The 72,089-nt window shown below is 36.5% G+C and overlaps 1 protein-coding gene and 1 pseudogene across 2 annotated transcripts; both read right to left on the minus strand.

Annotated features, from left to right (window-relative positions):
• Positions 1-11,268: 11,268 nt before the first annotated feature.
• CRISPLD1 (cysteine rich secretory protein LCCL domain containing 1) lies at positions 11,269-55,102 on the minus strand. Of its 2 annotated transcripts, XM_041768503.1 has the most exons (15): positions 54,611-55,102; positions 52,442-52,761; positions 31,043-31,161; positions 30,556-30,688; positions 29,258-29,373; positions 28,447-28,547; positions 25,834-25,974; positions 25,607-25,667; positions 25,431-25,497; positions 25,092-25,222; positions 23,343-23,386; positions 23,177-23,249; positions 18,605-18,680; positions 14,945-15,075; positions 11,269-13,392 (listed from the first exon to the last, which is right to left on the minus strand). In XM_041768503.1, exons 1-15 carry the CDS (start codon positions 55,008-55,010, stop codon positions 13,341-13,343), a joined length of 1,965 nt encoding a protein of 654 aa, XP_041624437.1. In that variant the 5' UTR covers positions 55,011-55,102; the 3' UTR covers positions 11,269-13,340. The 2 variants fall into 2 exon arrangements, with proteins under 2 accessions (XP_041624437.1, XP_041624438.1); XM_041768504.1 differs by lacking the exons at positions 29,258-29,373; positions 31,043-31,161; positions 52,442-52,761; positions 54,611-55,102 and having other exon boundaries at positions 30,556-30,623.
• A 2,919-nt stretch (positions 55,103-58,021) lies between these two features.
• Positions 58,022-64,184, minus strand: LOC121498610 (annotated as a pseudogene).
• Positions 64,185-72,089: the final 7,905 nt, after the last annotated feature.

Raw genomic sequence — 72,089 nt, forward strand, 5'->3', positions numbered from 1 at the left:
CTGAACCACTGAGCCACCCAGGGATCCCCATAATTAAACATTCTTAATGCAAACAAACATAAATCTTTATTTTTAATTAACATATACTTTTTCTTTCACTTACTCTGTATTAGGTTTTGAATAGAAATATTTTTCAACATCTGTTCAACATCAAGTCCTCTCAATCTGACAATTTTTACCCGAGTGAAATAAATTACTAGTTTCTTGTGGAGACATAACTGGAAATGATAGCTAGTATACATTTATCTGTAACATTCTGAAGAAGACTCCAAAGGACGAAAACAGATTGGCTAAGTTTGGCTCAAAAATGTTGAGAACAAAGACAGCATTTCCTTAACTATTATGGTAGCATGTTTCCCTGGAAGTAAATTTTCATCTTGTCTTGTGAGAACTGCATTTCTTCTAAGTATAAATAATTTATAAGAAGTCAATACTGTTGATATTTTTATTGAAACACTTTTTCCATTGTATTGTGTTGTTTTAAAAATCCATGGAAGCAGAAGTTAGGTGGCTATGAATTATACATGAATATTTTCCCCTGTGATTCATCATTCTAAAATTTTTATTTTTTTATTTTTAAGGAAAAGAATTGTCAAATCCTTTCCCCCCTTTTCCCCCTGAACTTTTCCATGTCTTCTCTTTCCCCTTCAACCCAAGTTTTAACATCTATGTTTCTCCTTTCCAGTCAAGGGCTCCAACCAGTGGGCAAGGCTGCCAGTAAAGTAAAGATTTACTCAACGTGTGAGGATGTGGATGAATATTGGCTGCTGCATGCACAGGCTAGCTTTCTCTGGCAGTGCTACACTAACAGCTACTGTCAAATAGAACATCATATTGACCAAAAGACCTGGGGAAGAGCCATTAGAACCAGCAGAAATTACCTGTGGCTCAGTATAATTTTTTGCTTTTTTTTTAAACTCCTTTTTTCCTTACAGGATTGTCACAGATCTTCAATTGACACAAGGAAAATGCTTAAATGGTTTAAATAAGATGACTCATATAAAGAAGAAAACACAATTCAACATATGCAATAAAGATTATATTTATTAATAACTACTAGCAAAAAGCATATAAAGGACTTACTCATATTCTCATTTTCAAATGTTTGCAAAATCCTCACATTTATTGTATTACATGCCAAATGCCATAATTTCAACACTTTATCATCTGTGGTGTTATGAGGCAATAGATAAAAAGAACAGATAAAAAATAATGCATATATAAGAAATAAATTGTCTTGTGCTCATATTTAAAGATTCTTAATATGTATACACTGTATGTGTATACATTCTTGTATATAAATTAAGTGTGCCAATATTTATGGACACTGTGATGCATAAAAATATTTTTAAATGATTAAAATGTAGTAATAGTTAAGGAAACCCTGATTTATACTGCAACGTCTCCTAAAGGCTGTACACATTCAAACTAGATCTTGCACTGCAATGGACTAACATTCCCTCAGATAATCTTAAGTGGGTCCACACCACATCACACGCATTACTACTTCCTTTTTATATAAAGTAAAGAGTGGATCAGACATTTCAATTGATTACACTATTTCAACAAAGGAAAGGTACAATGATGAACTCTCTGAGAATAATATGTGCCGATATACATTAACACCTAACTCTGTTGTATCTAATTTACACAAGCCTCCAGACCAGCTGTATATACATTTCTACTTGAAGTCACAGACAAACCTGTCCAGATGCTTAATTTCTTCTGCATTTGCCCTGTTTTTATTTTTCTGTTATGTTTACCTTAACTTTAGGTATTCCAGGCTCCCGCCTAATTTAGCAACCAAGAACTGATCCCCACCATTTTTTGATCTTCCAGATCTTGGATTCCCCCAATGTCTTGAAACTATGATGACTCATTGACTTGGGTCCTAAGTGTCTGTCCTACCTGTGTGACTGTTAATAGCCTTGAGGATAATTCCCCAGGTATAACCAGGTATTTAAAATAGTTTTTACTATTTACAATAATGTGATGAACTCTCAAGAGAGTTAGGAACTAAGTGAGAATATAAACTAAGTTAAGTGCACAATTCAATGTTGAAACATATTTTGCTATGCTGGTCTTTTTGGTGCTGACTACAACTTATTGCCCATTTATATTATGTAATTTTTTGTGATATGGTTTATACATTTATGTCATCAAAGTCCCATTTAGATGGACTAGGGCTGGTTTTGTAACAGGGGATAGAAAAAGAAAAGGAGGTGTCAAGGGGCTCTGAGATGTATATAGGGGAAGTAGGGATACCAGCATATCACAGAGCATGACATATGACCTCAGGTCATAGCCTCTAGGGATACAATTGGCCCAGTTTAACAAGAAGGATAGAAATTATGGTGGCAGGAACTACAATTATGACCAAAGCAAAAGCATAGGGTGTTCAATATTATATCTTTGTTTCTCAAACTGAACTATTTAATTTACCAGAAAAATGACTTCTTACACTGAAAATATAAATTATGAGACTGGGAAAATTTTAAAATAGGAGCAGTAAGCCAGACCAAATGTTAAAAATATACTACAAAATAAATTAATAAAACATGCTAGTACTGGCTGATAGCTAGGAGGGTAACATATCAGAAGATAGAGCCAATAATTATATCAAATATTTACAGAAATTTAGTTAAAAAAAAGAAATTTAGTTAAAATACAGCAGCATTTTCAAACTTATGTAGAAAAGATGAATTATTCAAAAAACAATATTACAATAAACAGCTTTTTGGAAAAATATAGCTGGATTTCTCCTTCCCTCAGTTCTTATCCCAATACAAATTTCAGATTGATTCAGTATTTCAACATAATAAATGAAAACTTTCAAGTGCCTGAAGAAAACACTGAAGATTTTTTTGACATATGCTTGGAATAGGATGACCTTTCTAAGATGACACAAAATTCAGAAATCATTAAGGAAAAGGTTTGATAAATTTAACAACATACAAGTGGTTTTAATTAAAAGGAAGTGTTAATTTCTTAATTAGAGTGGCATAATGTTATGAGTTCACATGCATATTTGTACAAATTCATAAATACAGATAAAGATATGCATATCTGTGATTGTAAATGGACATGAAGCTTATTGAATTTATAAAGGGAAACCAGGAGTCAGAGTAATATATTTTTCATCATACATCTTTCAAACTTCTATATTCTTTTTCTTTCTCATCATGGGTTACATTACCTCTTCTGAATATAATACAATTTATGAAAATAAACATGTGTGACCTTCTGGTTCCAGCCATAGTAGTTTAGCTTGTTTTGGACTAATCCTCCAGCACAAAACGACTATAAAAGCTGGAAAAATTTATAAAGCATGGATTTGAAGGTTTTGGAAAGCATCCAATATAGAAAAGGCTCAAAAAGCTAACCTCCTTGAGAGAAGGGAATGTATAACATGAGATTCATATTCTCTCTGGCCTTGTTTACTAAAGTCATTTTCTAAATATCAGACAAGGGAAATCACGCATAGACAGGAAGTCCAAGTCTTGCTGCACTGAGCAGAGTGAGGGCAGATTTTGGAGCTGTCATACTGAGTGCCATTTAAAGGACAAACACCAGGGGAGAAGGAAGTCCCAGAGACAGAATTCAAAAATTATAATACAAATCTCCCCTAAATCATTGGGTGACTTCTAAACTGTAGTCAGAGAATAAGACTTAGAAAATTTTTGTTAAGACTATAGAGACATTAAAAAAAAAAAAAAAAGACTATAGAGACAGCATGTGAGAGGTTAAAATGCTAAAGCAGAGATCACAACAGCCACACAGTGTTCAGGGAAATAGCTGGAGCTCGAACTCTGCCAAGGTGGGGTGGTAAAACCCAGGCTGTAATCTGAGACCCCAGAAGGGTAATGCTGTAATATTAAGGGCTACACCTTAGGAATAAAAACAAAAATAAAACAGCCCTAACAAAGACTAACACCAAGCCTTAATAGGACCAACAGGATCCACTAGTGCTCTGGCTGTTTTCCAAAAGAAAATTCAGCCCACCTGGAGGAAGATAACATTTTGAATTTCTTTTTTTTTTAAGATTTTATTTATTTATTCATGAGAGACACACACACACAAAGAGAAAGAGGCATAGACACAGGCAGAGGGAGAAGCAGGCTCCACGGAAGGGAGCCCGACGTGGGACTTGATCCCAGGTCTCTAGGATCACACCCTGGGCCAAAGGTGGCGCTAAACCACTGAGCCACTGGGACTGCCCAACATTTTGAATTTCTATAATTTTGATCCAGTCCAAACGTATGAGGCATGCAAAATGAAAATAAACAAATGGCTAAAAAAGAAAAATAAGAAAGAAAAAGAAAAATCTATAGGTGATTTAGATGTTTTAGTTACTTGTTAGTTATTAGTTAGGTTGTCAAAAAATAAAGAGAAAGAAAAATTTTAAAAGCAGCCAAAGAAAACCATACTTTGCTTTCAAAGGAGCACCTAAATAAAATATAAATAAATAAAACTTCCAGCTTCAGGATCATCATTGGTATGGAAGGCAGAAGACAATGGAATATCTTCAAAGTGATCAAAAAGAAAAAGACAATCCATCTAGAATTCTAACAAAAATACCCTTCAAAAATGATGGCAAAGTAAAGATGTTTCAGATAAATAAAAACTGAGCAAATACACAATCAGTAAGCTTCACTATAGGATAAGATAGTTCCTCAGATTGAATAAATATGACACTATATAGAAACAAAGAACATCAGAAGTAATGACAAACATTGGAAAGGTAAATACAAACGAGTATTGACTACTTTGGTGAACAACAACGTCTTACAAGGCAAATCACAAATGCAGAAGTAAAATTTAGGAAAATACAAACACCAAAGGCAGGAGTGCAGTAAACAGTGAAACTGAAAGTGTTTGCATTGAGAAGTGACAAATGTGCTGATTTAAAGGTAGACAGTAATATGTAAAAAAATGCAAATTGTAATTCTAGAGATTAAAGTTAGACAATAATACATAAAAATGCATATTATATTCTCTAAAAATTAATGCTGTAAGAAAAGAGAGCTAAATTGTTAATGGAGAAGGAAAATATGGAACTCTGAAAATCAATTTTAAACAACCTTTGAAAAGGCGTCTAGAGTCAAGAGGAGCTCTCCTGCCCTACTATTCCTACTATTTCCTGCAAACCCAACAGGAAAGTTGCAAGTCCATACTATTTTAGCTACTACTTCACCCAGGAGAGGAAAAGATTCTTCCCTTTTCCCTACCACAGTCCAGTCAATGAGAGGCCCAGTTTAGCCAGTGTAAAACACTGTAGTCTGAACTCCCTGTTACTCCAATAGACTTAAAAAAAAATTTATTTATTTATTCATGAGACACACACAGAGAGAGGCAAAGACATAAGCAGAGACTGATGCAAGACTCAATCTCAGGACTCCGAGATCACAACCTAAGCAGAAGGCCGATGCTCAACCAATGAGCCACCCAGCTGCCTCTATTCTTGTGGACTTTTTGTTTACAACAGCCTCACAATTTCCTCTTTCCTTCCTTGAAAAAGTGTTCCTTTGCTTTGTTCTGCAGACTTGCCTATGGTTTTGCTGTAGCTTGCTTGTCTCAGATTGCAATGCTCTACTATTCCCAAAATAAACCTATTTTTTTTTTCTGGTTAAATAACTGGCAGTTTTATTTATTTATTTTTACTTTTTAAAAGATTTATTTATTCATTTATTTAGAGAGAGAGACAGAGAGTTATGGGGAGAGGGAGGAAAGAAAGTATCAAGCAGACTCCTTGCTGAGCACAAAGTCCTAGGTGGGCTTAAATTCTTACATCTTGAGATTACAACCTGAGCCAGAAATGAGAGTGGGGCACTCAACCTACTGTACCACGCAGGTACCCCAATCGACATTTTTATTTTTAAGATTAACAGAATAATTAAATTAAACCTGATTCATCCGAAAGTAGACGAGAGGAGGCACAAATGAATGAAAAACAGATGGGCAAATGGAAAATATATATCAGCCATAGGGGGTAAAAATATTTCAGAGCTGGTCAAGGAAAAATATATAACCACAGGTGGAAAGAGCACACACAAACTTTACTGGGCAATGAATGCTCTGACAAGTTTGCACAGGGGGACAGCCCTCACAACATGAGACTGATCAGAAGCAAAATCCAGGGGGACAGAGAGGAAGAAAAGAGAACATAGTCGAGGGGCCAGGGGATCTCATAAGGGACTTACATGTCTAAGTGATGTCCCTTAGGAGCCCAGCGGGGAGCCTGTCTGGTTACTGGAAGCCTCCTCTGCAGTAAATGACTTCTTCAGGGCATTTGTTTATGACAAAAATACCTTCACACTTTGTACATGTTCTGAAAAAGATGTTTACATACAGAGATTAGACTGTCTATACAACTAATGTAAAAGATGCTGGCTATAGGAGGAGAAATAATCATTTAGAGCACAGAATCCAGAGCCATATTTTAGCAGTTCGAATCCTGGCTCCAGTATTTATTTTTGGGGTGATTTTAAGAAAGTTACTGAATGAACTCTTCTTGTCATCCATAAAATGAACATGATAATAACAGCATTCTCCTCACTGGATTTTAGTGTGGCATATATGAGTTTAGGTAAAAACTACTTAGGACAGTGCCTCGCACAAACACTATGTGAAAATAGCTATTATTCGTATTGTTTTTTAAAAACACTTGATAGGCTTCTAGTTCACACAGAAATACTACTTGTCTGGTTGCTTTGTAATGTCTTTGAGAGTGTATATATGGTAAAGATGTATTTTACTTTTTAAAAAATAAGTTCTTGGGCAGCCTGGGTGGTCCAGCAGTGGAGTGCCGCCTTGGTCCAGGGTGTGATCCTGGAGACTCCGGATCGAGTCCCACATCCGGCTCCCTGCATGGAGCCTGCTTCTCCCTCTGCCTGTGTCTCTGCCTCTCTCTCTGTGTGTCTCTCATGAATAAATAAATAAAAATCTGAAAAAAAAAAGTTCTCACGCAACAAATAAATACGCTCCTAAATTGACACATTTAAATACCCAATTAGGCTTATTTCTTATTAGTGTGGCACTCACCCTCACATGTACGGTATTTGATTACACTGCAATGGCTTTGGATATTTTCTGAAGTTTGTGAGGATGTATTCAAAGTATTTAGGCATCAGGACTCTAACATTTGGTTTGTGCTCTTATTTCTAGCTGTATCTCAGGGAAATATGGAGAATATGATTGGAAATATAAAGAATTTATTTGAAATTAATCACCGCTCTATGTGACTTTGGCGAAGGTAGTGCATATTCGATGTTTCCATCAGCAAACTGGAGAGAATAAATGGTGGCTAGGTGAGCTCTCAGACATTTAGCCAACACAGCATCACTCTGTGACAAATGGAAATTCACACACACACATAAACTCACACACAACACAGGCAGAGGTTGTCCGACTTCAGTTCTCAAAGGAGCCTAAGATTTTTTGTTTGTTTGTTTGTTTTGTTTTGTTTTGTCGATTAAAACCATATCAAAGTTATGGGGCAAACTTCCAGCACATCTGTTCTGGATAATATTTCCATAATCATTTCCTTCCATCGAACATCTCAGCAGTACCAAAGCAACGAGCCAAGGAGGAGCAGAAATCTTATTATTAGGCAGTAACAACACTCTCCGATTCTTTTCTTCCTTTCACGTATGATAAGTGAAGCCAATTAAAAACTTCTGGTGGAGTTCTTTCAATTAACATAAAGGTCCTTTGTACTCAACAGCTCGAAAATGGACACTCACCTCTCAGCCACGTGCAGATACGGGGCCTGGGGTCTGACTACTGCCAGGTCCAGGCCGCGCCGGCGCCCGACCTGGTTCCCGAGGCGGAGGGCGGAGCGGGCCACAGGTGCGACGTCCGCGGAACACACCGAGCCGCCCCGCCGAGGTCCAGGATGCCCGCTGCCCTGCGGCCAGATCCCTCCCACGGGGCGCTGTCGGGAAGTGGGCCGAGGGGCACCTGGGGGAGCCGACTTCCACCGCGGGCCTGCGCGCCTGCCCCGCGCCTCTGGCTCACGCGGCGGCCTCACGCGGCGAGGGGGACCCAGGAGGAGGAACCCCGGGCCCAGGGGTGGGCGGGGCCGGGGGTGCCAGCATAGCGACTGCGCACGCGCGGTGCTTGCCGACTTCGCGTTCAGGCTTCCCGGGAACTTGCAGGATCTGCGTGCGCTGCGAAGAGCAAGGGCCGCCCGAGGGCGCCAACCTGAACACTCAGAGCTGCGAGGTTCCCTCTTCCTCCTCCTCCTGCGACGGAAGCGCTAAAGCCACGAACGCCAGATCTCGCGATACCTCAGAGCCCACGCTCCCCGGATCCCAGAAGCCAGCGCGGGCAACCAGCGCTACAGGGAGGCACGTGGGGATTGCAGTCGACGGACAGGTGTCAAGGCCGCGGGGCCTTACGGAGTGTGACGTGATCACCTTTCCGGACTGCATCCAGAGACACAGGGGCAGCGCCCGGGTGCTTTTAAAAAATTGAAACTGATCTAATTTAGCCTTGAATTCTATTATATTAGTGAAACGATCACATTATTTGGCTGAGTTATTTCTTCAGTTCTGAAAATTATGATGCCAGCGTTGAAATAGCACCTCAGATAACTGTTTTAAGTCAACCTAAATAATATTCTTCGTGCAGCACATTAGTTTGAACTCCAAATCTGAAGTTTGGTACATTTGCAAAACAGGTAGCTCTGTTTGTTTAGCTCACTATGTTCAAGAGTTTACGGTTCTTTTAAAACCATTTTAGAAGTGCTAGATAACTCAGTATTTCAAAATATTGAAATATCTCCCAAATATTGAACTCAATATTGCAAAATGTAATATTGAATAGAAAAGCATACATTATAATGAGCCAATTATCTTAACAGATGAGGAGACAAATCTTGGAGAATTCTGCTTTGCGTGAAATACACAGATCACTTTTATTAGATGCAGATATTGAATTACTGAAATATCTCCAAATATTGAACTCGATATTGCAAAATATAATATTGAATACAAAAGTATACATTACACAGATCACTTTTATTAGATGCAGATATTGAAATACTAAAATATCTCCAAATATTGAACTCAATATTGCAAAATATAATATTGAATAGAAAAGCATACATTACAATGAGCCAATTATCTAACACATGAGGAGAGAAATCTTCTTGGAGAATTCTGCTTTGTGTGAAATACACAGATCACTTTTATTAGATGCAGAACATTAAAGAAATAACACATGGTCTGGTAAACTGTAAAAGTTGAAACAATAATGTTAATACTATTTTATAAGCATTGACCTCTGTCTTATGTCCACATTTAGAATGTTCATCAATGAGCTACTTTCATTAGCTATAGTATCTTCTGCTGTGATAATATGAAACAATATTCATTTATGTCATCAAGAATAAAATTAAGAACTGTTGGAATATTCATTTAGCAATTTTGACCATTTATAAAATGTAAAAATCATTGTATCTCTGGGGTAAAAAGATAACTGTTACAATTCTCAAGAAGCTTATCCTTAAGTTTAAAGAACTAAATATAATACAGGGCAAAAATCTAAACATTTGTATGGTCAAATTAAAAGGGCATAATAAAGAAGCAGTATTTAATTCTTACCAGGAGAATTGCAGGAAAATTCCTAGAGGATTTCACTTTAAGTGTGAAAGATCAGTAGTGTAGGATGCCAGATACATAGTTTCCCCAAGGTAAATAACAACAGAAATTATATTAATAAGAAGAACTAACATATATTGATTGCATACTATGTGTTTGATGTTAAGTACATTGTGCATAATATCTCAATTAATTCTTTAAAATTCCCCTGGCTATTCGGGGTCTTTTCTGATTCCACACAAATCTTAAAATAATTTGTTCTAACTCTCTGAAGAAAGTCCATGGTATTTTGATAGGGATTGCATTAAACGTATAAATTGCCCTGGGTAACATTGACATTTTTACAATATTAATTCTGCCAATCCATGAGCATGGAATATTTTTCCATCTCTTTGTGTCTTCCTCAATTTCTTTCAGAAGTGTTCTATAGTTTTTAGGGTATAGATCTTTTACCTCTTTGGTTAGGTTTATTCCTAGGTATCTTATGCTTTTGGGTGCAATTGTAAATGGGATTGACTCCTTAATTTCTCTTTCTTCAGTCTCATTGTTAGTGTATAGAAATGCCATTGATTTCTGGGCATTGATTTTGTATCCTGCCACGCTACCAAATTGCTGTATGAGTTCTAGCAATCTGGGGGTGGAGGCTTTTGGGTTTTCTATGTAGAGTATCATGTCATCGGCGAAGAGGGAGAGTTTGACTTCTTCTTTGCCAATTTGAATGCCTTTAATGTCTTTTTGTTGTCTGATTGCTGAGGCAAGGACTTCCAGAACTATGTTGAACAGCAGTGGTGAGAGTGGACATCCCTGTCTTGTTCCTGATCTTAGGGGAAAGGCTCCCAGTGCTTCCCCATTGAGAATGATATTTGCTGTGGGCTTTTCGTAGATGGCTTTTAAGATGTCGAGGAAAGTTCCTTCTATCCCAACACTCTGAAGGGTTTTGATCAGGAATGGATGCTGTATTTTGTCAAATGCTTTCTCTGCATCTAATGAGAGTATCATATGGTTCTTGGTTTTTCTCTTGCTGATATGATGAATCACATTGATGGTTTTACGAGTGTTGAACCAGCCTTGTGTCCCAGGGATAAATCCTACTTGGTCATGGTGAATAATTTTCTTAATGTGTTGTTGGATCCTATTGGCTAGTATCTTGTTGAGAATTTTTGCATCCATGTTCATCAGGGATATTGGTCTGTAATTCTCCTTTTTGGTGGGGTCTTTGTCTGGTTTCGGAATTAAGGTGATGCTGGCCTCATAGAACGAATTTGGAAGTACTCCATCTCTTTCTATCTTTCCAAACAGCTTTAGTAGAATAGGTATGATTTCTTCTTTAAACGTTTGATAGAATTCCCCTGGGAAGCCATCTGGCCCTGGACTCTTGTGTCTTGGGAGGTTTTTGATGACTGCTTCAATTTCCTCCCTGGTTATTGGCCTGTTCAGGTTTTCTATTTCTTCCTGCTCCAGTTTTGGTAGTTTGTGGCTTTCCAGGAATGCGTCCATTTCTTCTAGATTTCCTAATTTATTGGCGTACAGCTGTTCATAATATGTTTTTAAAATCGTTTGTATTTCCTTGGTGTTGGTAGTGATGTCCCCTTTCTCATTCATGATTTTATTAATTTGAGTCTTCTCTCTCTTCTTTTTAATAAGGTTGGCTAATGGTTAGAGCAATCCCTATTAGGTATTATTCTTTCCATTTTTCAAATGAGGTAATTAGAGTGTAGAAAGTTAAATAATTTACTCAAGGCTGCATCTTGTGTACAAAAGCATAGGTAAGCAATATATACAAGACTACAGGGGTTCTTAAATGTTTTTATAAGATGATTTGGTTTTCCTAAATAGGAAACAGAGTAATTCCAGTGAAAAAATTAAAGATGGATTGCAAAGGAATGGAAAGAAACTAAATGAGGCTCCAGTTGGAGACAATGAAATAGTAGAGGAAATTTATGATGAGCATCTAAACTAAGGACATTTATGAGAATCTTTATACTGACAAGAAAATATAGGGCTTCCCCACTGGGAGGGGGAAACAATGGGGAGCAGAAAATTAATATGGGTAAAGTTTTCATTTCAATCATGTTATTTAAGAAGGTGTAATGTGTCTTTTGGGAAAAAATGTTCCCACAGATCTTTAAATTTTTATTTTTTTAAGCTACAAATGCGTAAGTTTTGACTACCAAATTTTGAACCACTTAATTTCTGGCCAGTGCTTGATAAATGATCATGATATTATTTCTTTACCATTTAGTCTCCAGCAAGGTCTATATGAGCCTCTCTTGTTTTTCCATTATTCAGCTCTCTTGTTTTTCCAGATGCCTGTATGCAATTTATCTCCCTTTTAACTGATCCTAAACACGTAGTCATTTATTTTCTGAAAATATATGAAGTATTTATTGCCTTGTCAATTTTAAAAAATTACTTTACATCCTTTAGTCTTTCCTCGTTTTATTCAAATTTTCACCTGATGCATCTAAATAAGTGATTGTCTTCTCTTTCATTACAAACACCTAAATAATCAAGTTGGCTTTGCAGACTTCTAGTATTAAGGATGTTAATCATATTAATGTCAATAACCCCAATTTAAAAGACTTACAATAATTTTAATTTAAAATTATTTCTAAATCAAAATAAGGAATAAAGGGGACTAAAAATAATATTTTGAACATGATTACTTTTAATATGTTTACAGGGAAAGAGTAAATTCACCAGCAGAAAAAAAAATACCAAAATTAACATTTTACAGGTTTTTAGTCTCAAAGCACAATACATTTTTCATAGAAACAAATATATCACCATCATAGGTACCATAATATGGCAATATTTATACACAAGGCCATTTACCATTAATAAAATCAGTGGCAATGGTGATGCAATACATTAGTTTATCTTTGTTAAAATTTTGCTATCATACTTCCTGGCCTGCAGGAGTATTTGCCAGGATACAAAAGAAAAATGTGTGACCTCACTTTGAACAATACATAGAAAGCTCTGGCTGCCTGTGCTTAACCCTAGATTTACAATATTATCACTAGGAATGTTTCCATACCACTACTCTACCAAGGAAACAAATAACGCATTCCACTTACTATTAAAGCCATTCCCAAGGAATCAAACATTTTAATAGATTCATTTGGATATCAAGGTATTATTTTATATAAAATAAGAAGTGCAATATTAGGACATAATATTTGATCTGCCTAAACTTAACAGAAGAGAAAAACTATACAGGTATTAAGTGGAAAACAATTTCCCAATTTCAGATTATTTGGAGTAGGTAATGGCATAGTATTGAACTGGGGAAAATGTGATAATATGGTTCCTTTCATTTTTCAAGAGTTGGTTTTTTTTAAATGCACCAGATGATTTTCTGAGGGCCATTCACATTCAATGTTTAGATTCATTTTATTAGTGGCATATACAAAGCACCATATAAAATAACACGTGAAATGTAGAACAATCATGACTATGTAATTAACTATAGAAATAACTGCTAAGAAAATATAGCAATATTTAACACAGGATTTCTAAAACCATTACATATTCGTTACTTTCCCCAAAGCTAATACTGTCCCATGTTTAATTTTTACAGAATTTATCTATCAAGATTTATATGCATTTGGCACTTTTGGGGGGGGGGGCTGAAAATAGTTGATATCTTCTGTACAGTAATGTTACAATTTTATACAAACTTTAGAAATATGGCATTTGGAATAGTCTTTAGGATCCTCTTCCAAGTGTTCCACTTCACACAACAGCAAATACTCTGAATGCCTTTCCTCCTGGAGGATTCTGTAAACTGCAAAAAAATACAGAAAGTATACTGATGTCACCTCCACACATAATCCTCCAAATAAATCATGCTTACTTACAACAGTCAAGAAAGCAGCTCTATGAATCCAGATGGCCAACTTTCTTAGGCTACTATAATTTATAGTTATTGGAAAGCTTGAGTGAGGATGACATAATTCTTTAAATCTTGGCTCTATACTGGGCTGTAAGTTTACTAAAATTTAAGATGCACAGTGGTAATAATAGTATTTTATATAGAACTTAACAGATTCCAGATCATGTTTTCCTGAATTACCACCTTTGATTTTAATAAAGCAGAGTTCAGCAGCTGTTATTCCATTTTACTGGGGGAATATTGAGATCCAGGTTTAAAACTGACCAATATGGTTAACTTTACTGCAAGTTAAGAGGATAGTGATACTTAAGCAATATTCTAGAGTACTATTATTTTTGAGCACCTACTATGAATTTCCCAGATTAACAGATGCTAAATGCAAAGCTGTCTTTTTTTTTTTTTACGGTGGCACTCAGATGGTTATGTGGAAGGCAATCTAGATACCCTGCAAAGCATATCCTTCAGTATCCTTTAGAGAAACTACTGTATATATAAAACCTCCACTGGCAATTTTAAATAACCCAGTAAACATCTAAAAGTTAGGGATTTTTCAGTATCTATACAATATACATGAAAGTTAATGTTACTCCCACATGTACAAATGATTTGAAAAATGTGTATAGTTCTTTGCTCTTAACTTTTTAAAGATACTTGATAAAGTAAGTCATATGAATTTTCCTAAACCACTAAAATATATAATACTAATAGACTGAATAATATGAGATGACCAGAAGGTATTCATTTATGTAATACTAGATATCCAACTTCAATCAAAAAGAGAATATGGGGGATCCCTGGGTGGCGCAGCGGTTTAGCGCCTGCCTTTGGCCCAGGGCACGATCCTGGAGACCCGGGATCAAATCCCACGTCGGGCTCCCGGTGCATGGAGCCTGCTTCTCCCTCTACCTGTGTCTCTGATCTCTCTCTCTCTCTCTCTCTCTATCATGAATAAATAAATAAAAATCTTTAAAAAAAAAAAAAAGAGAGAATATGGTTCTGGGGAAAATCAGACTCATTCTTTTGTCAAACACTTTGTCATATAACTGGATTAGAGAAATATCCAGTGCCCTGCTCACCTAGAAAGAATTACATATAAAAACTAATCTAGAAAATCCAAAGAGGATGAAATTTCCGTATTATAAAATCAATTAACAAAAGAGTGGTTCTGACTAATAATAATCCGATTTTCATGTTGATTTTTATAAGCCTGTAGGAGACAGGCACCTCTGGTACCACAGCTTCTCCTATCCCTGGAAGACCAACTATTTACACAGTATGCAAAGGAAACACATTGACGCAGCCACATAACTCCAAACCCATACTAAAATGAGTTGGTTATAAAGTAAGCATAAAGGGGTGTGTGTGTGTGGAAGGAGAAAGAGAGAGAGAAGGAAAGAGAGAGACTATAAATATATAAAATACATGTGTACATTTTAAATTTTACCTTTCTGAGAAGATTCCATTCTGAAAAGAAGCAGTGTAAGTCTTTCTTTTGTCCACAGGCATGACGTCAACATAACCACCATGATTTCGAACCACCCCAGCATGTACTGCTGCTCTGCAGATACTGGACAGCTGAGGGGATGAGAAAAATCTTTTCGTTATTAGGAAATTCCTGCTGAACTTACCCTGCCTACTCTCCTATTAGGCTGAAGACACTGACACTTGTCTCTATATGGATATTCAGCAGTTACAGGTTGATGTTTTGTGCATAAAGGAATGTTTCAAAAGTCACAAAGTTAAAGCAAATTCTGAACAAGTCTGAAGCAGATCTTAAGGGTGGCTACAATGGCAAAATCCCTTCATCATTTAATCTAACAAACACTTGCCTTTCCAAACAGCAGGCTTTTTCTGAAATGAAGCAATCAGATGCAAATTTGCCTCTTTCATCTCTTGAAGGGCCTATTTATCATTCTTAAATTTCAGCCTTGCTAGTCCCAACTAGAGTCACTGTGACCAAATGTTTACAGGCTTATTACCTGTACCTCATTTATGTTTAGTTTTGACTTAGAAACAGATCATAGCTCTGTATAACTTTACGGTCCCTTTTCCAAAATACAGGTATATGTTAAATGGGGAGTTTTCTTCTATGAAATAATATAATCTACTCAGAGAAAATTTGCCCAAGAAGAAAAATATAAAGAACAATCATAGCTTCTTATCTATATTTGCAACATCTATCATCCTGGTTTAAAGGGTCGGATATAAAGTACTAGGAAAGTGCTATGATTATTTGTACCAGTTATATCGTCTTAACTGAATTGGATTTCTACGGAAGAGAAAATAATTTTCAGGTCTATGGATTTCTAGAAGTCGACTCTTTTCCTTTGCCCCATTAAAGTCTTTTCCAGATTTTGACATTTGCTTTAATCCTAATGTTCTACTGAAATTTGTCAATAGCTGAATACAGCCTGAGGAAATCCCACAAAATGAAACACTTGAACTGTTTCGGTAGAAAACAATCCCCCTCATATCCGAGGGGTCTTTTCTGATCCCACTGGTGTGTTCTTTTTTTATCTCTATGAACATGTGAGTGACTTAATGTGCTTTTTTTATGTTCACATAAGCATGTGCATCTTACATGACCTTGCTTTATTACTGTGCTCTGAACTTTGTGGCATCAGTCAGAACTTATTAGATCAGAGAGCCTGAATGCCAAGCTGTTTAATCCTTTTCATGTTTTTGCTATATCACAAAATACCATATATCTAAAACCTCGTATCCTTACTCTGAGGAGGCATTTTATTCAGTTTAAAGTCCCTCATTGAATTAATGTTTGTATCCAATATGGTTCATAATAGATGAAGTTAAAAATAATTCTGTACACATTTCAGTATTGTTCTGTTAAAAGAGTATTATCAGCATTTTCCCTAAGGCAATAAAAGTGCTTAGATATAACATTCACTAAATCCAAGCACTTAATATGTTTTGAAACTATTGTTTTGCCCATAACTATGCAGTCAGCAGGCATTCCTATTTGAGTTCAAAGGTCAGAAGAGGTTTTCTTTTTACGCCGCACTTCGTAAGAATTAATATATCATGAAAAAAAATTTATCTGTGAGAACACTGAAACATTTTTAATGAATTCAGAAATTAACTTTATTTCTAACAAATGAGAAAAGTTCAAAGGAATAGAAGGTACAAGTTGTAGCCATGTAAACAGAAAGAGACAGAGAGAAAAGTGGGGAGGGATGGAGAAAGAAGATATCTTTCCATATCTTGTATTTAAAGAGATCATGTATTTTGTGGTGGGTAGAAAGATTGGCAGTTAATGGCTGAATCTCCATCCGACTCTGTGCTGACCACACATAATAGTAATCTTTGTATTTCCAACTTACTCTTAAAAGGATCTACATAATAATACATAATCAACTCTGCATTGCATAATAATACATAATTACCTATGCACTGCACTAAGTAGGAAGATAAAATGATCTCAAGATGTAAGTTCTAACAAAACATTAACTCTAGAAAAATAGATGGCTTATAAGCATAGAAGTGTATAGGATATTTTGAAAGATTTTCACCAGGCATGACTAAAGGGACAATCTAAAAAGAATAATTCCTTTTGAAATCTCTGATGATTCTAGATAGGCTTATTCATGTACATTTACCTTTTTTTTTTCTTTTGTACCTTTTTTTTTTCAACACATATTTATGTGCAAGGTATGTGCTTAATTTCTAATGTCACTGTGTTCTCTAAGTTTGTTAAGGCAGGATGTAATTATGTCTTGTTCACAGGCTGGCACACATCAAATTGTTGATGAAAAAGTGGTGCACAAATTGCACAGCTGTCACCCTCAAGGAACTTCAAAATAATAAAAGAGATGGAGAAACAATCATAACACTAACAATCAGCTAAGTGCTAACAGGAAAAAAATAGTCATAGGGGTTGAAAGACAGGCTACATTATATATGTATTAGGAGATCCCGCAATACATTCCACAGAGGAAGTGGCAATAATTTAGGATGTGAAGAATGACCATGATTTTAACTAACAGAAAGACAAGATAAGCACAACATGAGGACTAATAAATTAGATACCAGCAAGACATTTCAGCTGCAGATAAGTGCAAAGCTGAAGTCTGGGAGGGATTCAGATGTGGAGAAAATTTCAGAGCTAAAGCTGAACTAAAAACAAAAAACTGACCTCAATGAACTCACCAACAGAAATAAGGTGGTAAATACTATTTCGGGCCTCTTTTCACAAACCTATTTCCATAGTACTCTACTGCATATGTGCTTCAAGAATGTATTTCCTGAATTGGTTTTTGCAACTCTCTGGTTTAGGAATTTGTCATTTTTTTTTAAATGTCTGCCACATAAAATCTAAACTCTTCACCATGCATTCAGAACTCTCCATTTACATGTTTCAAGACCCAGACCCCCACCACCCCTCACACAAAATTGGCTGCAGTCCCTTTGATCACCTGCTCAGAGATAAGCAAATCTATGTGTTATGCATGCATCTCACCTGCTGTCACTTCTCAGTCTTTGTAGATGCCATTCATCCCACCTAGAATGTGTCCCTCATCCAGTTTATCAACCCATACTTGAATTCTGGTTCAAAGAGCACTTGTTCATACTGAAGCCCTCCCAGCTAATTATCCTTGTCCAACTCCGTAATGTTGTCTATTACAACATCCTCTCAAGTGGTTTCCTTTTGTAAGTATTTTAACATATTATATGTGATTGATTCTATGCTACTTAACTGCTCCTTTGGCAGAGAAAGATATTGTTTATACATTTGACGATTTCTTAATTACCAAGTTAACACTGCAAATTACTGAAGAACCAAAAGGAAGATTTAAAAAAGCAAAATGAACTTTTCCTTCGGAAGGATGTCTCTGTGCTGTTTAGTAAGTGTCTGATGTACAATGTATGGGTAGGATATAAAGAAAAATATAGTAAAAACAAATTACTATGCACTCATAATTGCAAAAGGATTGTCATTTTCAGTGTTATTGCTGACCAGCTTCTCTGAGAATGTCTATCAACATAGAATCTGTTCTCTTATTCTATGTATAAATGTACATACATACATTTAAATGTATATATACACATATATACATGAAGACAGAGCTGCATAAATTAGGATACTTACATCAGAATAAACTCTAGTTCCAATTACACGAGCATAATGTGGATTTGCCTGCATACAGTTACGAGGACAGTAGACTCTGAAAAACAAAATACACATATATATTTTAAGTAGCTGGTTATTTCAATCATTCTTACTAGTAAGGCCACAAACAGGCACGCACAATAGGTAGCAACATTCTCAACCCTTCTCATCTTTTTTTCTTCTGAAATAGGTCAATTTTACAAGCCAGGCAGTATATGCAATTGCTTCTGCTTAATTTACCCACTTCTAGCTTTTGGCACAAATGTGTTCTTTTCTTTTTTAACTTAGCCAGGAAGCTTTCTAATTTAGGGATTAAGCAGAAAGAAACATCAGGGTGCATCTCAGAGTACCTGGGAATTGGTTTCCAACGTGTCTGTAAGAATTTGGTAAACAGATAACTTGAAAAACTTGACTCATTGTCTGCCTCATACATTTCATAGTTTCTTTCTTCTGTGTTCACATCTCTGGTATGTGGTTTTAATTATGATGATAAATAATTGATTCCCAAATTTATATCTTCAGTCGAGACCTCTTAATTCCAAATTTGCATATCCTATTGCTTATTCAATATATCCACTAACCCTAATAACCATTTCAAACTCTAGTCTTTATCATCTGGTGTCTAGCTTACCACTATAGGTTCTCCTATGATCTCCTTGCTTCCAACCTTGCCCCGTCTATTCTTTTATCCCCCTACTTAAAGCATACAGGTCCAAGCATATCATTCCTCTGCTCCAAATATTCCAGTGGTTTTCCATCTTATTCAGAATAAATGACAAGATCTTTACAAAATGGCCAATAAACCCTGCATATCCTGTTCCCCCACTACCTTTCTGATCTTATATCCTCCTCTTCCACTTTCTCCCCCAGATCCAGTCATACTGCCCTAATAGTTATTTCTCAAATGTACAAAAATAGTTTTTGCACTTATCTTTTCCTTTGCATGGAATATTCTTTCTCCAGATACCCTACTGCCTTACTGATATCTGATTGGCTTAGCTCATTTAAAAAACATATCCAAAGGCCTTTTATTTAAACACAGGGTCCAATTATCACTGTTCAAACAATTACATGTTTAAAAACTCACTCCAAGAGTTTAAGAAGCTATCAAGTGGAACTTTTTTTTAGCAATGGGCTCTTTGATTCATACATACAGATACACAGACACTCATGAACTAAAAAGAAATTAAGAATTACAACTGGAAAAAACAGAATTCATTTTAGTATGTAGTAAATCAGAGTCTCAACTACATGAAAATCCTGTGTGATAAAGGAATCAATCATTTTCCCAAAACTATTCCAAAAAAACTTCAATTGTAACTACCTTTTCCAATTGAAGCAACTCCTTCTTAAGATAGCTCTTAAGAAATAGCTGCATTTTGGGACCCTTGCGTGGCTCAGTTGGTTAAGTGTGTGTCTTCAGCTCAGGTCATGATTCCAGGGTCCTGGGATCAAGCCCCATATTGGACTCCATGCTCCAGGAGTAGTATGCTTCTCAGCTCTCCCTCTGCCACCCCTCCCCACCCCACGCTCATGTTTTCTCTCTTTCTTTTTCTCTCTCTTTCAGATAAATAAAATATTTAAAATAAAAAAAGAAATAGCTACATTTCTTATTTCTAAAATTTATATAACATTGTACACTTTAGCATATACACGTTTCTTATAACAACTAAACTAGAACCATTTAAATATAAATAATAAATGAGTCTGAGTTTTTATAATCTTAAAGAGCTGACTTTTATAAAAGATGCTGTGGGAATTTCTATAGGAGGAATGTTGTCCCCGTTGACTGCAATGTTTCTTCCAGGTGTTTGAGAACAGCTGGGCATTCACTATCCATCCTGTAGTCATAAAATCATCTGCTCTGCCTTTAGGATCACACTGTGCGAGCTCTACCTTGACTATACTTAGCACTTAGTTTGTGAGAGGCAAAGGTCAGTAGCTCCAAACTGAGTTAGCTTCCACTTAGGCAAGTTCAGGTCAAAGACCGAAGGAGATTTTTACTTGCTTGTGTTCTACTCCCTGGTTTTAGCACCTTATTAAGTACTTCTGAGAATGCAGATAGTGACCTGGTACACGTTCCTTTATACACAACTCAATCCTTATAAGCTTTGAATAAAAATTTTGATACATTTTAATGATACCTGCTTCTACATCTTGAACACTCAATAAGTTTCAAAGATAGAGTTCTTTATAAATATATGTAAATCAGGATATGATTTCTGCCCTTCCTCTCTGTGCCCCCATCCCCAGGCAAGGAAAAAAAAAGATTTCTAGTAACATACACAAAACATATGATATTTAGAGGGTTATGGTATTAAATAATAGAGATTGCTTATTCGGCGCTATTTGCCTGCTAGGGAATCTCTCAAGGACACAACTGTACAGGTAAATATTGTTTCTTCATCCTCGTCTTGAGCTAATTTCCTTTCATGTATTTGCTCTTGGCATTTTCTCCAAGATTTATGTCCCAACTTATTTAAGTTATATGAAATTCTGAAACAGATGTACCAACCAGATGGTTCCCTAAAAGTTATAAACTGTAATATAAATAATACCATTATAGCATGCATAATTTATGAAACTATTAAAAATTCTATATAAGAAAAGAAAAGACAACCCTTTGTTTTACTAGACTTTAAAAGAAAACAGGAGGGAGACTTTCCAGATTACTACAAGGTCAAAATTATGTATAATTCATACTTCTACCAATTTGTTGTGTTGATAACAGTATGAGGTAAGATTATTTTTTTTTGAAGATTGCATTTATTTATTTATTTATTTATGAGTACCCACACACAAGGGGAGGGGCAAAGGGACAGAGAGAGAGAGAGAGAGAGAATCCCAAGCAGACTCTATGCTGAGCATGGGGCTCAATCCCACTACCCTGACATCATGACCTGAGTGGAAATCAAGAGTTGGATGCTTAACCAACTGCCCACCTAGGCACCACGACTAAATTTAGTTTTAAAAATTTCTCTCTTGGGGAAATATTTCCCTTCCTGGAGAAACCAAAGAAATACGAAACATTTATCAATATTTTACATCAGTGATTTTTATTTCTTTTGAAAGAATATTGCCATAAATTATTCCACAGATATTAAAATAACCATTTACTGAGCATCTACTAGAAGGAAGCTTTATGCTGTAATGCTCTACAGAGATTTTACTTACTATTTGGTCCTCATAAGCCTGTTCACATGGCAGAGATATGGCCTAGTAGCACACTGCATATAGCAGGTTATTTAATACATATTTATAAATGGATGATTCTAAAATATTTTGGGTTTTTTTTTCATCATATCTTAATGGTAGAATTTACTAGCTTCACCTACTTGTAAGTAGTAACTACTTTTTATATCATCAAGTCTTTTATTACCTTATGAACAACCAATCTCATTCTTTAAGCAAAACACTGCTTTATCTTTAAAAGCTAAGTGATGAAGCTTTTCCAAAATAAAATTTTCCACAAAAAAGTGAGTTCCCTCAATTTTTAGTAACTACAGTTTATCAATTACAATTCTATCTCTAAATCTTACTACTAGTTCTTGGAATTATCATGTGCTTTCTTGGAATTAATGGAGGAAGTATGGATAGAAATAAGACTGGATATGAAAAGACATATTTCGTCTTTCCTATGTATGGTTATGACTTATGGCCATAATACTTCTAACAATTTTCACCTTTGTGAGGTCAAGATAAATGAAGTACTTTTCCACTATTGTATAGTAGATAAACTCTATTATAATTTTCAAAAAGATAGTAAACAAAACAAAAATAAAAGAAAGGCAGAAGATGGGCTTTTTGACTTACCAATCACACTTAAATTTATCCAATTTAGGAACTGGATGGTAATGCTTAAAAATATGTTACATCGTTGTAGGTGTTGTAGTAATGATTTGTGATAGACCAAATGTTGGTGTCCCTCCAAATTCATATGCTGAAGCCCAAGTCCCAATGTGACTGTATTTGGAAATGGGCCCTTATGGAGTTAATTAAGGTTAAATGAGATCATCCTGATTCCAGGAAAGGAGAGTCTTCTCTCTCCTTCTCTGTCTTTGTCTCTCTTTCTCTCCATCCCTAACTCTCCTGCCTTGTGAGAACACAGAGGACAAGGCAGCCATCTGCGACAAGGAGAGAGGCTTTGGAAGAAACCAAACCTGCCAACACCTTGATCTTAGTCTTCCATCTTCCAGAGTTAGGTAAAGATAAATTTCGATTTTTTTATACCACCCAGTCTGTGATATCTTGTAAGAGCAGCCTGAGCAGACTAAAACAAGTCTTCAGAGTGAACATACAGAGTATACCCATAGCCCTGGTAGTAGGAGAGAGCCAAAAGCACTCTGGTATTTGCAGAAAGCAGACTTGAAGTGCCTAGAGTGCAGAAGTTTGTGATGAACAACTGCTCCCTTCTGCTTCCCAGCTCAAGACTAAACACCTTTCATATCTGCAGACAGCCAAACTCCAGGCAAAAACAGGTATCACAGAGTAAGAGCCCCATCCATGTATATTCACTGGTCAAGAAGAATGAGAAAATTTAGAAAACATTACCTTGGACAATGTGAAGCAGGCTTATGAAACGGACAGAGCTGTTCCACAGTTGTTTCACAAGTGATAGCCTGGACTGAAGAGTTGAAACAGGAAACAGTAAGCAAATCTTTGGTAACAATAACATGCAACATGGTCTTAAGAAAATAAGATTTAAAAAAGTGCTAACCTGTTACTTTAGAGACTGTGAAGGAATTAGCAGACTGATATTTGCTGAAGATAAAAATATAAAGATGTCAATCATTTTTTAAATGAATCATCATCAACGTAACTTCTGGTATTATTTAGGTCTATGAATACTTTGTTTCTCCTGGAGCATTCTTACTTAAATATATAAATAAGCAGCAGTATAAGATTGCATCATCTATTTTAAACTAAGTTGATATTATCTTCAAGTAGGAACCAAATCAATGCCAACCAAATTAATCATTCTTGATACTGGAGAATGGTCTCTTCTCATGATCAATCTCAAAATGTATAAATAACAGCATAAAACCACACAGATTTATATCTACATACTTGTTTTAATTAAAATTTTTAAAGTTAAAATTAGAACTCTAAACATACAAATTCTGTCACCATAGAACTAAATTATTTAATCTCTCACAATAGTAAATACAAGGTAGTATTGTGAAAAGACTACTGAATCATCATTACCTTAAAGGAGCGTGTTTTATTCACATTTTTGTTCCCCCAAGTATCTTGTAAAATATCTACAATGAATGAACTCCCCATTATATGCATCGTGCATCATTAAAAAGCAGGGATAGAAGAACAGGTAAGCTATTATATATCCAAATTTTAATTGGTTTATTTATACCCAGATTTTCAGAAAAATATCTATTACTAAGGCTTATTTGTGATAGTATTTTAATGACACACTCTTCACATTTCAACAGTTTCTGTTATAAATACAATAAAAAACTAAGTTCACACAAAAACAATAAATAGGATAAATATTCCTTAATCCAACACCCAGTGTTTGGTTTACTAAAGCTAATAACTTTAATTATTTGTTGAAGGCAATTAATAAATGTCTGCTGAATCACTAAGCTAATCAATAAATGCTTCTATAAAGTTTCACTTAAAGTAATCGCTAATGACTAAAACCACACATAAAGCCTTTGAACAAAATTGTATACATTGAATGTCATTCCACCAAATCTGTAAAGGTTTTTAGTAAATTCTTTCTTATCATTATGAATCCTCTACTTGTGGAGTTTCATGCAATTCTATACTTAAAAGAAACTATGTCATATATCTTAAGCCATTCCATATGAGGCTCAAAATTTGTTTTTTTACATAGAAGAAAAACACTACAAAGCTATTTCAAAAGGCCACATTGTTCTAATTTCTATAGAGTATATATCAAAATATGTAGTCTTCTAAAATATGTTTCATATATTTAATACAAGAAACATTTCAATAGTTAATGCTTTTATGTTGAGTTAAATTACATTGAGATGGACAAGGGTACATGTATATGACATATTTAGAGAACTTTTCAGAATGCTCTTCTACCTATTAATCTAACTCATTAACAAAGTTACTGTTGCATAAAATAAACCATTTTCCATAAGGAGGGCAAGGAAAATATGCAAATCAATGAGCCTTCTCTGGAGTATTTTCTTTCACAGCTGAATAATCTGTTGCTTCACATCAGGAAAAACTGTAACTTGTACATTCTTAATGAAACTCCACAAAATGTGGAGCTTTAACATGTTCTTTATCAGTAAAAGTGTTCAACTCTAAATTTACATACTTTGGCTCCTTTTTGTCTGGAAATTACAGAGCTCAAATGAGCCTTGAAAATTACCAACTTCTCTATAAATTCTTCTATGCTTGGCTCTGAAAGAATTTGCCAACTCATTATTACAATTTAAAATCATCTCATCCAACAGGTCATTTGGGTACTTACCCAATTGTTTGAACACCATTTCTGTTGGATTTGATGAAATAATGTTTTCTTCCTTGTCTAGTGATATCTACCCAACCACCATCATTGTCTATTATACCATAATGAATTGCAGCTCTACAGATGCTGGATTGCTTGGAGAGAAAAAAAGGAAGAGAAGGATATTAAGATGTTAAGAGTTCTGCATAGGACACAACTAATTACTATTTACATGACTTTAAATTAAATGAACATATCTGAGCAAAATATCTATACTTATATAAATTGTTATTTTTGCATTTAAAAAATCAAATATTATTTAAAAAGATCCTATTCCGGGATCATTGTATTTATCGTACTTACCATTTCATAATGTACACTGCCAATAACTTTAGCTTTACTATCCAAACAGCCAGCAGGGCATTCATATCTAAATGAAAGAAGTTGGAACAAGATTTAGTTTCTCTGAATGTCAGTGTAAAATGAAAGTCTCTCTTATGTTTTGTCAGGTAATTTTGAGAATCAATAACAAACATTACCTATTGCAGGTTGTTCCTTTGCACTGATCTCTTAATCTTACTTCACAAGAAACAATCTGGGCTGAAAAAGAGAAAAATACCAAAATAATTTAGATAATGTAAAAGCTGTTGTTGTTCATCACAGATAATCTAATGTCAAGCTTTTGCCATCCCCAATTAATAAAATACAGTTGCATATGCCATCTATGTCAACTTTAAATTTTGTGTAAATACTGCAGAGGTCTTACACATTTGCTGTGTGCTTATGACTTCATTTCTGTTACTATCGTCTGCTCTTGTCCGAACGTGGGTGTCACGGACTTGGGACTGTTGCCGTTCAATTTCATTTGTTTCTTCTTCTCGAGGAGGGTAGTATCTGTCTGAGCCTTCTGTTAGAGAGAAAGGATTGAAGAACTGTGAACTCATCTGAAATGTGCACAAATTATCAAATAATGATATACCTAATCATATACCAATGATAGTGATATACACAGTCTATGGCTGTGTAACATTTAAAACTAGAAAAATTCATAGTTTTTGACACTGGTGTTGACTTCAGGTGGTCTACTGCATTGGAATACATGAAATACACAGATAAGGTTTGAACTCTTGAATCATTTATGCTTCTATGGGCTAACATTAAATGGAGTCATTTCTAAACTCGCTTTATATTTGAAAGTGGTATCAGTGATTGCCTTTCATAATGGTACCATTTAGTCTATGCAGTGATCTAATGAACTATTTGTGTGCTAGTGTATTTGAATGCAGTTTCCCAAATGAAATCATTTTGTTAAGAGGATCACATTTAAAATTTTCAAAAGGGGGATCCCTGGGTGGCGCAGCGGTTTGGCGCCTGCCTTTGGCCCAGGGCGCGATCCTGGAGACCCAGGATTGAATCCCACATCGGGCTCCCGGTGCATGGAGCCTGCTTCTCCCTCTGCCTGTGTCTCTGCCTCTCTCTCTCTCTGTGACTATCATAAATAAATAAATTAAAAAAAAATAAAATAAAATAAAATTTTCAAAAGGGTCACATTTAAAATTCTCCCCAAAGGAAATTCAGCCTAAAGAAGGCTTGCGCTTTTAATTTACTACAATGTCAGTTTCCATGGAAAGTTTTTCCCTTTTAGAAGGAAACTTAATGTGCAAAAATTTATACTTAACAATGGAGAATTTAATTTTTTTCCAGGTTGACTTATATCAAGGCTTTAACAGTGAAATAATTTGGAAAGGTATGTTATTTTCATGGATGTCCAAGAACTCAGAACATAGAAAAGGGAAGTATGAATTCAGAGGAGAGTCAATTTTAAGTAAAATAGGGGTTTGTTGGTGAAGGGGCAAGTTAGGCTGGAAGTTTAGGGATGTAGAAGACGGAAAAACACGCACACAATGAAAAATGCTTCCACGAATGAAAAATAGCTCATATAACAGAGTGAAATAAATTGTTACCTCTCATCTGCTCATTATACTAATGAGTATTTGGTCGTCAAGGAAAAAAGACATCTCTTTATGAAAACTAAAAAAAAAGCTGCATTTATTTTTTTTAAGATTTTATTTATTTATTCATTAGAGACACAGAGAGGCAGAGACATAGGCAAAGTAGCGGCAGGCTCCCTGCAGGAAGCCCAATGTGGGACTCGATCCCAGAACCCCGGGATCATGACCCGAGCCAAAGGCTCAACCACCGAGCCATCCAGGCGTCCCTAATTCATATTTTCTAAAACAGTCTACTTTAATCTCCATTTGGTCGTTAATGACGAAAAAAGTACAAGGGAATAGAAATGTTCACCTGGACGCCCAACAAGACAGGATTATCACAAAGCTTTGTCATATAAGTTTTCTCTTCGTGTGCTGTAAACAGGATACCATATTTATATGTACATTTTGGCATGTCAAATACATTTCAGAGCACTGCTTTTACAACAGTTTTACAATACTACTATAGCTTTTTAATTTGTTACTTTGGCATGAGAAATTATGTATTCTGTAGTAAGGAACACAGAATTAGTATAATTCATTGAGCATGATTTAGTAAGATACATGGATAGGTATTTTGGCAAAAACTCTTGAAGTGCTAAAACCAAACTGTATTAGACTGCTAAATCCTTCAAAATTGAAGACACTTATAAAAATAACTCTAGTCCATAACATACTAAGGTGGTTTTTAAAAATGTAAATGTATTTGGGGATCCCTGGGTGGCTCAGAGGTTTAGTGCCTGCTCAGGGCATGATCCTGGAGTGCTGGGATTGAGTCCCACGTCAGGCTCTCTGCATGGAGTCTGCTTCTCCCTCTGCCTGTGTCTCTGCCTCTCTCTCTCTCTCTCTCTCTCTCTCTCTCATAAATAAGTAAAAATTTTTAAAAATGTAAATGTATTTGTCACTCTGGGGTAATTTCAAAGTAGAATTAGAAGTGGTTATCTGAAAAAATAAAAAATAAAAAAAAGAAGTGGTTATCTGATAGAATGATGAAACTTTAAGAACATATTAGGAATAATAGACTTCTTAATATTTTATTTTGAAAATATTTGAAATGGCTTCAAAATATTTCAAATAGAGTTCTGGGAACTTTACACATAATAGTAATAATAATTTGCTGTTTTTTTAAGGATTTTATTTATTCATGAGAGACACACAGAGAGAGAGGCAGAGATACAGGCAGAGGGAGAAGCAGTCTCCCTGCGGGGAGCCTGATGCAGAGCTCCATCCCAGGACCCAAGGATCCCGACCTGAGCCAAAGGGAGTTGCTCAACTGCTGAGCCATCCAAGTGCCCTCATGTAATAATTAAATGTGCTTTTTGCCTTTTAAGTACAAATGCTGGATTAAAATATAAATCACACAGATATTATGACTCAACGGCACATACCTTTGTAGCACAGATTTTCTCGACAGCCACCTCCAAAACTGGGTGGGCAAGCAGAACACGGACGTCCATGTTTATAGGGAGCATGGCCCCACCAGTTCCCCCTTAAAGAGATGATCCATTCTATTAAGAGGTAGTCTAATATAGAATCATTTAGAAGACACTGTAAAATATTACTATATTCTAAGTAATGATTTTGATGTATAGATTTAAAACATTTATATCTTCCATCACAGAGTCCCTTCAGTTACTAGGTTTATATATGAACTGCTGCCTCATTCTTTTGAAAATATTCAAAGTAAAATGCTATGTATACTGTTAAAAATTACAAATTTAAACTTTTACAGAATGCTAAGCTCTGTTATGAAATATTCATCCCTATTCCATTTGTTTTAATGAAGAGATCTGAGACTTAGATTTGACCCTAAGTACAGGTGTAATATTTTCAAACATAATCATTCAATGCTCTTTACAAAGGTGAAAATACATTTCTCAGTTAATCTGTCATTTTTTATCTCTAATAAATCCAAAGTATTAAAAATATTTATGTAATGTAATAATGTAATGAGTAATACTGAAGACATAAAAATATAATTCCTGTCTTCACAAAGATCATATTTTCAATCTTTATATTCCTTTTAAGCAGATTTTATGCATTAGGCAACCATAATTGTTGCCATATTAAGCAAATAGAGTTAAAACAATACATTTTACTCAATAATTCACAATGAAAATGAGAAAAAATTGAGAATATAAAGTTACTTCATGTGGTCAGGCAAAATTTACATATAAAAGTAATGTTTTGTCCACTTACTTTGGGGAATAATTGCACACCAAATAGACAGCTTTGGGCCATATCTGCCCCCAGATGTTCATGTTATGACACAAATTAATGGCACAGCCTATTCTGCTACTTGTTGCCCACACCACCTACATTAAGAGAAATTTTCAGAAAAGGCTCAGAAAAAGTAGGCTGAGACAAAATAAGACAATATATCTCAGAGAGAAATGTATAAAACTGAACTTGAGAAATGAACCTTTATCATTCACGATGTAACAAGGCAATGTCAAAAGAATATTTTTCCTGAAACTTTGGGAAGTGTTTCAATTTAAAGAGTACTACAGGGCAGCCCCAGTGGCTCAGCAGTTCAGCACTGCCTTCAGCCCAGGGTGTGATACTAGAGACCGGGGATCATCAGGCTCCCTGCATGGAGCATGCTTCTCCCTCTGCCTGTGTCTCTGCCTCTCTTTCTCTCTCTCTCTCTCTCTGTCTCTCATGAATAAATAAATAAAATCTTAAAAAAAGAAAAAGAGTACTATGGGTAAATAATCCTGTCTATCTGTAAAAGGTAAGTATCTTCAAAATATGTGTTTAGTAAATAGTTCAAAAGTTACATCCTCACAAACCTAAATTGCTGTGTTAATGTTTCTATGAAGAGGCTTACCTAACAAAGAATAGAACTTCTCATCTTAAACTGTACTGGAACAAAAATGTAGAGGCTCAAACTTCTTATACAATGTATATTTTCATCGCATGACTGCTTATTAGGGAATTCAGTGCTAATCTTACTCTTGTCACAGGCAAAGGCGGAACAATTTGCTTTATATTCACTCATAATCAGCTATAGAAATTCTAGTAACTCAGATCTGTGGTGGGATTTATCTAGTTGAATTTAGCCTCAGTTGTTTGATTTAGAGGTTTACAACTAATCCAATACCAAAAGTAGGCACTTAATAAAAATAAATAAATGTACATAAATGCTGCACATATGTAAATATTGAGTGTCCTGGTAAATAAAACTATATTTTTATTTTTTTGGAAAATAAAAAATAATGATACCTAACATTGAAGATGGTAAACTTCTCCCCATGTGCATTTCCTGGGGCCAGATTAAAAATGTTTCACACAGAAAATAATTGAAATAATGTCTTTTTTAAATTGATGTTTGGACTTTTCCTAGTAACTACGTTTATTATTTATAGAAATCGATAAGTCTATTCCACATAAATCAATATCTATGTTTTTTAAATAACCATACCAGATTACATAAGACACAAGTTTAGAAGCATAAGACACTTAGAAAAATGAAGTATAATATACCCAAAACATACCTGTGTATAATGAGTACACACAGGACCGGAACATCTGAATGGACAATATGGGTTGCATTCATGTTCATACGGGTAGCTAAAGTCTCTTACTTCATCATACCATGCTTGTACATGAAATGTTGGGGGCCTGTATCTATTTGAAAGACAATAACCACTGAGAGTAAGTAAAGTTGGAAAAAATGTAAAACCAAATATTGCAAAATAGATTGATGAAGTTTGGTAGAGAGATAGTCTTCTGTAAGTTATACATGTTAACTACTTATGCCCATTACATTACTAACATGTCAATGATTTAAACAAAAATAAGTCTAAAATATTGTTGGTCATTCTGCTATGACATTTTAAAAAATTATTTGTATTATTTGTATATTGTGATTATTTGTTTTCCTTAGGCTCTAAAAGAAATTTTGGAAAATTTTCAGTGCTGAATTAATAAGCATTTCAAGCCTTTATGTTAATTAAAAAAAAAAGTTACATTTTACGCTACCTCCCCCAGTGTGCTCCCAAATTCTGTCCAATTGACGGAAGCAAATTTGCAGGTCCATGTTCCCATAAACAAGTTTCAGCCCAGGATTCTGCAGATCTTTCCAGTTCTACATCCCACGTCTATAGTTTAAAACAAAAACAACGTACAGATACAAACATATAAAGTATATGTAGAGTCTGGACATTTCTTCAAAATATTGTATGTTTCAGTTAGTTTCTTCCCTTCCTACTGCTTTGCAAAGTCAACATCTTAGTCTGCGTTCTCAATATCTCTCACTAGATTTTTTTGCGCTAGTCTCCTAACTAGTCTCTGCCGCCATCTTTTAACCCTCCAATCTTCCCCAAGGTATTTAGAAGTACCTAAGTGAGCACAAATACATCTAGGTGATTGCTCTGTCTAAACACATTCAACAAATTCCCATATACATAGAGTCCAAGATCTCCTTGGTCCCATTGTTCCTTATCATAAAACATGCCATTTCTTGGTCTTGCTGGCATTGTTTGTCTTAAAACATCCTTCTCCCAATTATTTGTCAGACCCCTATTCTTTCTTCATAACCCAGCTTTACATAATATACTCTAGATACCTTCTCTACTTTCAGATGTAGGTTTCTCCCTCCTTGGGGCTCTTAAAACTTTGTAATACTTCTTCATTTAGCGGCTATTAGAATGCAATGCTAGTATTCGTCTACATGTCCATCTCTTTCATAAGACTATGAGTTTCTTGGAGGCAGTCATTTAATTCACTCCAGTATCTTTGGCCTATTTTTTGTACTTTGTGTCTATCATATAGACAAGATGATTAATAAATACTTATTGAGTATATGAATGATGAATGAATTTGATTCCTATTAAACATATATGCATTATTATATACAACATTCAATGAGGGTGATTAATTTTTACTTTTAAAATAATTTACAAAGAAATATTTTTTTTTAGTTTTTATTTTAATTTTTATTTATTTATGATAGTCACACACAGAGAGAAAGAGAGGCAGAGACATAGGCAGAGGGAGAAGCAGGCTTCATGCACTGGGAGCCCGACGTGGGATTCGATCCCAGGTCTCCAGGATCGCGCCCTGGGCCAAAGGCAGGCGCCAAACCGCTGCGCCACCCAGGGATCCCCAAAGAAATATTTAAAATTACAAAATTATTACTGAAATTATTTTGAATGTCCTTGGTTTAATGTTCAATTTTTTATTTAGAAAACAGGCAGCATAGTGGTTGGTGTGGTGGTAAAAACATAGGTAGAGCTAGGTTCAGTCTTGGCACAATAACAGAACTCTGGGCATGTTAGGGGATAGGAAACTGGAACATGAGGACCCAACCTAAGGTGATAGCAATGCGACTGGAGAAATGCAGACAAACTGAAATCATGTTTCATAATTTAAATTCCTAGAAGTTGATGGATGACTGAAGGTAGGTGGTGAGGGGGGAAAAAAAAGGAAAAGATGAAGACGATGAAGGTTACCAAATTAGGAGAAAGAAAATACAGGAAAAGAAATAGATTGTTGCCATGGAAATGTGTTTAATGTATTTTGATGTAAATTTTGGGTGCCACATGAGATGTGTGTTATACATACAGCATGTATGTCAAGGAGAGAGTGGAAAGATATGACTGGGGTTCTGGGGAAAGAAATCTGTGAAGATATGAATTTTGAAGTTATTCACCTAGAGATGACTTTCTTCAGGAAGATGATATAGAATGAAAAGAGGAATGAAAAGAAAATTCTGGGATTATTAACCTTGGAAAGGGAGAAAAAAACAATGAATTAGTAAAATAAACCAAGGAAATTGGGATCAGAAAGGTGAAAGGAAAACTGTAAGAGGGTTCAATTGTAGAAGTAATGGGACAAGGATTCTAGGCGTAGAGTGGGCAACAAGATCAAATGCCACAGAGAAGTCCAGAAAGACAAGAGCTGCTAAGGGCTAATTCATGATCAAGAGTGATTTCAGATCAATGCTTAGGAGAAAAATCAGAGCACATGGGCACATACTTGACTGGAAGGAGAAACAAGAGAAAACAAGTATGCATTACTTTGTTAATGCTTCAGAAAGGAAAAAAAAAAGAGAGAGAGAGAGAAAGAGAGATGTCCAGAAGCTAAAAAAAAGTAACATGCCAGGTTCTAGGGAGCATTTGTTTGCTTTGATTTTTTTAAAGGGTGGAAGAAACCTAATCATGACTGTAGGCCAAAGGAAGGCACACTAGGGAAAAAGCAGCACAAAAAAAAATTTGGTGTGGTGATTTTAAAACACTCTTTTCCACAAAGGTGGAGTTAAATTCCCTTCCCCTCCCTTCAAATTTGAGGGGGATGGTAACTCCCTTCTAATACACAGAAGGACACTACAAGACCTCCCAGGGTAGGTTAGGAAATACAGCCTCTCTACAGTCAGTTCTTTATCTTTTAAGACACACATCTTGGGGCACCTGAGTAGCACAGTGATTTAAACATCCGATTCTTGGTCAGGGTCCTGATCTCAGGGTTCTCATCTCATGGTTGTGAGACCCAGCCCTGGGCTCCATGTTTAGCGTGGAGTCAGCTTGGGTTTTGCTCTCTCTCTCCCTCTGCCCATCCACACACATCTTGACAGATCTGAGCCAAGTCTAGCTACCCTGAAGGGATAGCTGGCAAAATACTGTAGAGAGATCACACAGAGCCTAAAAAATGCAAGAGGGGTTTTGGTTGTTTGGGTTTTCCTAGCCCATGCATGAGGCCTAGCAGTTTGCAAGTCCAGGTCACTGCAAACTAACATGTGAGAGACCCAGAGTATGAACCACTCATCTAAGCTGGTAAAAGAGACCACAGTGATTAAGGGACAGGCAGGGCTAGACAAGGAAAGACAGACGGGAGGGGAGGGAAGGCTACGGAATCAGGTTCACAGAAATCCCAAGGATGCTGAGATATAAAAACCAGAGATAAGGGAATAGTCTAGAGGACTTGGCCCTGGATATTACGGAATATCTTTCTTTGACGGCTACAAAATAATCACAGAAATTCACCAGACCACAAAGAAATAAGTCATTAAGGATGTTATCAATAGTTCTTGCTCAAACCAAGACTGCACAACAATCTCAAGGCCACAAGCTTCCTAGTCAGTAAAACACTGCCATTAAAGTGGTTACCTTCAGTGGCAACCTTGCCGTGGCCCCTCTCACTTCCAAGAGCTTTCTCTATATCCTCACTTAATAAAATTTTTATCACTTTACTCACTCTTTGTCCACAAGGTTCATTCTCCGACTCCATGAGACAAGAGCCTCGCTCTCTCACATCATTAAGACCCTTATTCAAGGCCAATCTACTCTTGTTTTATACATGATCCTACAATCTCAGATGTTAGTTTTTCTGAAGACATTGAAGATGAATGCTTTTTGTAGAGGATAAAGAACCAGCTCCAAATTCACAAATACATTATATTGCAAAAGTTTGTGTACATATCTTTGTATAGACATTGAAATAAAATCTAAAGCATATCATTCAAATGCTTTAGGCTAAGTTTTCTTATTAGCAAAGTGAGTAACAGAAGATAACTCAGGTCCCTTCAAGGACTAAAATATTCAATTACTGAGTATGTACTATGGATAAGCTGTTTTTTAAGCCATGGCAATTTTTCTATGTAATGCACTAAAAATATGAGGGGGAATCATTATCAAATGAACTATAATGTTAAAATAAGGACACATTATTTTAATATAAGAACTGAAGTAGAGGAGCATGCAACTAAAATTTACTATTAATATTTAACAAATATTAGTGACAGTTTGTAAAGTAATTATCTATTTAAAGAATATAATCAAGCACAGGTGTTTAGGTAAATTCAATAATACAAATCAAGAAGATTCTTTAAAAAACCTAATGAAAATACAGCTGTCCTGGAGGAAATATTATTATGAAAACAGTGTATTTTCATGCCCTAACATTATATTACATGTTTTAAGGGCACCAATAATTCATAACTCATCCCATTTATTTTTTTGTGTTTTTTTTTTACATTTGTTTTTATTTAAGTTCAATTTGCCAACATATCATATAACACCCAGTGCTCATCCCATCAAGTGCCCTCCTCAGTGCCTGTCACCCAGTTACCCCATCCTCCTACTCACCTCCCCTTCTGCAACCCTTGTTTGTTTCCCAAAGTTAAGAGTCTCTCAGGGTCATACCCATCCCATTTAAATGTAAGTTAGTCTCTACGCGTTTCTATTTAAGTTCAAGTTTGTAAATAAAATCAAGATGGCCTGACAGACTTTTTTTTTCTCTATGAACTATTCACCCAGCACTAATTTAAAGCCAAACCACACTTAAAATTACCATTTCTTTATAAAATGGGTACTTGAGGTGTGTAGAAATGAAAACCACTCTATTTTCCAATTACATCTGTAAGCTGTTCCTCCTTAGACTACAGTCAAGTGTTCAATGAATTTTTATTACTAAAAGAAACATTTAGAAAACTACTAAATTCTTTGTCTCCAATGATATTTTTAAAGCCAGTTCAACATGAAGGCTTTATCATTTCTTCTGTGTATTTGTGTGCCTATCTGAGGAATCCTAAATGTTAACAAAGGACTTTCAAAAGTAAACCTAGAAATAAAGTAATTTTGGTAATAAAATATTAAACTGGTAGAAATCAGAAAGTATGTAGCTATCTAAACACGTACAGAAACCAGGACTGCTATCCTCCCGTGAAACATGAGTGGACATATACAATTCATATTCCTATCATAATACCTGCAATCCTGCTCTAATTATAATAATCCACAGTGAGGACAGCTGGAAATCATTCAAGGATGTAGTTTTTAACAGAATTAATATCGGTAGGTTACCAGTAAGTTGTATCACTGTACATTAGGCAAAAACTGTCATTAGTGAATATTACCTTTTCCTTCTCTTTGATACTGAGAATAGTTCTGTCTCTTAAAATTGCTTAAGTATTTTCATATGTATCTTCTTGACCACAATAAATTTATAACTCTTTCTAGATTAATAAAATTTGAAAATCCATGTTCTGGCTGGGATCTGTATCATGATAATTAGTCTACCAAAGAGAATACCCTAGGTGACGCTAAAGTAAAGTAGTTTTATAGAGTTAGATTCACCAACAAAGAAAATATATAAATGATTAAAGACATTTTAAATAGACCAGCCTTAAATGGTCTGACACCTTTAAATGCACAAAGAAATTATTAACTAGAAACTCACATAATTTCATAACTGTAAAATCTCATTCTCAGTAGAAATAGGATTGTAAGATTTTCTACCATTTTACAAAATTCTACCTAAGTGGACAAAGCTATAATAGGTCTTTTCAAAGACATGCTGAGAAAAATGCCTTTAAATAGTAAAAATAATTTTTTTTTCCAAAACTGGAAAATATAATTAGTGTTGCATTAGCTATCTAACAAATGGAAAGAATATCTAAATAATATAGAAACAATACATTATACCTTCTAATACATTAAACTTTTTGCAAAATTGATACAGTTTTAGTGGATTTCCAACAGGGATAAATGCAAAAGACAAAATTGATCTTTGATTATCATACTATTAGGTAGCCTAATCAAATGACAAACATTAGTCCATAATATGATTTGCAATTTAATATAGACTTTTTAAATCTGCATTGCTTTATGGCAAAGTAACAATATTATAAAAACACAGTGGTTTGAAAAGGCAATTATGTTGGAAGTCTGGCCTAGGCTAGAAACTCTGGTCTACTTCTACCACTGAAAACTTGAAATAGCATGATGAAATTATTTTTAAAAATTATCTTAGCATTTGCAATAAATTTTGACAAAAGGAATTTCACAAACATTCTAGTTTTGAAACATATACATCTACATACCTAATTCAGAAAACTACCCTTATATCTCCAAGCCTACCTCAGTCCTGAGCAATCGATGGCTGTCAGAAATAATAATAGTATGCTAGCTTTCAATGGTATTGAAAATACCCTTTCCCTAGTGCTACGTCTTCTGGACATAAGCAAGTAAGGTCATTAGTCATAAATTTTCCTCTCGTTTTCTTGTATAGACAGTAAAAATAACCTTTTATTTGTTCAAAGTACTTCAATGGGTAATTCAAATAAATACACAGGGCACCTGAATGGCTCAGTTGGTTAAGCATCTTCCTTCAGCTCAGACCATGATCCCAGGGTCCCTCCTCGCTGAGCAGGGAGCCTGATTCTCCCTCTCCCTCTGCCTGCCACTCCCCCTGCTTGTGCTCTCTCTCAATCAAATAAATAAATAAAATCTTTTTTAAAAAATAAAATACATGATACACTCTGGAAGAGTTTTCTTTCTTAATTCATGTACTTTCAAATTTGTCTCTTGATTATGTCAAGTTTGGTTTCTGTTTCCTTATCTGAAATAATAAAAAGCTAGAATAAGTCTTTTCAAATTCTTTCAGCTTTAAAATTCTATTATTTTGCACTTATAGTTTCTTATAGAGTGCTCTGTATTACTTATAGAAATGGATAAATACTTGCAAACTCTAAAATAATCTTTCTTATGACAATTAAAGGCACTTCTAAGAAGCAAAAGCTATTTTGTGATTAAAAAGTGGGCAGATAAAAAAAAAAGTGGGCAGAGGATTTGAATAGACATTTTTCCAAAGAAGACATACAGATGAGCAACAGAAACTTGAAAAGATGCTCAGCATCACTAATCAGGAAATGCATATCGAAACAATAATGAGATATCCCTCACACCAGTCAGAATGGTTAGCATTAAAAAAAAAAAATAGAAAGAAATAACAAGTGTTAGAGAGGATGTGGAAAGAAAGGAACTCTCCTGCACTGTTGGTGGGAATACAAACTGGTGCAACCACTGTGAAAAACAATAAGTTCCCCTCCAAAAAATAAAAATAAAAATACCACAGAATCCAGTAATTCCACTACTGGGTATCTAACCAAAGAAAACAAAAACATGAATTCAAAAAGATATATCTACCTCTATGTTCACTGCAGCATTATTTACAAAAATAAGGTATGGAAGCAACCCAAATGTCTATCAATAAATGAATAGATAAAGAAGTTATGTTATTAGAATACAACAGACTATTACTCAGCCACAAAAAAGAATGAGATCTTGCCATTTGCAATAACATGGATGAACCCCTAGAGGATGTTACGCTAAGTAAAATAATTCAGTCAAGTAAAGAAAAATACCATATGATTTATATGTGGAATCTAAACAAACAAACAAGCAAACAGAAACAGACTCATAAGTGCAGAGAACAAACTGGTAGTTACCAGAGGGGATAAGGTTGGATAAACTGGCAAAATAGTTGAAAGGGATTAAGATACACAAATGGCCAGTTATAAATAAGCAGATGAAAAATACAGCATAGAAAATGCAGTAAATAAAACTATATAACATTATGGATAACAGATGGTAACTATAGTTATGGTAGTGAGCACTGTGTATCATATAGAATAGTAAAATTAGAATATATAGAATTGTCAAATCTCTGTTGTGAACCTGAATCTAATATGACATTGTATACCAACTACACTTAATTTTTTTTAAAAAAAGCTGTACTGTGACTTACAAGATTGCAAAACTGAAAAGGTTTCAGATCTTCCAATTATGAATCTAGAGAAAAGCTCAACTATTTCTGAATTATCCCTATTTAAGAAAGTTTTAATATTGTCCAAAACAGATAAACTGAAACGTAACTGAATATGACAAGAATATATTCTCAGTAAGAAGTTAAAACCAGTCTTCTTGCAGTTTAATGCCGAAAACACAATGGTAAAACCTTTGAAATAAGACATAGACTTCTACATGTAATTTTTCTGCACAGCCAAACAGCACAGTATTTTTTAGTCAGCTAGTACATTTTTATAAAATTGATATAGTTTTATGGATTTTCAAGATATAATATACATGTAACATATATATAACTTGTCTGCACAGCTAAAGGGAACAAGGATTTTTCAGCCAGCTCATGAACGTAGATGTCGCTGGAGAAAACCAAACCCTATGAAGTTATGTCTTTCTAAATACCACCTATGAAAGATAATTCGTGCTGTGCTATCACCTCTGGAAAAACAGGTTTGTAAATTATCCATCATGTGTCAAAAATAAATCCCTCTCCAAATCACTGTTGTGTTCTCCTATTTGAATAAGAAAGTGCAATCCAAAAATCTGACAGGATAAATTGTCAACATGATCCTCTTGACAGCAATAACTTGACCCTCAAAAAAGAATGTTATTCTATGCGAGTCACACATTTGACACTCTACGGGATTTCAGATTCAAATTCCAAATATAATGCCTCATTATACCTTCTTTGCTCCCTGTTGGTGGCATTATCTGAACTACAATGAAGAAACTGACATCAGTGAAATAAATAAATAAGCAAGTCAATCTATGTTCAAAGAATGTATGATGGTTTTTGTGTGTGTGTGATAAAGTCCTCCGGTATAGAAAGCACTATGGAAATCTGCAGCAACGCATTCCTTACAAACTACCTCAGGTGTTTAACTACTGTGCTTCACCTGTCCTGAAAAGACTTTGTAGTGACAGGGAAAATGCACAAGGCTCAGATTTCAAAGGGAACACCTGTGTTACTATGCACACAGGCCAGATACTGAGAAAGCTGCATTACCTCCGGGCATTGCACTTCTGAGGGTTTCCTGGAAGTTACAGAGATAAGAGGCAGATGTGCCAGTATTTTACTTAAAGCCCACTTTAAAACAAGGCCTTAAAACCTTAAAAAAGTAGCAACCTGTAATTTCAGGAACTGCCTCTTCATTTCTTTAAAATTGAAATATTATTGAAATGGAAATTTAATGTGTGGATAAACACACAAGATGATTTCAATTAAATCCACAGTTTGAATATTACACAGGGAGACTGAAAGTATAATGTATGGAAGAATGTCCTTGTGAGACAGCAGAGCCATTAACTGAACACAAGTCTTACACAGAAATGTCTATTGATTCATCTCATCTCACTGCCAATGCTCACACCAGTCGGGCCATAACTGACTCACATATGTACCACCCCTATTCAACAGGACCCTTAACAACTGACTCTCTTGAAATTTTCAAGAGTCCATAAATCACCAGAAGATCTTTTTTTAAAGTGTTGATTCTCAGGGCATCTGGGTGATTCAGTCAGTTAAGAAGCTGACTCTTGATTTTGGCTCAGGTCATGATCTCAGGGTCCTTGGATCATCAGGCTCCTTGCTCAGCAGGAAGTCAGGTGGAAGATTCTCTCTCCCTCTCTCTCTGCCCCTCCCCACCCCCACCTCATCCCCGGGGCCATGTGTGTGCACTCTCTCTCTAAAATAAATAAATCTTAAAAAAAATGCAGATTCTGATTTGGTAGTTTAGGAGACAAATCTAAACTATAGTATTTCTATATATCTGGTCCTAGGACCATACACTGAATAACCACGCTTAGAGTTACAAGTTTCTAGCAAGGTTCTAGTCCAGTTTCTTGGCCAATTGAATCCATTAGAGATTTTCCCCAAAAGGAACTGTCCTTTTTCTGCTCTCCTACTTAGTTACTTAAACTTTATCCTTTCACCAAAGTCCTATTCACAATCTCTCTCCTTTTGGAAGTCATTCCAACTATAATATTCCATTTATCACACTCTTCTTTGAACCTTCTTAAACATGTAATTTATCAGTTACTATATATTCCCCTTGATTTGTCTCCATTGTTTTGGGTCTTAATTCCCAAACTAGAATTCAAAACAAACAAACAAACCTGTGTCTCATGCTTTTTTGTGTACTTTTCATGGCACCTAATATAAAACATGGCATAAAATACATTGCCAGTATGTACTCATCAATTATCTCTTGTCCCACAACTGGCCTGGGAATGAGCAATAACTTAAATCAAAGACATATGACCTAAATTCTATGCTCAAACGTACATGTGTGATATAAACTCAGATGGAAGGGTATTCATAATGTACCTATGCTAAACAAAAGGTAAACCTCTGAAAAGCTGACCTGTTGGATTATTTTTGAACATGTCATATCTTTGTTTTAATTTTGTGATTAATCCAAGGTGATGATGCTTTCATTATTTTTATTGTCATTTAAGACTGAAGTAGTTAATCTTCAAGACTATGATCACGGCCCGAGCCAAAGGCCGACGCTAAAGAACTGAGCCACCCAGGTGTCCCATCTGGAAAAAGTCTTCATAGTCTGGTCCCTATATCTCCTGAAAGAGTCTCTGCACTTGCTGAGGGGTCTAAATATCCTCACTTCATGAGATAGAGTTGTCCATAAATCAATGTAACTCTCAAAGTCACTGAAATCCAGTGCCAATTTAGCCACCTGTCATACTTATCTGACCCAAATGCAACTGATTAGGATTATGTAATATCTGAACACTTTAAAACTCGAACTCCACTAACATGTCTTTAATCACCTCTTTCTCATATCCAGAAGCTGCCTTAGTCAAATGTCTTCAAAGGTCAAGCAGGTGACATCACACAAAGTGCTTGGAAAAGAGTGATGGGACCTACAGCAAGTCAGAGAAGGAATCATTACTTTAAATGTAATTTTTTGGAAACATTCTGACATACTTATATAGGAAACCTATCTATATCTGTCAGTTTTTAAACTTAAAGCATCACGAACCAAATGAACTAAAACATCTCAAAGCATCCCAAACATCTGACTCCACATGGATCTTCATGAAATATGTTCAAAATTACCATTTTGTAATGTCCTATCCTCACACTCATCATTCCTGCCTTCTCCATCTCTGCTGATGATCTCGTTTTATAATCTCACTGGGAAAAAACAGAAGCACCCATATGAAAATTCTCTTCTCTCTCTTCCTCATCAAATACACCAAACCGTGTATATAAGCTTCTGAACCTACAGTCTCAGTGCTTCCTGTTAAATAAATGAGGTGACTTTGTAGTTATATTTTCTCCCTTCCATTGCCAAGTATTTTCTCAACTTATTCATTCTCATTAATCTACAAATATACTCTTTAAAAAAAATGGAAAAAAGCCCATATTCCCCTCTACCAATAGCTAGTTTCCCTTCTCTGATCTTCATAGCAACATCATCTTAAAGAGTTACTTGAGGTAATTTCTCTACTACCTCACCTTCCATTCTCTTCTTCCCACTTGAGTAAGACTTCCAATCATACCCCATCACTGAAATTACTCCTACTGAGATCACCCACAACCTCCATGTTGGCAAAAACATTGTTGGCTTTTCTTCATTTTACCCAGCCTCTCAGCAATACTGAAACACTGACTTCTACCCTGATGAACTCTTGTGCTTTCTGGGACACCAGGCTACCCTGTCTTTTCCTCCAATCTTGCTGACCACTTTTTCTCAGCTTCCTTTATTAGTTGCTCTTTTCTGTTCAACCTCTACATATTCCAGGACCTCAGGGCAGGGCTCAATCAAAGGCATTCAACTCTTGTCCATAAAAATCTTCTCCTTGAATGATTCTGTTCTGTCAGTTAATGAATAACATCTACATAATTTCCACATTTTATCTCCAGTCCCACCTCCCTACTGACCATTAACATCCAAATAAAGATGACCTTTGGCATCACAATGAAGCTTGACCAAGAAGAAACTCACGATTTCATCGTCACCTACTCCTGTCTGCTTCTCAGAAAATGATTCTACCATCCACCAATGCGCTTAAGTAAAACCTATGAACATTTCAGACTTCTCCTTTTCCTTCATCCTTCACATTAAAGCTATCAACCAGGGATCCCTGGGTGGCGCAGTGGTTTAGTGCCTGCCTTTGGCCCAGGGCACCATCCTGGAGACCCGGGATCGAATCCCACGTCGGGCTCCCGGTGCATGGAGCCTGCTTCTCCCTCTGCCTGTGTCTCTGCCTCTCTCTCTCTCTCTCTCTCTCTCTCTCTGTGACTATCATAAATAAATAAAAATTTTAAAAAAATAAAGCTATCAACCAAACCACTGACAATGCCATAAATCATATCTTGAAACCACCCACCTCTCTCCATCTTTACCACTATCACCCTGGTCCCAGTCACCATCCTATCACACCCAGAATATAGCAAGGGCTTCCTAACTGTGCTTTCAGCTTTAGCTATCCTTCAGACCACTCTCCATAATGTGGTCAGGAATAATTTTCGAAGTGGAAACTGACCAGGGCAATTCCTTGCAAGGCATTCTCCAATGATTTCCATCTCATTCAGCATAAAATTCAAAAGTTTCTTCGCCTATAAGCCAAAAGGACTTCTGGCCCATGCTACCTCATTTTCTAACACCTTACCCATTATGGAAAAAAATTCAGTCATACTAGTCTTCTTTGTGACCCCTGAAAAACCCCACTTAATTTTGGATTTAGAGACTTTGTGTCTCGTATTCCTTCTGCCTAGATTTCTGACTTTTGTTTAGCTGACTCCTTGTAACTGAGCTCTCAGCTCAAGAGCCACCAACACAGGGAAGTCTTCCCCAACTACCCAACATGATTAGCTCCACCTTTATCCTTCTCTATCATTCATTCTCCTTATTTTCATTAAGTTGTTTACTTTTTATACACTGATGTATTCTCCAGCATCAAGAACAGTGCCTGGCACAAAAATGCTCAATCAGTATTTGTTGAATTAAATGCTTTCTTTCTTTTTTTTTTTTTTTTAAGATTTATTTATTTATTTATGACAGAGAGAGAGAGAGAGAGAGAGAGAGAGAGGGAGGGAGGGAGGGAGAGGCTGAGACACAGGCAGAGGGAGAAGCAGGCTCTGTGCAGGGAGCCCGATGTGGGACTCGATCCTGGGACTCCAGGATCGCGCCCTGGGCCAAAGGCAGGCGCCAAACAGCTGAGCCACCCAGGGATCCCCCGAATTAAATGCTTTCTAAAACACAAGGTTATCAATAACAAATTGGTTTAATCAATTTTAAAAGCTTTTCTGTAACTTATTAAAATTTTGAATGCAACAGACATACAGGAAAATAAGGAAACAGTTACTTAGACATATTGTAATACCTTCACTAGACAATTCATTACCACCTGAATTTGTACATTTTCGTCCAATGAACCAGTATTATATATATATGTATGTATTATATATAACAATATGTAAGATATATATGTCAATTTTAGAAATATTTGGTTTTAATTGAATTAGTAAAAATTATTAAAAACATGAGAATTTAAATTTTAAATCACGTATAATTATTTGTATAAAATCTAAAAGGACTGTGTAAGAGGACACAGCTGAACAATAGCAAAGAATGTTCTTAAACTAAATGTCATTCAAAATTTATAATTTATAAATTATTAAAAATGATTATTTTTTTAATGAAGGCATTCAGTAAAAGTAAAAAAAAAAAATAATTACTTAAACAAATTGCATTGTCCTATTACCATCATTATAAATTTGGGATGTGTTCCCTATTTGAGTTATATCTTCTAAAACTAGGTTGAAAATTTTTGGTTAGAAAACAGTTAACACTGCAGATATCACCTGGCCCATAAAAAATGAAAGACACATGTTTGATGAATAAGTGAATGAACATGCATGCTTATTTTTTTCATCCCATTCTGCCCAGTTGCCCCTGAATCACTAGGAACTTACCCAAACTGTTTTATCAGACTTTCAACGTGGCCTCCATATTGTTAAACTCAAACCTCCTCATTTTATTTAATCTTTATAACCATCATCTAACAGAACTGATCATGATTTTTCCCTTTCTTCATTTAGCTTCCAGGATATCGTGCTCCCACGTTTTTTGTTGTTGTTATTGTTTTTTACTAATTTTTTATTCTCTTTGCTGTTTCTCCCCACCTCTCTTATCTCTACACTATAAAGTACATCTAGGGCTCACTTCTCAATAATCTCTATCTATACTCACTTCCTTAATGATCTACCTCTATTCATGGCTTTAAATACCATCTAAATGCTGATAAACTCTAATTTTATGTTCCAGATTAGATTATATCACTTTTGTCTAATTGCATACTTGACAAATTCACTTGGATATTTAAGCTAAATTTTAAGTTTATACGTCCAAAATTGAGCTCCAGCTTTCTCTACCAAAAGTTGATCTATCCACAGTCTTCCCTATCTTAAAAATATGGTAACTCCAATACTTCTAGTTCCTCAGGCAAAAACTATACAGCCATACACCGTATCCAAAATCTGTTAACTCCAAAACGAAACAGAATCCTAATGATAACCCCCATGACAAAGAAATGGGTGATTACTGGACAAGAACTAGGCCACAGTCCTATTCTGCTTCTCATGCTAAAGTTCTCATCTTCTGTTGTTAATGGAGGGAAAGAGAGAATAGACTGGCTTTTGGAAGAGGAGAGAAAACTATGTGGGAAAACAGCAGGCATCCTTATCCCGGGAAGTAAGGAGGCAGAGGTTGGTTACACCTCCTTTAATCTCTTGGAATTTGGTTGGCAAAATGGGTAACAAGTAACTGGGTGACTTCTGGGATCTCTCTAAACATTCTGGAAGCCACCAAGTTGAAAGACACAGAATCTTGCCCATTGATCTTTAAACCAGAATAGAAAATGACATCAATGGGATGCCTTGGTGGCTCAGCAGTTGAGCTCAGGGCGTGACCCTAGAATTCTGGGATGGATTCCGACATCAGGCTCCCTTCGTGGAGCCTGCTTCTCCCTCTGCCTATGTCTCTGCCTCTGTCTTTCTTTCTCCCTCTCTCTCTCTCTCTCTCACGAATAAATAAAATCTTTTCTTTTTTGAGATTTCCCCCCAAATCCTCTGATCAACTTAATCATTTTATTTTGAAAATGCTCATCTACTGTAAATACTCTACTGATTACTTTTTTCTAAGATTTTATTTCTTTATTCATGAGAGAGACAGAGAGAAGGCAGAGGAAGAAGCAGGTTCCTCACAGGGGACCCAATGTGGGACTCAATCCCCAAACTGGGATCACGTCCTAAGCTGAAGGCAGACACTCAACCACTGAGCCACCCAGGCATCCCAATAAATGAAATCTTTTTTTAAAAATTTTATTTATTTATTTATTTATTTATTTAATTTATTTATTTATGAGAGACACAGAAGGAGAGAGAGAGGCAGAGACATAGGCAGAAGAAGCAGGCTTCATGCAGGGAGCCTGATGCGGGACTTGATCCCAGGTTTCCAGGATCACGCCCTGGGCTGAAGATGGTGCTAAACCGCTGAGCCACCCTGGCATCCCGATAAATAAAATCTTAAAAAAAAAAAAAAAAAGAAAAAAGAAACTGCCATCAATTTTCAAAAAACTGGATTGAGTGGATTTAGATCTTGTGTCAGATGCAGAAACTCCCAGCCTACTGGCTGCCTGGCTCACCAAGGCAATTTCATTAGTCCAGCAACCAGGCTTCCTTGAATTTTTCAAACTGATGTTATGATTACAAAGGAGTTTTGGTGTGTACTCACACTCTTACCACTTCTCACCACCTTCATGTCTACCAGCCAGCAGTGTTAAGTTGATTACTGCAAGAGCTTTGTCTACCTGCTTACACTTTTGCCCCACCTCCCACCACCCAACTTCTATTCCCAACAAAGCCAAGTGATTCTGAATAAGTATAAGATTATAGTATTCCTCTGTTCAAACAGTTCAGATGGCTTCTTACTGCTCAGACTAAAAGTGAGTTTCTACAATGATCTGTATCTGTCCTTCTCAGTTAAATTTCTGATCTCATTTTCTACATTACTTCCCACCCTCACTCTGTGTCAACAACATGGGGCCCTTTGCTGGGTATGGTGATTTAGGGTCTTCACACCTATTCTAGGCAAGGAAGAATGTTTGTTGTGTTTACTTCTGGGTTCTAAAGGTGCCTTCCATATGGTAAACTGCTAAATGAAGCAATAAATAACAACAATTTCAAAATTTTGTGGCATTTTCTTGCTTTGAGTGTTCCATTCTCCTACTAAAACTACTTCTCTTTCCTTTCTGAGACCCTAGGTTTTCTTACATTTAAGGAGGCATCTTTACTCAGAACTCCAGGGTAATAACTAAATTACATAAAACTGGCCTGTAATGTCACTTTCTTCCTATCAGTATTACCATTTACAATGCAACTTCTGAAAAGAAAAATACATTAAATATAAGTATCATTGTCTTTAAAAAACAATAGCTATCTATTCAAATTAAGGTCCAGTTTCTATGATTATCTACTATACTAAAATATAGGAAAAAACAGTAACAACTAGACTTTACTTCCTGTGTTAAACATAGCCATAGAAAAAAAATCTAAGTGACAAATCGGAACCAAGCTATTACAATATGCACCATGGATCAAAAGTACCAGTAGTTTTTTGGCTCAGAGACTGGATGCCTAGCAAAAGGAGAGGTATCCAGATATATTTTGTTTTACATTTAGAAAAGTGCTAAGCCAAAGTTCTGACCATAGTTTCGCCCATATGTGAGGTGAGAACAAGCAGGCACAGCCACCAACCCTCCCAGCAGTATCTGTCAACGGTTCCCTAAAAGACATGGAAATAGATTTAATAGCGGAAAATGGCTTATATAATTGGCCCATGTGTCCCTTTTTAGGCAAAGTATCCTGGCTGCTAAAGCACATTCTAGACTTAGGTACCCTTTGCATCACAGTGAATTACTTGGGATTTCAGTCATTCTACAGTGTTGTAGGGTGTCTATGTCAAAAATTTGTAGCAAGAGGTAAATATCCATTAACTCATTTTAGTATCTGAATTCCAGAACATTTAAATATATTTATTATTATCTCATTAGCTCCATATTATAGGATAATTTTTAGTGTACCATAAAATAAATATTTTAAATATTGACTTATTTGAAATATTTATTCCCTCATCTCTAGCATTTCCAATTTCAGTGTATCTCCAGTGTTACTGATATCCTACCTTCCACAACTTTTATTATTTTAATTCCTCTTTCTTATCGGTCCTTATATTTATCTCATACATAATCTTTACTCTTCCATCCATCCCTTCATTCAACATATATTTATTGAACAATCAACAATATTCAGTCAAAGAGTATTTAGTGAGTACTTCTATCCATCAGCCACAGGATTATAAAAATAAATAAGGTATAATGCTTATCCTTCTAGGAATTTAAAGTCTTAGAAAGGAAAATAGACATGTAAATATTTAATTGCAACAAAATTTTGATACTACCAATACGTTTGAATAAAATACTTTAGGAGCATAGTAGAAAGGCAGAGGAATGCATGCACCAGTGACAGCTTTGCAGAAAGACAACATTTGAGCTTAGTCTTGAGTAAGACATTATGAGGAGACAGGAAATGCAGAAATTCTGGGCACAGAAGAAACTGATAAGCAAAGAGACAGAGGAAACACAACCATCTTTAAGAACAGTGAATAGATAAATGTGAACACAGATTTAGATATACACAAGGGAGCTGAGGGCCATGTGCAAAACTGACAGGATATATATACCTCCTTTTATACATTAATCAAGGTAAGCTTCAACTTGTGAGCATCCAGAAGTTAACAGAAGTGTTATGCAGCTGAGTAACCACTATTATAGAAGTGTTTGAGGAAAAAAAAAAAAAAAAAACAGACTTAGTAACAATGAGGAAGGTGGACTCAAGTAAAAAGTAAAAATAAAGTAGGAACAAACTGGTATAGTCCGCTAGGTGAGAAGCTGTGGTACCAATCTTTAGGTGACATAATTAGCAAAGCTTAGGGTGAAATGGAAGAGATGAATTCAAAACACATTTCTGAGACAGAATCTACAGAGTTTGGCAAGTAATTGTATATTTATGTTTGCAGGTATATGTTATGTGAAAGTGGGAAGAATGAGAGTGTGGCAAGAGCTGGGGATGGGCCCAATTTTCTATTTTGTAAGATGTTTTGCTTTGATTTGCTTACAGAAGACTCAGCAAATGTTGATGAGATCCACTAAGAATCCAGGAAAAGAAGCAGGATCACAGATAAGGGAGGGGGTGGTTCATTTTCTTTTCAGACACCTTAAGCCTAAACTAGTAGGCAGCAGGAAATATGAAAATGAAGCTCAAATATGAAAACGGAGCTCAATGAGATGACTGTTGGATGGAGATAAAGACTACGCTATGGACTAAATACCATCAATCTATGGATGGTATTTAAAGTCAATGGAGTAGATATGGTCCTGTAGGAAGAGAGATGGCCAAAAGGAAAAACCTGAAAAACAAAGTTCCAAGAAACGAAGAAACAAGAACATGTTGATGAAATAACTAGAAAAACAAAACAACCAAATGATAAGGTGAAAACCCATGGGAAAGGAAAGGCTTGAAAAAAGACAGTATGTGCAACAGTATCAGATGTCTTATTATAGATTGTGGTTTTATTCTTTACACCAGTTTTACTAACAAGAAAAGCAATGCCAAGTATGGTTGCTGGCTAAGTTCACATCCCAATAAGCAGCAGAGGCAAAGTGAACCCACTGCTACTGAGGTCCAAAGCTATTATTTTTTCTTTTAAAAATCTATTGCCTCCTCAGCAACAAGAGTTCTAGTTTCTCAATTTACCTAAAATCAAGTGTAAAAAAAATTATAGGACTTCTTCATTTATGAACTTTTAAAAAGCCAATTAGGGAGCCTTTCAATCATCACTGATTTCCATAATCAATAATTTATTTCTCCCCTTCCTTATCCTGCCACAAGTCTGTGTTTCTTCAACCTACTTTTCTTCTGGAAGGTTCCCTGGAACAGCACTTGTCAGTTTCTCTTCCTCTAGTTGAGGTATGCCCTCCACTCTCTGCCATAATTTAGGGTGCTGATCACCTTCCAGGAACACCTATTAACCATCTTCCTCACTGATTAACTCTCACCATTAGGAATATTCCATTATTTTGGGCTCCTTTGGCATTATTCATACACTTTAGCAGAGAATTTTACAACGTTGTTTACTTGAGCATTTTCAAATGTATCTACTCTTTCTTCTAAATCAGCCTATAAGCTCTTCAATGGAAGATGTGGCTTTCCAGAGTCCATTTTTGACCCTATTATTTAAATGAAGATAAGAGTAGGGGTAGGTATGTGATGTTAATAAATGTGGATGTGGCTTGGCTGCCATAGGTTCCAGGATAAACAGTACACTAAATAAAGCACCAAGTGTGAATAAGGTAATTGGCTATTCACATTTTTAATGTGATATGGCAAATAGCATACAAGCAGACAAAGTCGTGGCACCTATAGGGTATTGCGTATTTTACAGGAAATAGCTCTTTAAGCCAAATTTTAATTTTGTTTTCTCAGAATTAATACATTTTAAATAACTATTTAAATAAATATCATTTTCACAAGGTTGATCAACATCTGTACTTCTACTGCTATATATGTTAACAGTATTTCAAATAAAATAGAAGTGTTCTTTAAGACTTCCCCTTAAATGTGTATTCTAGAAAATGTGTTCCAGTATACTTGGGCAACGAAGTCCTTTGCAGCCCAGTTAATGGCCAAGACACAGTTCCAGTGCTAATAGTATCTAAGGGCAACACAACATAAACCCTGGCTGGTTTCTAAATCTACATTTCAAGGATAGAATGAAACCAGTGAAACTAAAAAGAAACTCATATAAACACCCCAGACTAGACATCATACAATAGGCAGTTATTTTCTTTGGATTTGTTTCTGTGAAAAACGAATCACTGAACTAACTTCTTTCATTATTTCCATATTACTTAAAACACACACAAATATTCTCAGATTTCTTTTTGTGGGTTCAAACCCCCAAGGTTTTCCTTATTTTAAGTAAAAAGCAACGGAACACCTATCCACATGGAATAAGCATATGGTGGCCTACTTGGAAAGGCTCCATAATTGGCTCTTTCTGTTTGAAAGCTCACAGTGAAGAACTCCTAGAATTTTTTACTTCGGACAAACATTTTAAAATATACAAAAAGGAGAAATGTATCATAGCCTGCACAGAATTTTGAAAAGAGCTAACAATTTCCTTATGTATTTTACTTAAACAGTATGGGGAGACATAGAATTAACTATCAGTCTATAGTAACATTTACTAAGACCTTGCAATATGCCTGATAAACTTTACTACCTAGGTTATCTCCTTCAATCCCCACAACAACCCTCTGAGGTGAATATACATGCTAGACATGAGGGAATGGAAGTAGAAAGAAATTAAGTTTCCCTAAATCACACAGCTAATGCATATCAGTGCCAAAATTTAAACCTAGATCACTAGATTGTCAAGCCCCATTCTTAACCTCTCATGCATTTTCTTGAGTGCTACCTACTTTCTTCAGGGTAAATTGTTTTTCTAGTTAAGGTTAAAATAATATGCTAAATTTTGTAATGGGTAATGTGAATTTAGAACTTCCATATATCATGAAGGTTGCCTAGAGAATATCCATCAGCACTAATGTGAGTGCAGAAGAAGAAAAACTAGAATGCATTAAAATTAGCTATACCCTACAATGTATCCAAAGGAGAAATGTAATTCCCAATGTTTATTACACATGTGTTGCTATCACCAATGATTATTTATCTCAGTTTTTGCTAGTACATTCCTAATTTTAGTATAATAGATATTTGAATTTTTTTCTAAATTTTCAAGGTACAAATATATTATTGAGCCAAATCCTAATAGCTTTTAAAAAGTAAGTGTGTGTGGTCCCTGGGTGACTCAGATGATTAAGCATCCGACTCTTGATTTTGGCTCAGGTCATGATCTCAGGGTTGTGAGAGCTAGCATCTGGCTTTGCACTGGGCAGGGAACCTGCTTAGGGGATTCTCTCTCTGCCCCTCCCCGCCTCTCTAAAAAAATAATAATAATAATTAAAATAATAATAAAATGTAAGTTTTATTATTGTTTGCTACTGTACTTTAAAAATAAATGAGATTATTAAGGATAAGTCACATATATATTTTGTAAACTTTGTCCAAGCTTGTTTTCACATGACAAAGTGCATAAATAAATCCACAAGAGAAAAAAAGTCATTTCCAAAGCACTCCTTAATATAAAGCAACCAGAAAAGTGTACAATTTACAAGGTAATTTACATACTGGTAAGCAGCAAGGATCTATTGGAAAGTTATCACCAATCCAGAAAACTGCTTCAAATTATTGGTCCCTGACTTTTCAGATCCACCATTCATAAGTGCCATCAGCTAGGAAGAGGAATTAGTAAGCAATTGGTTCTACTAACTCACTTAAAAGCAAATGTGTTAGCTGTTCAGCATTTCAGTATAGGAATCTTCCTGGTAAGAGTAGAATTCAGAGTTTTTAGTAGGAACATTGCATCTAAAGGTATTTAATTCTACTATGAAATTCAAAGAACTCTTAGAATAGAGGGAACACTAATAAGAATATACAGAGGAAGATACTCCCCTAAAAATCTTTTTTTTTTTTTAAATTTCATACAGGACAAATGGCAAAGATTAAATAACAGCATGAGGAAATTTAACCAGGGAGATTGAAAGCATTAATAAACATTTTTTGTACATACCATTTGAAAAATTTCCTTACCATATACTGCATATTAGATGCTGTTGGATACACCTGACTCCGTAATTTATTATGAAGGTCCAAGATACTCTGCATGTCATTGTCTGTGATGGCCCTCTTCCCTCTTTGCTTGGCCATCCACCACTCACCATCCTCATCCATGTACTTTTCCAAAAGTTTCTCCAATAAAGTAGCATTAGGAACCACCATGGCTGGAATTGCTCTAGCCATGAATAGCACTGTGGTCACTCTGAGCCACTCCTGCGCGGTACACTTCATAATGAATGATCTCAGGATTTCCCCAGGAAAATCTCCAAGACAGGCTCTTCCACTCCTTTTGGCTATAAGGACATGCAGTGTGATTAAGGTGAAAATCTAGGCAGGTACTAACTTTCCAATAACAAAAGTAAAATAGCAGTTATAAAGGAAGTGTGCCAGATGGATTGGTTTACATAACGCCAACAAACGGACATGGGTTTTGGATTGGAGAGAAGTTATTTTTAAAATAACTTCTCTCCAATCCATTTTTCCTCCAGAGGTTTTCCACAATGCATTATTTTCACCAAATAGACAACTATATTTACCAAGATAACACGCAAGAAGCCAAGATAAATGGCAAAAGTAGCCCCAAAGAGTCAAAGCTTGAGATTCTATTTCTGAGTGGAAAGGCTTTAAGAGGCTACATATTACATACATCCAGCCTGCAAAGGGGGTATCATCACCTTACAGCGTTTTCTATCAACCGAGAGGTCCAAATTTCGCTGTCTTAAGGTATTATTTTATACCAGAGTCCTAGCTCCAGTTCGCAGACACTCAGGATGTCCACAACATGCTGAAATTGAGGTGAATGTTTTGAAGGAGTAGAAAATGTCATTCATAGGTATATCCACGGGTATAAGCATCTAGAGGGCCCATGGGAACTAATGCGAAAGAATGGCCCGGGAGGAAGTCTCCTCTTCCCCAGGCGCAGGGCAAGAAGAATTCAATCATAATTTCCTAGAAAGTGTGTGCCCAACCTGTGGCCCGCACCCGATAAAGCTAACAGGTCGCCAGCACCTCTAGCTCTTCCTCCCACACGCTGCAGGCGCGCGCTCCCCACTTAACCCAAACGGAAAGCGCAGGAGGATGAGGAGGAGGAGGGAGAGGAGGGAGAGGAGGGAGAGGTGGAGGAGGAGGGAGAGGAGGAGAAGGGAGAGGAGGAGGAGAGAAGGAGGAGGAGGGAGAGGACGAGGAGGAGAGGAGGAGGGAGAGGAGGGAGAGGTGGAGGAGGAGAAGGGAGAGGAGGAGGGAGAGGACGAGGAGGAGAGGAGGAGGGAGAAGAAGGAGAGAAGGAGGAGGGAGAGGTGGAAGAGAGAAGGAGCAGGAGGGAGAGGTGGAGGAAGAGGAGGGAGAGGAGGGAGAGGAGGAGGAGAAGACGAGGAGGAGCAGGTGGAGGAGGAGGAGAGGAGGAGCAGGAAGAGGAGAGGAGGAGGTGGAGGAGGAGGAGGGAGAGGAGGAGGTAGAGGAGGAGGGAGAGGAGGAGGGAGAGGAGGAGGGGAGGAGGAGGAGGAGCAGGTGGAGGAGGAGAGGAGGAGCAGGAAGAGGTGAGGAGGAGGTGGAGGAGGAGGGAGAGGAGGAGGGAGAGGACGAGGAGAGGACAAGGAGGAGCAGGTGGAGGAGGAGGAGGAGGGGAGGAGGAGGAGGAGCAGGTGGAGGAGGAGAGGAGGAGCAGGAAGAGGTGAGGGGGAGAGGAGGAGGGAGAGGACGAGGAGAGGACAAGGAGGAGCAGGTGGAGGAGGAGGAGCAGGAGGAGGCGAGGAGGAGGTGGAGGAGGAGGAGGAGGGAGATGTGGAGGGAGATGTGGAGGAGAGGAGGAGAGGAGGAGGGGAGGAGTGAGAGGAGAGGACAAGGACGAGGAGGAGGAGGTGGAGGAGGAGGAGGAGAGAAGGAGGAGGAGGGAGAGGAGGAGGAGGGAGAGGAGGAGGGAGAGGAGGAGGAGAGAGTGGAGGAGGAGGAGGAACCCACGGTCACTTGGAAGCACCAGCTCCGCAGATCTCCATCGCGCAGCTTTGCAAGCAGCCCACTCACCCTCCGCGTCCGCCCATTCTCTACAAGTTGCCTTTTTTTTTTTTTTTTTTTTAATGGAGTTTTAGAAGGAAAGAAAGGTAGACGGGGGAAGGTGGGAGCGCCGCGTTCTCGAAACGCCCTCACCTGTCCAGCGCGGGGCTCCGAGGAGAGCGGGGGAGCAGGCAGCAGCACCGCCGGCCTCCCGCGGCCGCCCCAGCCCGCGCAGAGTCGGGTCGGGAAGGGCCGGGGCGCGGCGCGGCGCGTCCCGGGGCGGCGAGGGCGCGGGCGGAGGGGGGGCGCGGGCGGCGGGGGGACGCGAGCCCGGGCCTCCGGCGAGAGCCCGGGACTGGGGCTGCGAGGGGCTGCGGGGCTGGCCGGCCAGGGGGCGCCGCGCCTCCGAGCGGCCGCCGCGGAGCAAGGGGCGGGGACGCGAGCGCGGCTGCGAGGCGAAGGCTGGCGGCGGCCCCGACTCCCGCCCGGTGCCGCCGAGGTGCGCAGAGCCGGGCGCCGAGCGCTTCCGCCGCTCCCGCGAGCTCCCGGGCATTTATTGCGGCCCCTGCGCGCGCACGTGACGTGAGCGCCCCTCCTCGCCCACCCCCACCCCCACCCCCACCCCACCCCCCCACCCCTCCCGGCCTGGCCCCGAGCCCGCCGCGGAGCGGGGAGCGGCCGCCCTGCGTCTCCCCCGGCCCCGCCAAGCCGGGCGCCGGGCCTTTGTGGGCGCGCTTCGGGCGGCAGGGCCCGGCGCGCAGGTCTGGGCCGCGCGGAGGCGTCGGCTAGGAGGGCCCCAACTCCTCCCCGCCCCCACCCCACCGCCAGCCCCTCTGCTTCCAGGGTCTTCCTAGTCGCTTCCAGACGAGATGCAAGGATGACTTTAGCAACCCCCGGGAGCAGGCGGAGGGGGAGCGGGGACGGCTTCGCATCTCAAGCTCTTGGAGATGCAGAGGAGGTCCTGGGGCGCGGGGGGGGGAGGAAGGGAGGAGGAGAGGAGGACTTTTATCCTCTCCAGGACATCACTTCTGTTTCCAGGACCCAGTGTCTAGAAGAGAGACGCTGTTCCTTTTGGTTCCATTAAACCTTTATGATGACCAGATGGGGAAGGAGTTTCACAGAGGGATGTAGTTAGGGATGTGTCCCTTGGGATTGCCCGACAGTTGAGAGTCTCACTTTATCTATAAAACACGTGGCATTTGCTTCCCAAGGTGACCAGAGCACTTTGTTTCTTTCTTTCTAATGATGTAGGTACTTTTGGAGTTGATATATGAAGGGTACCCTCAATTAATTCATCAACGTTACATTAACAGGGATTTAAAACCCAGCCCTAGAACTGATAGTGAAATGAGTGCCGATTTCCCGGTTGTCCATATTGTAATCCGGAGTAAAAAAAAAATTGCTATCTTTAAATTCATGAAGACTCGCCCTACTGACTATGGTACTGTGTCTACAAGTAGGTTTCTTTAAATTAAGAAGCATTTATTTAATTCATTTACCTTTGTTTGCCTCTGTAGTGACCCGTGATTTTAAGTCTTTATTTCTAAACGCTACAGTATATATAGCATGTGATCAAATTAAGTAAATTAAGTAAAACATTTTGATAGTAACTCCCAAATCATCCTGAACTGCTACCTCTTTCCACAACTTACTTAAACTTTATCAAACCTAAAAACTGAGATTTAAGCCTCTAGTGAACTTGAGACCTTGCTTCCTCTCACAATGAAGAAAAGGGAGGCATCACCTATTAGAAGGACACAGGAGGTGAAAGGTTTTGGTGCACATATGACTTTCATTGAAGGTTTGTGCAGCTTCATAGCAGTTTAAACAAAAAGATTGTTGCTTTGTACTTTTTCAGTTATTTATAACTCTTTTGCACAGGATTCAGAAAACCCGCTTCCCTATTGGAAACTACAATTTTAATGTAGTATTGAAAAGTATACTAACTATCAAATTGCCTTTGGCCCAGGGCGCGATCCTGGAGACCCGGGATCGAATCCCACATCGGGGTCCCGGTGCATGGAGCCTGCTTCTCCCTCTGCCTGTGTCTCTGCCTCTCTCTCTCTCTCTCTCTCTGTATGACTATCATAAATAAATAAATAAATAAAAACAAAAAAAAAATCTTGAGAGTAATAACATTACTTGAAATATTTTCAAAGTGAATTTGAATTGGGATGCAGGGAAGTAAGATGATAAGGACCAGAAGCTAAATGCATTGACTCTTGAATGTTTCTGTCACAAGCATTTCCACACAATATACAAATCAGACACCTAAAGGATTACATTAAAAAAAAAATAAGATTTGGTTTTAAGGCTTTATTTCCAAACTTTCCAGACAAGAAAAAAAAAAAAAGTTTATATCCCTGACTCAGCATTTAAATTGGCTTCCAATTTGGTACTTCAGGTCATATTTTTATGTAAAAGAATGATTCAAATATTCATTACATTAAACATTAACTTTTGGATAGCACAGCTTTTCGATCTGATTTAATATATATGCCTGAACTGTTTTGAAGAGAAGTGACAATATTCTTGAATACTTAAAGATGGTATTTTCACATTTTTATTTGTTATTGAGAAATCTGTATGTAGACAGGGGAAACATCTTCTCCACACTGAATTCATGTAAAAATGGCACTTTGGTTTGTGGCTAGGATGTTACTTATAAAGCCATGGTTGTTTTTAGCATTACTACTTTCTTGTGGCAGAGGCTGTTGATTGCCTAACCAACAACCAACCTTCCACTCCTTTCTTCCAACCTTCCAGTTTACTGAAGCGGTCACTCTCTCGCATGCTGTCCAGCTGGCTTCTTTGGGAGGTGAATGTTGATTAGTTAAAGCCAATCATCACAATTTATCCCTGCTGGCGGTGACTGATTTAGCAGGGACATGCCTGCAGGGACAACCTTGGTTGCTGAAAGGGTGGAAGAAATCATCTTAGGTATGAGAAGAAGGGTTGGCAAGGTTTTCTTTGTGATAAAAAGAGATACAAAAAGAGAAAATGTCCCTGAAGGTGCTGGTAAGTTTGTGAAATTTAAAGAGACAGCTGTTATTGTGCAAAGAAGGGCAAGCCTGAGAGCAGAGACCTTGGACGGACATATTGCGTCTGACTCTCTTTGCCACTGACCAGTCACTGAACACCTACTCTCCATTTTTCTGCTGACAAGAGATAGTAAATGCATTGTTTAGGCCACATTGACTTGGGTATTCAGTTACCTGCAGCTCTAAGTACTCTAACAGACATATCCCACCAAGAAGATACCTTCCTCTGGAAATGTCATTTTGTCCACGCTGCTCTCATTTTCTGCTAATGTCCATACTTAGGTGGTATGTTTCAATATATTCTTATGTGTTTTTCTATCCCTGCCCTTGCAAAAGTAGGTACAGGCATACCTCAGAGATATTGTGGTTTCATTTCCAGACCATTCAATAAAGCGAATATTGTAATAAAGCAAGTCAAATGAATTGTTTTGTTTCCCAGTGCATATAAAAGCTATGTCTATACTATACTATAGTCTATTAAGAGTGCAATAGCATTATGTCTAAAAATACATATAAAAATGCCTTAATCAAAAATATTTCTAAAAAATGCTAACAACCACCTTTTTACTGATGGATGTTGAGTGTTTCTGAGTGCTGATGGCTGCCAACACATCAAGGGAGTGGTTACTGAAGGTTGAGGTGGCTGTGCAATTTCTTAGAAGAACAATGAAGTTTGCCATGTTGATTGACTCTTCCTTTGAGGAATGATTTCTCTGTAGCATGTGATGCTGTTTGAGAGCATTTTACCCACAGGAGAACTTCTTTCAAAATTGGAGTCAGTCCTCTCAAACCTTGCTGCTGCCTCACCAACTAAGTTTATGTGATACTCTAAATCCTTTATTGTCATTTTAAAAACCTTCACGGCATCTTCAATAGGAGTAGACGCCATCCCGAGAAGCCATTTTCTTTGTTCATCCATAAGAAGCAACTCCTCATCCATTCCGGTTTTACCATGATGTTACAGCAATTCAGTCATATATTCAGGCTCCACTTCTAATTCTAGTTCTGTTGCTATTTCCACCCTATCTGCAGTGACTTCCTCCACTCAAGTCATGATCCCTTAAAATCATCCATGAGAATTGGAATCAACTTCTTCCAGACTCCTATTGATACTGATATTTTGCCCTTTTCCCGTGAATCACGCATGTTCTCAATGGCATCTAGAATAGTGAAATCTTTCCAGAGGTTTTCAAATTTACTTTGCCCAAATCCACCAGAGAAATTATTACCTATGGAAGCTATAACCTTATGATATGTATTTTTTTAAATAATAAGATTTGGAAGTCAAATTACTCTTTGATCCATAAGCAGCAGAATGGATGTTGTGTTAGCAGGCATGAAAACAACATTAATCTCATTGTACATCTCCATCAGGGTTCTTGGATGATCAGATGCTTGTCAATGAGTAGAAATATTTTATAAGGAATCTTTTTTTCTTAGCAATAGGTCATACCAGTGATGGTCATACCATCATACAGGCATTGTTGTTTCATTTATACAGCACAAGCAGAGTAGATTTAGCATAATTCTTAAGAGCCCCAGGATTTTCAGGATGGTAAATCAACAGAGGCTTTGACTTAAAGTCATCAGCTGCATTAGCCCCTAACTAAATAGTGAGCCTGTCCTTTGAAGCTTTGAAGCCAGACATTGACTTATCTCTAGCTCTGACAGTCCTAGATGTCATTTTTTTCCCTAATACAGGGCTGTTTTGTCTACATTGAAAGTCTGTTATTTAGTGTAGCCACCTTCATTAATTATCTTAACTGGATCTTCTGGAGAACTTCCTGCAGCTTCTACATTAGCATCTGTTGCTTCACCTTGCACTTTGGTGTTATGGAGATGGCTTCTTCCATAAACCGCTTAAATCAATCTCTTGTATTCACAGCTTGGCCTACTGGCCAAGAGGCCTAGCTTTGGGTCTGCCTCTGATTTCAGCATACCTTCCTCACTAAGCTTAATCTTTTCTAGGTATTTTTATTATTATTATTCAAAGTGAGAGATGGTGATTCTTCATTCACTGGGACACTTAGAAGCTATTATAGGGTTATTAGTTAGCTTAATTTTAATATTGTTGTGTTTCAGGAAATAGGAAGGTTCAGTAAAAGGGAAAAAGACCAAGTAATGGCCAGTCAATGGAACAGTGAGTCCACACATTTATTAAGTTCAGTCTTGGATGGGCATGGTTCATAGCACCCTAAAAGTTAAGTTACAGTAGTAACATCAAAGATCACTGATCAGAGATCATCATAACAAACACAATACCAATGAAAAAGTTTGAAATATTTTGAGAATTACCAAAAGTGTGACGTAGAGACAAGAAGTGAGCAAATGTTTTTGGAAAAATGGCATGATAGCCTTGCTTGACGCAGGGTTGCCACAAAACTTCAATTTGTAAAAACGCAGTATCTATAAAGTGTAATGAAACAAAATACGATAAAATGAGGTATGCCTTTATATTCATCTGTATATATTCATCTGTATGTATTCCTCTGTAGGCATTTCATCTGCTGTATGGTTTCATGACCCTTAAACCTGAATCTCAAGCCAAGGCCCTGGTTGTTCTGTTAATATATCATGATAAGCCCATCCTCCCTAGTGGGTTTTAAGAGATGGAATCAGTGTAGTGGAATGTTTTAAAACATGGAATTATAAATTAAGATGCTAGAGTTAAGCTCCATGACATGCTGCTAGTTGTGGAATGTTGATTATGTTACTTGGCCACTATTAACTCTTGATCCTTCCTCTTAAAAAGGAAATATAGGGGTACCTGGGTGGCTCTGTTCTGTTAAGCATCTGTCTTCAACTCATGTCATGATCCTGGAGTCCCAGGAGCCAGCTCCTGGAGAGATCCCGCTTCTCCCTCTGACCCTCCCTGCCTTGTGCTCTCTCTCACTCTCTCAAACAAATAAAACGATTTTTTAAAAAAGGAAATAATAATAGTAGCTATCTTAAACTTTGTCACTTTGTGTATTAAGATGAGTTAATAAAAAAAAAAAATAGGATGAGTTAATAGGGGTGCCTGGGTGGTAGAGGTGGTTAAGAGTAAGACTCTTGGTTTCAGCTCCACTCAGGATCTTGGGGTTGTGGGATCCTTGAACTCCATTCTCAGTACAGAGTCAGCTTGAGACTCTCTCTCCTTCTCTCTCTCTGCCCCTCCCCACTGCACATAAACTCTCTCTTTAAAATAAATAAGTGGATCTTTAAAAGAATGAGTTAATGCATGGGAGCACTTAAAACAGTAACAAGTAAATAGAAAGTACTCAATAAGAGTTAAAAATTATTATATGAACCAAACTAGAGACTTTATATATGCTATTTTATAAACTCAATGGGATTTAATCAAAGTACTGTGCAGTTTAGAAATTTAACTTTTAAATAGAAGACAAGTAACTGGCCAGGGTGCCTGGGTGGATCAGTCAGTTAAGCAGCTACTTTCAGCTCAGGTCCTGATCTCAGGGATCGAGCCCCACATTGGGCTCCCTGCTCAGTGGAGAGTCTGCTTCTCCCTCTCCCTCTGCTGTGCCCTCTTCTTGTGATCTCTTGCTCACACACACTCTCTCTCTTATAAATCAATCAATCAATCAATCAATCTTTAAAAAATTAAATAATTGGCTATAGACATGATGAAAACAATCTAGAATATTTCTGGCAAATTTAGTCAATTTTCTTCTCACTGCGCATATAGAATTTAATTCAGCTTACCATAGGAAACCATCTCCCTTCTTATTCAAAGCAGATCTTATCCAAGATCTGAAATATATATATATCTATGTATATATGTCTTTCATATATATGATAGACTTTTAATAAATGCCATACTAGTCTTTCTATTCTAACTGCAAGAATATAATCAGTTATTAAACTTGATTATTGAAATGTAATATACATACATTAAAATGCAAAAAAATTGAATGTGCAGCTTGATGGAATTTTACAAAGTTAAGACACCTGTGTGAAAACAACTCAGATCCAAATAGAGAACATAGTGATTTTAATGAAGTTCAATTCATCAGTCTTTTTCTTTTGGTAAGTGATGTGTGTGACCTGTTGGGGAGATATTTACCTATTCTAAAGTCATGAAGAAATTTCTCCTATGCTATCTTCAGGCTTTATTATTTTATACTTTACAATCAGGTCTTTGATCCATCTAGAATGGATTTTTGGAGAACTTTTTTTGAAATTGGACTCATCTACAACCACTGAGTTCAGTGATTCATTTTTAAGATATCTTCTTTTACCACCAGTGCTGTCCTTTATTTGGAAAAAAATGTTTGTCAATAATTTCCAGAAATACTTCTGTGCCTTTCTTGATCCTGTTCTCACTGCTGGAAGTCTCCTCAATTTATTCTTTTCTGAGTTCCCAGTCTCTAACCATTTTTCTCCACAAATATTTTAACTGATCCAGCCAACCATTATCTGTTATTTCATTTTCCTCTCTTATTAATATCTATGGTATAAATGATCACTATTGATGTACTTATCTTTAACAATGCCAAGCTCCTAGAGAAGGGAGATCATGTTTATGTGACTTTTGTATTACTTACAATTTAGATTAAGTAAACAGATAAATTGGATTGTTAGAATATTCAGTATTTCTCAGAACGGTACGCACATGTCCCTGGATATACAAGCCTGTGGTAAGGAGAACTAGAATCCACAAAACAAGGCACATAGTGCTAGAGATGATTTTTCACTTGGAGCTTTTTTCTTTAAGGAAAACATGTTGAAAAAAATGTTTATTCATAAATGTATTGCAAAGCAGATGTGCAATTCAGATTAATTTTAAAATGAAAACCAAGCTTGGCATAACTTTTTTAAAAAGGAAGAATGCAATCCACTTTTAAGCCATTCATTCTTTTCAATATATCACTTCTAAACATTCATAGGAAAATTATGTTTGCTAAAGTAAAGAGAAACAGGTCAAATATTAATTAAAAATTATATTTCAGAATGATACACTACTTAACTGATATCCTCCTATGTATGTTTTACCTATTGATGTCTTGCTCATATTTCCATAGATCTCTTTACAACTTATATAAAGACCTTGGCACCTGTGTGATGTTAGCATCTACAACATTATAAATTACAGCAGAAGCCAGACATGTGAAACTGAAAGAGCTATTCGTTGGTATAAAACTGTCCAGCCTGGTAGAAACACTTTATTTTAATTTCTTTAAATTAGAATATCCAGGACAGCTAAAAACTTTTAAAAATAAGCAAGTGTCTCTGAAGTGCCTTCATGATGGCCTAAGAAATCAGGCTGCAACTTCATCTTTTATTTTTTATTTTAAGTTTTTATTTTAATTCCAGTAGTTAACATACAGCATTATATTAGTTTCAGGTGTACAACATAGTGAATCAACACTTCCAGACATCACCCAGTGATTATCACAACAAGTGAACTCCTTAATCCCTTCACCTATGTCACCCATCCTTCCACCCCCTCTTCCCTCTGGTAACCATCAGTTTGTTCTCTGTAGTTAAGAGTCTGTTTCTTGGTTTGCCTTCCTCTGTCTTTTTTTTCTTCTCTTTGCTCATTTATTTTGTTTCTGAAATTCCACATTTGAGTAAAATTATGTGGTATTTATCTTTCTCTGACTTATTTCACTTAGCATAATACTCTCTAGCTCCATCCACATATTGCCAATGACAAGATTTCATTCTTTTTGTGGTTTAATAATATTCCATTGTGTATATATATATATACCACATGTTCTTTATCCTTTGATCAGTCAACGGATATTTGGCGTGGTCCATAATTTGGCCATCATAGGACTACCCTACCATCCAGCAATTGCACTACTAGCTATTTACCCAAAGAATATAAAACACTAATTCAAAGGGATGTAGCTTCCTTCATCTTTTAATAATCACTGTTCTATCTAGATCTGCAGAAGTGCTTCACTATGTGCTGGGGCTAGAGTTTGTCTTTCAGGTTTACCAGGAAGGTCTGTTTTAAGGTAAGCATTATAAAAGGAAATATATTCATCCTTTCATTTATAGAATTAATGTCAAAGACAGGTTTTTCATCCTAATATAAGGAGAATGAGAATGAAAATGTTCTCCAGTGTTGTTAGCTAACAAAACCCCTGAAGTCCATTTTTAATGATAATTTTAAAGGATCACATTTTAACAAAAGTGAAACAATTAAAATGTCTGATGTTTTCTACAAATACGGACTCTCCACAATTAAAAAATATATATGGTTATAAAATACAAAAAATCACATATATAAAGTATATATATACATATGTGTGTATTGTATCTGAATGTTAAACACATTATTTTGCTAGATGATGGGAGAGATGAAGAAAATTTAATTTTAAGTTGATAAGTTGTAGGGGAAAACACTGGAAATATGGAAGAAAATGTGCAAATTTTGATTTGCTGTATGTTACCTTCGGTTCTGCTCCTGAATATAAACCCAAGAATTAATACAGATGTTAAAAATGCTTTGATCTAAAATAGTTGAAATAACAAGAAACTGAAGGCTTTGGAAAATCATAACTTTATAAATAATAAACAGAGCACATGGGCAAATAAAAAATATGCTGAAATAAACAGCTTCGCAAATAGATCTGAAACATTCATAATCTCAATATTGTGTAGCTGAATTTACACGAAGTGACCTTTGCTTCTGCTCCTGTCTGGCTTCATACTGTACCTTTAGCTTCAGGACCCATTCTTGGTATGTCAATGTACCTCTCTGCCTCCTAAATATTACTACCTCCGTGCTCTTTGCCCAAATTCTTCCCCAAATTATAACATTGTTCTGAACTACTGCATGGATATCTCTGCCCCTTTCTTTAAAGGTTTCATCTCAAATCCCAGTTCTTCCAAGAAATCATTCTAATTGTCCTCCTATATAGTATTCTATCTATCCTCTAAAATCTCTGTGTATCTGCAAACATCAAAGGAAAAACATTTTTAATAGTAAAAGCATACTTTTTAGACCTAAAAAGGCCCTATTTTTTTAAGTGGAAGGGTTCATCACACTGGTGATTCAGATATTAGAATCCTTAAAATATAAACCCTTTTATTTAAAAGAAATACTTAAAAATCTAAAATCATAAGAAACTCAAAATAAGAAAAATGAAACTTAATATATACTTGTTAGAATTTAAGTGAAAATGTGACATTTTTAAGGAAGCGTCATGCTTTTTTTTTTAAAAAGCACTCACTGAAAACCTAGCATATTTTAGCTGGTGCTAAATTGAATTATTTGCCTACAAATATTTCTCTTGCCATTGACTTTGGTCTTGTCCATATTGCTTTGCTCAATAGAACGCAGGTAGAAACTGAGACTTTTGGAGGCTTGGTAATTTCTACTCAACCTTTTGGAGCTTCTGTCTTCTGTCATGAGAAGAGCATGCCCAGACACCTGTTGCTTTTTTAGTTCCCAAACCTTGGAGTTCAGCCTTGTCCAACTGAGGCCAGCCAAGACTAGAGCCAACCTTTCAGATTTATTTAGAAGTAAATAAAACTCCTAGGGTTTTGTTGTGTGCTGCATAAAACTATCACAGCAAGACTGTTGAGTAAATATTTTTATATTTAATGCATCCATATTATAACAATCCTGTGAAATATATATTGTTGATGTTTAGAAAGACTAAGTGACCTGCACAGAATGAAGATAAATCTTTTTCTTAAGAACAGTGTGCTCACCACAACCCCCTCTTCCTACCTCGACCCCACTGCTCTTTTCCTTTCTTTTTCAGGTACAAGTAAAGAATCTTTTCAAAATGCAAATGTTGGTAGTAGGGAACAGGAGGTAAGGACTAGCTAACTAATAGAGAATATCTATGCCAAATATATTTTGTTTTGAAGCTTCCAGTTCTTCCTCATGGCTAAATACCCTCATTTGTGACTTTTAACAATATGAGAATATTTTTGTGAGTCTTAGCAAAATGCTGATTTATGTATCTTAACAAAATTACACTGCATGTAAGTAGTACTATATATGTAATCTAATGGATAAGAGTAAAAGGCAGATGGTGGGTGAAAGGTTAGGTTGTATCATGAAACCACAAATTTCAAGAATTTGATATTGCCCCTCTTTCGCAGAACTGTATCACTCCTTTAAAAGGTTTTTAATTTAAAAAGTTTGTTAGGCAAATTTTTGTTTTAGTCCATCCTAGGATAATGTCATATTTTAAGACACAATAGTGTTATATATTTTTTAAATCACATTTTTCCACATTATAGAAAAACAACCTTGGGAGACTGGTTCAATCCTGAGGAGAACTGTTGAGTTCAGAAGGGTCTGATGGTGCAAAGAAGTATATTCAATTGACTGAGGAAACGAACAACAGGAAGCATATAGGCTCAAATCCAAGGCAAGACATATTTCTTGATATTGGAAAAAGGGAAAATGAAGTACAAAGGCTCTCTGCCCTCAACAATATTATATAAAGGAAGTTATGTTCTGAAAAGTAGAATCAAGCTGGTGCCAGGCAGGAAGAGGTAGGTGTGCGTGTTTTGAGATGTGAAGAATGGCTGTTATCCAGATGGCAGACAGGACGACTAAAGGAGGAATCAGAAGAATTCAAGACACGTTCCTCGTTTTGCCAAAGCAGCAGTCTATCCAAGTTTACTCAAGATTTAATACTTTAAATTTGAGGTGAAACTTTAATTATACATTTGGAATATTTGAAAATTAAGATTGCCTGTAGTTATAAAAAGAACATCTGGAAAGAAATATGTAAGAAAAACCATTACTTGTGCAAATCCCATAAGACAAATTCAATTTCTATTTCAAATTAATAGCTTATCTGTTAGTAACAATTCAGCTCACAGACCATCTATTAACAAGATGAAGCACTTCTCCCACATGTTGAACAAATTGCCTTCGCTTTATCAAACCAGGTTTCCTGTTCCACTTCTGGCTTCTCAGAATTTGTTTAAAGTCTGCCCTTGGCTTGCTTTGTTAGACCAAGGGATAGGAATAGAATTGGAAGAATGCAAACACAAAGAAAACGAATTCCAAGTTATACAATATACTCTTTTTTTCACTGTTTCCCTTTTTACTATTCTATCTGCTATAGCTCTTTTCCTATCTCTTTTAAAAGACAACTCATTTTTGTGTCATTCTATTTTAGTTTTAATATCAATGTGTTTGTAATTTAAGCATGCATTTTTAAAAAGATACTATTTATGTATTTGACAGAGGGAGAGAGCAAAAGCAGGGGGAGCGGCAGGCAGAGGGAGAAGGAGAATCAAGCTCCTTGCTGAACAAGGAGCCCAATGCAACGCGGGGCTCAATCCTAAAACCAGGGATCATGACCCCAGCAAAGGCAGACGCTTAACAGACTGAGCCACCTCGGCACCCCTAAACATGCATTTAACTAGGAATCATTTCTGCTTTTTAAAGCTATTTAATTTGGTAAATAATACCTTGCTATTGATCTTCAGTTTGTGGCATAACACTGGCATCCCTTACTACTGTGGCCATCTAAGGGAGATTATAATATCTTTAAACAGAAGTAGCTCTGTTTTGGCATTTCATGAATACTCAGTAATTATGACTTACTACATGACTTTGGTTGCTTTCCATTGGCAATCAACACCATGAAAATACCTACAGAGGGCTTCAATAAACCTCTGCAAATGCATTTTATTCGTAACTTTAGTTTTTACTTACTCATCTGTTTTATAATAACATAGAAAATACTTTCAGGTGGTATAAAAATGAATAGCTTCAAATTATAGTCATAATGATATATAAAAAGGCAGGTTAAAAAGAATTTTCTTTATTCATGTTTATTGAAAAGTAATCTCCAGTAAAAAAGATAACCATTCACCATTGTTTATGCATTTACTAAACCAGCTTATTTGCAAAGCATTGTTAATTTTTAAAAATTAAAACTTCGCTGCCTTCGAGAGTCTTATTATGAGAAAATGTCATAATTTGGTTTGATGTGGTCTGTTCTGAAATACAAGAATCATGTCTTTTATTACTATAAGAAAATAGTGAAATCATCTAGTCTTCAGGCTTAACCACTGGAGATACTATTTCAAAAGACAAAAGTGTTCAACATACCAATTTTATTTTTATGTGCAGTTATTTAAACATGACAAACTCAAAGGCTATCATGCCTGCTAAGGGCAGCTAGCAACATTGGTTCTGTATTCTGAGATAATATTTCCCCCTATTTTGCACCTTTATTAAGTCTATTTTCTTTGGTTAATAGCTATTTCTAGATTTTCGGCACAAGAAATAACTTTGTTCTGGACTCAAGTCTGCTAGAATCACAATTTAACCCATAAAACTGAATAAATTCAAAAGAATGGAGGACTCAGTACATGAACATTTTCTATAGCCCTTCGTATTTTTTATAGAAGAATAAATTTCTAATAAAATCAATCACTCAGCTTTGCATTTATTCTGTCTAAAAGTTGATTTCTTAGAACTCTAGTCAAAGCACTCTCTACTTGGTTGAGCCTCTCGTGGAATTATTACGTTACCTTCAAGAAAATTTGAATATTAGTCCTCAAAGCTACATTAGATCAAGTTCTCAGGTATATCTGCCAAAGTGATGGCCTTTTACCTACTATCAAGATCAGACACCTTATCTGCCGTGGGTGCTCATAGTATAAAGGGAAAGTGGGAGAGACATCACTGGGAAAGTGAAGTTTTAATGAATTTAATGGGTGAACCATCTGATTATAAAACTGGTCTGTCGGGTTCTACTCCGTTAGTATATTTAGGTGGCAAATTTTCAGAGATATTCTAATTGTTTTGTACAGAACCCAGTTTATGGGGATGAAAATTCCATAAAGGTTGTATGAGGATTTCAATTCCTTCCATGTAGCAAAGTCATATTCTTTTTGACTTCTGTTCTCAAAGCAGGTAAAATACATCTACATAGAAGCCAATTCTCCCAAGGACAAACCTTCAAGAATGGAATAATCCTAGCTACAAATTCAGGTGATTTTGGAAATTTGGATTTTGGGAAAAGTAGAAAACGATTCCAGTAATGATTCAAAAGAGGTAACTTAAATGAGACCTCTTCTGGTCAAGACACTTATTAAAAGATTAGGTATTGGGGAAAGCAATGCTTTCAAGTTGGAGCAGCATGGTTGGCAAACTTTGGTGGAATTTGTTTTAATAATGAACACTTACAATAGATTTTCTATGATTCTATCTCTCCAAGTTCATATTTTTTCAGAGATCAAATATATAAGGGAACATCATGATCATTGATTTGGAAACTCAGCTGGATTCTAATAAGGATTTTAATGACCATGAAAGTGGTCAGCAAGCCAAGAATTCAGAACAAAGTTGGCAAAGAGCCACTTCATGCTTAGATAGCATCCTATGATGATTTCTGCACAATGGAAGTGAGGTTGTTAAAGATCTCTAAGTATGACCTGAAGGAAAAATAGTCAATGCTATCCATGTGTTTGGCTGCAGACCTTCTTGTTAATTACATTCTATTAATAAAGTACTTTCTACCTGTCATTAAAAATGCTCACTGGTGCAGGTATTGACTATTTGAACCAATGTGTCAGAACACAATAATCTAAGGCATATTTGGAAATTTGGTATATAATAAGTATGGCATTAAATATAAAGAAGTGGGACTGGATCACTCAATAAATGGTCCTATGAAAAATTGCTTTAATTGTGGAAAAATAAAATTCTGTACTTATTTCACATCACAAATATAAACAATATCAGTTTCATTAAAGACATTCATAGGGGAGCTTGAAACTTATAGAATAAATATAGGTGGGATAGCTTTTTAATACTAGGAGAGGAAAGAATTTCTTACAAGATAGAAAAATCACAATATCCGGAAGAAAACTTGACATATTTAACTATTATAAAAATTAATGGTTTTTGTATAATAAAAGAACCATTAAAAGAATTAGAATACAAATCACAGATTAAAAGAAGATAATAGCTTATATAGCTTATATAACTAATAGATTTATATTCAGAACAAGCAAAGAAACTAAAACATTATTAAGAAAAACAGAAATGACCCAATCAGAGAAAATGACCTAAGAACAGAAGAAGAAAATTGAAAGGCTAATAAATTTCTGAAATGTATTACCCCATTATTAATGAGGAAAATTCAAATTAAAATAATAAATATCATTTTAAATAATCCTGTTGGCAATATCAATATCTGACACCAGCATGCAGAAAAATACTCTTAAACTAACATAATATTTACTATACTTATGATAGTCTCTGTTAAGGACATACTACTACTAACACAAATTTACATATGGATAAATTATAAAACATGTAAGTACTACTTAGTGATAAAAAAGAATGAAATCTTCCCATTTGCAACATCATGGATGGAGCTAGAGAGTCAAGTCAGAGAAAGGCAAATACTATCTAATTTCGCTCATGTAGAATTTAAGAAAAAAAACAGACAAGCAAAAGGAAAATAATAAGAGAGAAAGTCAAATCAAGAAACAGACTCTATTAGAGAACAAACTGATGGTCACCAGAGGGGTGGTGAATGGGGGAGATGGGTTAAGTAGGTGATGGAGATTAAGGAGTACACTTGTCCTGATGAGCACTGGGTGATGTATAGAAGGGTTGATTCACTATATCGTACGCCTGAAATTAATATTGCACTGTATATTAACTACTGGAATTAAAATTAAAACTTTAAAAAATTATAAAACATGCGAGGCACCTGGGTGGCTCAGTGGTTGAGCGTCTGCCTTTGGCTTAGGTCATAATCCCAGAGTTCTGGGATCCAGTCCCACATTGGGTTCCCTGCATGGAGCCTGCTTCTCCCTTTGGCTATGTCTCTGCCTCTGTCTTTGTGTGTGTCTCTCATAAATAAATAAATAAAAATATTTTAAAAACTTATAAAACATGCATAGGAATGACACATAATAGCTTAGAGTAGAGATTGCCTTTAGGAATAATGATAGAGGAATGCAATCAGGGAATACAGTTCGAAAAAAGGTATGTCTGCAACTGTTTGTTATCTTTTTTTTTAAGATTTTATTTATGTATTCATGAGAGACACACAGAGACAGAGAGAGATAACATGGGCTACCCATGTTATCTTTTTAATTGAAAGAGATAGACAAAGACAGAAACAGAGAGACAGAAATTGGAGCCAAGGGGATAATTATTGGATTGTGGGCCTTCTGGTGTGTCCTCGCCTCTGTCCTTTAACAGTCTCATCCCACAACTTGTGCTCTTAGTATCTCTAGAAATGCTCATAGCAAGTTGAGATTATTATTATTATTCCACTTAATGTAGAATGAAACAGAAACTGCAAGATATTAATTTATTTGCTCGAAGCTAGCAATTGAGGAAGGCATAATTAGAACCTACATTTGATATGGCTCAAAAAAAAGTCTGGCAAGGCATTCTACGAGCTATGACCGACTAAATGAGGGGACACACTGGCATCATCTGTAGCACAGAGGGAAGGCTATGGGGTCCAGGAGGTCTAATCCAAACTCTGCCCTTTATGAGCAGCATGACCTCAGGAGAGTCACATAAACTCTCAGAGGCTCTCTGAGACTTGTCTACTCATCTCTTTAAAAAAAGATCCAATAACACCTACTGCAAAGAGTTGTGTGGGTCAAATGTGATGCTAAATATAATGTACTTTATCAATGCAAAGAGAGGGACAATTTCCTTTAGAAAATGAAACAATTTCTTCTGCTTAGAACTTAGCAACCTCCAAATTTCCATTACCTAGCCCAGTGTTTGCACATAGATACCATTGATAAATATTTGTTGTGATGTTGACTAGTCCACACAAGAACCTAGAAGTCAGTCATAACTGGCAGCTCTCATATAAAGGAGTAAAGGATCTCAGGTGGATATATTTGGGCTTGTTGCTAAAAGTCATTCATTTAGAAAATAAATAGAAGAACACGGAGGAGGATGTCTTATTGGGATCTCAATAGACTCCCGGGACAGAAGGAAAAGCAGGACTGGGAGGATATGCATATCATATATTTGTTTGCTTTCTTCCTTAAATACTCATGATAGGATAAAATGCGGAAAAATTAGGAAGTCCATAAAGTTTATGAAGGTCAGGATAAAAGTACCTATGTGTAGCAGATGCATGGTGGAAGGTGCCCACGTTCTGACAAGAAGCAATTAATTTCATCAGGTATAATCAGGAATCTACTTGTCCTTTGAGTCGGAGCCTGAGCTTTTGTTGGCAAATCTATCAACTTAGAAAAATCTTGGGGCTCTCTTTAAGAAAAAGAAAACAAAATTATGAAACAACAATATTCAACAATGACTATTATTTAAAATGAAAAATAAATTAGAGTTCACAGCAAAGTGCAAGTTTTAAAAAACCAACAAACCATACTAATATCTAATATAAAATTAGAAACAGAACATAATATATTTATCAATTACCATATGAAACACTTCTATAATATATAACCTTTGAGTCTTTGGATGCATAGTCTTTGATTTGCCTTTTCATAAGGCAACAGTCTTGTGGTATTTCCTTTTTATCATTGACGTATGGTTGATACACAATGTTACCTTAGTTTCATGTCTTGTAATATTTTCTAAAGGGACAATGGAAAGGTATTTAGTTTTTCTTCCAGCATGGTTGATCAAAGAAGCCATTTCC

The sequence above is a fragment of the Vulpes lagopus genome, chromosome 9 (genome assembly GCF_018345385.1).
Source record: "Vulpes lagopus strain Blue_001 chromosome 9, ASM1834538v1, whole genome shotgun sequence".
NCBI lineage: Eukaryota > Metazoa > Chordata > Mammalia > Carnivora > Canidae > Vulpes > Vulpes lagopus.

Coding starts and splice junctions, on each gene's coding strand:
- CRISPLD1 (XM_041768503.1), bottom strand. CDS start 55,010: ATGCCCGGGAGCTCGCGGGAGCGGCGGAAGCGCTCGGCGCCCGGCTCT. Junction 30,689..31,042: donor TTGGGAGCACACTGGGGGAG/GTAGCGTAAAAT, acceptor TCTTTCAAATAG/ATACAGGCCCCCAACATTTC. Junction 15,076..18,604: donor GAACTAGAGTTTATTCTGAT/GTAAGTATCCTA, acceptor TCATCCCCTCAG/CTGTCCAGTATCTGCAGAGC.